This window comes from Dioscorea cayenensis, chromosome 12 (genome assembly GCF_009730915.1).
Source record: "Dioscorea cayenensis subsp. rotundata cultivar TDr96_F1 chromosome 12, TDr96_F1_v2_PseudoChromosome.rev07_lg8_w22 25.fasta, whole genome shotgun sequence".
Taxonomy (NCBI): domain Eukaryota; kingdom Viridiplantae; phylum Streptophyta; class Magnoliopsida; order Dioscoreales; family Dioscoreaceae; genus Dioscorea; species Dioscorea cayenensis.
In genome coordinates this window covers 19,166,144-19,238,232 of record NC_052482.1, presented here as the reverse complement: position 1 = coordinate 19,238,232, position 72,089 = coordinate 19,166,144, and the positions used below count along the sequence as shown (strand labels likewise).

The following is a 72,089-nucleotide window of genomic DNA, read 5'->3' as shown; positions in this document are numbered from 1 at the left end:
CGAAAAATCTCATCCTCCATTTTAAACAAAAAATTCAACTCAAATACAAGATTTTTTTTCCAAACAACTTCAAGATTCATCATCAATCAACAATAAACCACGCTTTTACCATTCAAAACCAAGTTTAAACTCATAAAAAAACAAGTTTAAGATTTAGCATGGTTGCTCAAGTTCATTTCAACCAAATATCATGCATTATTTCAACCAAATAAAAACTCTTACCAAGCAAAGAAACACTCCCTACGAACTTTCTCCCAAGATTCTCCAAGCTCCAAACTCCTTCAAGTCCTCCCATTTTCCTTTTCATTTTCATTTTTTTCATTTTTTTAATCTCTCCCTGCTATCAGAAGCGGTATGAATGAGAAGGAGATGAAGAAGACCATCAACTCTAGATTTTTTTCTCCAACTTATGATTCAGCTGAAATTCAATTTCAGTCCCTAGAAATATAATTTCTTACAAAAGAGTCCCTGAAAAACTCACAAATAGTCCCTGAATTATGAAATAGTATTCTCAAAAGGTCCTTTAAAATTATCCAATGGTCCCTGAAGTATAACACAATATTTCAAAAAAGGTCCCTACCGCCTTACCTTTCAGTCCTTGGTTTCCGAAATATTTTATATCAATCCTTTTTCTATTACTCTTTAACCCAAAAATCTTTTAAAAACTTTTACACTTAAGTCCTTGTTCTGTCCACTTGGGGTTTCTCAACAAGATTACTCTGTAGAAAAATTCTTACTGTAACTGTAGTAATACTCCCAATATATTTTCCAACAGTATATCTAAAGGTTCGTAGTATTACAATCCTTCTCTTAAGAAAAATTTCGTCCTCGAAATTTCCTTAGTACGTATAAACTCGATATCATCGAATTTCATTACTTGTTCCAAGACCGCTCTCTTGTTCCAAACTGCTCAACAAGAATAACAATCATCGTATTAGGATGTCCAAGTATCTCAGCGATGATCAAAGTGAAGTCGATTCCTCTTATACGGTGTTATACACTGTGATACAAAGACTCTTTCCTACAGTGTTTCTCCCGGCTTCCTCACTTCCAAAACTCATACAATAAAAATAATCTTGTATTTTCCACAATCCGTAAGAAAAGCAACTTCTTATTCACAAGTAGGAATACACCATACTGGAAATACACAGGTAGAATTCAAACATCTCAAGCACACAAACGATAATACAAACATGATTATTCTACTATTCACAAGTCCTCATACGCCTCATCGAACCTCATCCTTGTTCTACGGTTTCTCGCGGTTCAACCTTTCCCTTGCCCATCGCTCAACCGCCGCACCATAGTTAAGGATCGCACTGGGCATCATCATATCGCCGCAAACTCCCTCGAAACTCCATACCTCCTTCTCAATTCCGCATACGACTCGCCTCAGGGTGAAAACGCTCCATGTAAATATTTTTTTCACTCAAGCAACTATAGAGCTAAAATCTCCGGTATTCATGGTTACCACATAACGAGCTTCTGGGGACATAAACATCACCATCGCTTGTTCTTGGTTACCGTGTGCAATAATAGAACGAGAAGATGCTGAGGCAACAAGAGTAGAGCTAGAGGGTACTTGAGCAGCAATATTGGTTTCCATCTCTTCTTCCCTCTTTCGCTCCTCCTCTCTCCTTCTCTGCTCCTCCACTCTCTTCTCTGCTCTTCTTCCTCTCTCTCAAGCTCTTCCGGAAATATCTCTCTACTCTTTCTCTATTATACCTGGAGGAGGTCCTCGCCTCACTCGCCCTCAAACGCCTTGGTTCCATTACTCAAAAATCCTTAAGACACTCAAAAATTCCACTCGATGAAAAAAATGCAAGTCCGATCTTCTCCTCTATTTAAACACAACTAAACTACACTTAGAGGAGTCGGCCATAATTCATCCAAAGTCCGACAAATCAAACTCGAATCAATGTCACATCATAACACACCTTTTTAAGAATCAATGTAAAAGGTGATAAAGAAGATCGGTTACTCACTGGGCTAATCTCCATATTCTTAAGCAGTGTATGTCCAAAGTATCTTTCAAATCAAACTGCAGAATCATCGTGTGCCATCAACAAAGAGAATGCCAAATACCCTTCTTTGGCAACTTTAAGTTAACTTATTTTTGGATAAAAACCAATTCCAATAAATATCTCAACCCGTGATCGGGATCACGATAGCATCGCTCACTCTCGCCTCAAATATCAAAACCTACTATCGCCTCTCATTCCAAATATGCAACTTAGGTTTTAACCAGATTGGAGACTCTTAATACTTCTATTGGGCCCTTAACTTTCTGTCTAATCCCTACTAAACCTCTAAGTCTAGACATGATGTCACACCCACCCCTTCTACCGAGGTAAATGTGGCACCCATCAGTTAAAATTCCCTTTTAACTGGAAACTGACACCCTGCTTTAAACAAAATCAGACCTACAAATCACAATTTACAACTTCACACCAAGTACAGGGTTCAAATACGTAAATACAATAAATACAATATCTCAAATTATGGGTACAACCGCTACAAGATCACAACACCAATAACAATAAAGAAAGAAAGGGGGACCCACTGCAATCCTCGGACTCAACCCCCGACTAGCGCTATACTCAATCGAGCAATCAAGGGTCCCGCTCCTGCAGACTACAAAGACATTCAGGTTGGTCGGTAGTGGCTTAATAATTTTAAATACTTAAATCAGATATATATAAAATATATAAATACCAACCCGCTCAAATAATTTTCCAATTTTTTTCCAAAAATACCGAATTCTAGCAAAAATACATTTTTTTAAAGAACTCTCGAAACATAAATTCAACATAGATCAACATCAATTTGATTTTCTCGGAAAAACACAAATTTCAGTGAGAGACCCGCCTCATCACGATTCAAAAAAATAACATAAATCTCAAATTCAAAATACAAATGAATACCCAACACTCACCCTAACGATAACATGGTCTAGAAAAACTCTCTAAACCTTCGCCGTGGCAGCGGCTAGGTTCGGGAGCCGTCAAGGAACTCATGTCCTTAACGTTGACCCATCGGTTCACCCGGTCGGTGACCCCGGCTACCCGATGAATATCCGATCGTGGCTCTACGCTCCCACCGAACCGGCCCTCGTAGTAATCAACACCCGGGTCCACCACGCCACCTCTAAAGGTCGGCCCGTGGGGACCCACTATCGCGATGAGTCGGGCCTTAGCCCGTCACCATCAAAAACCATCAAGTAAATACAACAATAATACCATCTCGTATAAATCATAACACGGGGATCCTTTTCCGGGACAAGTATTCACATCACGGAAATAACCATTATTTTCCACAAAGCCAATGCCAAAAAGTATAACAATGCATAATGCCGAGTAAAGCCCGGATCCATCGATACCATTCCTATACCGGGAATGAAAACCAATTCTACTAACAATGCTCGATAAAACATCTTTAATATGCTCACATGATTTCGTAAATCACTCCAAATCAAAGCATATATACCCATCAAAAAAATAAATACATGAACCGAATAATTAAATCACATATACATGTATTTTTACTATTCACAAATACGTATAATTATACAAAACGAATGTATCAATACGGTTATCATGAACATCAATGGCAAACAAATATACGTATATTTCAACTATATATGGAATCAAACATGATAAAATGAAATACTTAAACATTTATTTCCAAAAATACTAGCCATTAAACAATTATTTCAAAAATAATAATAATTAATCAATTATTTAAAAATAATAGCCACTACCAACTCACTCGGTGTCCTTGGGTTCCTTGCTAGACACTGGAACTCCTCCCAAGCCTAATCAACACCTAAGTAGGATAACATAATAAAAAAATAAATAAATACGACAACTAAAAACATAATTTATCCCAATAGAAAATACAAGAAATCAATAACTGACTCTCTAATTGGCCCACTCACTCCAATCGGTTCAAACCTGACATTGTATAACCAAATTGGTCTCCAATTACAATTAAGCCAACTCAATTTGGGCTAGACCATTATGAACCAACCTGAACCAACCTCAATTCCATTGAACCAAACTCAAATTCACTGAACCAAACTCAATTCTTATTCAAAATCTATTGAACCAACTTGGTTCAGTCCAAAATCCTTAACCCAAATCAATTGAACCAAACCCAAACCATCTCAACTTGATTTGATCAAACCCAACTCAACCAAACCAATTCAACTCAACCCATTTCAATTTGGTTAAACCCAACCAATTCAATCTAACCATCATCATTAACACCTTAATCATCATCATCATCAACTTAATTAATCAAACCAAACCCTAATCTCGGTGCTACAGTAATTGCTACAGTAAAACCGAAAATCTCATCCTCCATTCAAGCTAGATTCATCATAAATACAATGATTTTTCAACACAAATTGAAGCAACAATCATCTATAATCATTAAACATGTTTTTTTCCTACTCAAATCCATAATTATTTTCATCAAATCCATCAAATACACATATATACATGCATACATACACTCATTCATCAAAAAAATACACCAAGAAAAGCTCTTACCAAATTAAAACTATATCTCCCGATGAGCTCCCTCCGACGATCTCCAAGTCCCTCTCCTTAAAACCTCCAATTTCTTCCCATTTCTTCATTTTTTCGGTTTTCTTGTAGCGAGATGAAGGGAGAAGAAGATGAACCATCAAAAATCTAGAGTTTTTCTCCAACTTAAGTTTTCAGCCGAAATTCACATTTAGTCCCTCAAAATATAATTTCTTACAAAACAGTCCCTGAAAAAAACTCACCAATGATCCCTGAATTATGAAATAGTATTCTCAAAAAGGTCCTTTCAAATTATTCAATGATCCCTGGATTATAAAACAACATTTCAAAAAGATCCCTTCATCTTACCTTTCAGTCCTTGGTTTTCGAAACATTTTATATCAATCCTTTTTTTAATTACTCTTTAACCCAAAAATCAGTTATAAACTTTCACATTTAAGTCCCTTATTCTTTTCACTTGGGGTTTCTCAACAAGATTAATCAGTAGAAAACCTATCTGCAATCGTAGTAATATCTCGAATATATTTTCTACTGATTATCCGCGAGGTTCAGGGGTATTACATGACTTCTAAAGTTAGTCTCAGATCACAACCCGTGACCTCTACCAACCAGTGGGATATCTCAACCTACGACTCGATACCAAAAGATGTCACACCCACCCCTTCTACCGAGGTAAATGTGGCGCCCATCGCTTAAAAAAATTCCTTTTTAGCTGGAAACCCTCGACACCTCTCGAAACCAAATCGGACTTACAAATTACTATTTACAACTTTACACCAACTGCAGGGATTCAAATACGTAAATACAACAAATATAATAACTCAAATTTGTGGAGTACAATCGCTACTGAGATCACGATACCAACAAATATAAAGAAAAGTATGGGACCCATCTGCGGTCTTGGACTTAACCCCGACTAGCTCTAAACTTGAGCAGGCGATCTAGGGTCTTGCTCCTGCGATTCTAAAGACATTCAGGTTGGTCGGTGAGTGGCTTAATAATTTCAAATATTTAAATACGAGTATATATAAAGTATATAAATACCAACTTCTCAAATAATTTTTTTCCAACTTTTCCAAAAATACCGAATTCTAGCAAAAATACATTTTTTTAAAGAACTTTTGAAACATAAATTCATCACAAATCAATATCAAATCAATTTTCTAGGAAAAATCCAAATTGTTGTGAGAGACTGCCTCCTAAGAGCGGCAACTGGGCTTCGCCCTCATCATGACCCAAAATAACAAGTAATATAAAAACCATTCTCAATTCCACGACTGGAAAAACTCTCCCCACTTAGCCGCAGTCGCGACTAGGGTTTGGGAGCCGCCAAGGTCTTCATAACCTCGACGTTGGCCCACCGGGTCCCGTGTGGTGACTCGGGATCCCGATGTATCATCGATCGGGGCTCTACGCTCCCACTGATCCGGACAAATCAACACTCGGGTCCACCACGCCACCTCTAAAGGGCGGCCCGTGGGGACCCACTACTGCGATGAGTCGGGCTTTAGCCCGCCCGTCACCATCCAAAACCAACATGTAGATGCGGCAGACAATACAAGCTGTATAAATCATAACATATGGTCCTTATCCAGGGACAAACATTCAGCGATACGATACATGCATAATACCGAGTAAAGTCCAAATACAAAATACCATTCCTATGCCGGGGAATGAAAACCGATCCCACAAATATTGTCGGTAAAAATATTTTTAATACACGCACATGATTTCACAAATCATTCCAAATCAAAAGCATATATAACCATCCAAAAAAATAAATTCATGAACCGAATAATTAAATCACATATACATGTATTTATACTATTTATAAATCACGTATAATTATACTGAAAATTGATGTATCAATACGATTGTCGGGGAACATCAACGACAAGTAAATATACATATATTTTTAACCTTATACGCTAAATTAAACATGATAAAAATGAAATACTTAAATAATTATTTCCAAAAATACTAGTTATTAAACAATTATTTCAAAAATAATAATAATTAATCAATTAAATAATAGCCACTACCAACTCACCTGGTGTCCTTGGGTTCCTTGCTAGACCTGGAACTCCTTCCCAAGACCCGAACAACACCTACAAGAATAATAATATAAAAAAATAAATAACACATTTAAAACCCAAAAATAAAAATACTATAAACAATAATAGACTCTCTATTGGGCCCACTCACTCCAATCGGTTAAAATCCAACCTTGCACAGTCCAACTGGCCTTCAATTGCATTTAAACCAGCTCAATTTAGACGAAACACAGCTAAACCAATCTGAACCAATCTCAATTCCATTGAACCAAGCTCAATTGCACTGAACCAAGCTTAATTCCACTGAACCAAACTCAATCAAACTGAACCAGCTTGAACCAACTCAATTCTTATTCAAAATCCATTGAACCAACTTGGTTCAGTCCAAAACCCTTAACCCAAAAATCAACTGAACCAAACCCAACCCATCTCAACTTGAGTTTGATCAAGCCCAACTCAACCAAATCAACTCAACTCAACCAACCAAAATCAATTCAACTTGGTTTGATCAAATCAAATCAATTGGACTAACTCAACCCATTTCAATCCAACAATCATCATTAACACCTTAATCATCATAATCATCAATTTAATTAACTAAACCAAATTTTTAATCTCGGTGCTACATGATACGCTACGATGAAAAGCCGAAAAATCTCATCCTCCATTTTAAACAAAATTCAACTCAAATACAAGATTTTTTTCCAAACAACTTCAAGTATTCATCATCAATCAACGATAAACCATGCTTTTACTCATTCAAAACCAAGCTAAACTCATAAAAAAACAAGCTAAGATTTAGCATGGTTGCTCAAGTTCATTTCAACCAAATATCATGCATTATTTCAACCAAATAAAAACTCTTACCAAGCAATGCAAACACTCCGTGAACTTTCTCCCAAGCGTTCTCCAAGCTCCAAACTCCTTCAGCCTCCCATTTTCCTTTTTCATTTTTCATTTTTTTCATTTTTAATCTCTCCCGGGGTTCTCGTAGCGGTATGAATGAGAAGGAGATGAAGAAGACCATCAACTCTAGATTTTTTTCTCCAACTTATGATTCAGCCGAAATTCAATTTCAGTCCCTAGAAATATAATTTCTTACAAAAGAGTCCCTGAAAAAAACTCACAAATAGTCCCTGAATTATGAAATAGTATTCTCAAAAGGTCCTTTAAAAATTATCCAATGGTCCCTGAAGTATAACACAATATTTCAAAAAAAGGTCCCTACCGCCTTACCTTTCAGTCCTTGGTTTCCAGAAATATTTTATATCAATCCTTTTTTTCTATTACTCTTTAACCCAAAAATCTTTTTAAAAAAACTTTTACACTTAAGTCCCTTGTTTACGTCCCACTTGGGGTTTCTCAACAAGATTACTCGTAGAAAAATTCTATCTGAACTCGTAGTAATACCCTGAATATATTTTCCAACAGATATCTAAAGGTTCAGGGTATTACATTAAAACAAGAAAAATTTGTAAGCCAATTGGTTAATGTTATTTTCCCAAGTGAGCGATCCTATGTTCAAACCCCATCCATGACAATTATTTGTTATTTAACAAAACTTGTAAATAAAATATTTAAATTTAATAATAAATAATTAATAAAAATTGTAAAAACCTGCCGAGTCAAACAGGCCCGGACCAGGCGGGCCTGTCGAGTCAACCTGGCCCAGCGGGTCTCCCCTGTATCACGGGCCGGGTCCGGCTTCAGGTGAATCCGACCCGGCGGGTCGGGCCAGGTTACCTGCCCGTGCCCACCTCTAATGCCATGCATTGGTTCGTAAAACACTGTGTTTATATGCAAGGGCGGAGGGAAAGGAGGCCTCCCACTGTCGACAACGGACACTCTCCTCTCTCTAGGGGTGGACATGGGCCGGGCGACCCATGGGCTGGCCCGAACACAGCCCAAAAAATACAGGGCCTGGGTTTAGAAAGTTGGCCCAAAAAACTGGGTTGGGCTCAAATGTTTTGGCCCGATTGAATTTCGGGCTGGGTTTGGGTCAGATGAATTTTGACCCGACCCGAATAAATAAATAATATATATATCATATATTATTTATAATATATAATTATATATATATATATATATAATAGTAATAGGCTTGAAAAGAGTAAACATTTATAATACTTGTGTTGTATTTTTTTTAAATGTTTGAAAAAATTTTAGGGGTTGTAGTAGTAGTTTTATTTAGTTATTTCAATTATTTCATAAAAAAATTAATTATTTTTTGGGTCGGGTTGGGCTGGGCCTGGGCCTAATGACAATCAAATGGGTCGGGTTTGGATCAAAACAATTTGGCCCGAACATGGCCCGGCCCAGCCCAGCCCGAATATATGGGTTGTATATTTGAGTCTAGCCCAGCCCATGTCCACCCCTACGGGCCCTCTCTCTCTCTCTCTCTCTCTCTCTCTCTCTCTCTCTCTCTTTAAAAATATCCATTTGTTTTTAATAATTAATACTTATCATCTCTCTCTTTTTATTTTTAAAAAATCCACTTGTTTGTAATAATTAATACTTATCATCTAAAACATAATAATTTTTTAAAAATATATCTACAAAATTTATTATTTGATCTATTAAAATTTTATAAATTACTTTATGTAGTATATATTTTTTTAAAAATCTATATTTTAGTTTTTTATTTTTTTACAAATTTTTTTGTGTCAAGATGAGCCACTAGACCGCTAAAAAAACCAGGGGTGAGCACAAACTTTGGTGGAATAAGTGGGGACGGGGTTCGTACACATATGGACGTCAGAATTACACGCACACAACTACTGCTCACACTTCCAGAAACATACCATCACTAGTGATTTAAACTCTCAATTCAGGGGTTCTAATGGGATCTAGTTACCAATAAACCATTTGGTTGTTAGTTTTGGTTTTTTACAAATTAATTTATATAATATATAAATTATATTATTAGATTTTTTATAAACTAAACTATAAATTAACATATAAATAAATTTAAAAAATTGAAAATTTTATTAATTGATTATCTTTTTGTAATTCATCCCCTACACTTTGGCATGGTCAAAAATAAAATCATGATCTACAACTTTCTCATATAAAACTAAATCTAAATCAGAACTTACAATCATGAAATTAATCAAAAACTTTCATGTCACCTGCATCTAAATCTTATAATTTACAAGATACTTATGTAAAAATTCTAAAATTTTGCGGGTACTTAGCCAACGTAGAACTCTACAAGATTCTTATTCCACTCTCCTCTAAATGCGGCCTCTAAGACCTCTAAAATCAAATATGGGTTTCTGTTATGCTAACATGAATTTCTGAATCTTATCCTCAAATTAAATCAAATCAACATCCTTACCAAACCCTAACCGTAACTAGTATCATGTCACAACAATCATAAGAAAGAGCATAAAAAAAAAATCAGAATCTTACCTCAACAATAACAATGAAACAAATCCCCGACAAGACCCTTCTCCTATCCTCATTGCCGACACCACCCGCAAATAGGTATCTTTTTCCCCCTGAACAGTGATCTAAAAGTGAATGAGGTGAAGAGATGGTTAGGATTTCGAAACTAAAAACAAAATCAGGGCTAGGATTAAAAATAAAAACAACGGCTATGATTTAATTAATGGGTGAGCTCACACGTGGCATAAATATAATAATATTATATTATTTCAACTTAATAATATAATTAAGCGTTTGATAATATAAATAAGGGTAACTTAGCTTTAAATACAAGTTAAAATTTTATATATGATAAGAAATAGAACATTACGTGGCATAACTAACATGGCAGAAGTTGTGTGACGTGTCATGCCATGTAAGTAGTTTGTTAACGACATGAGTATGAATGACTCAATTGAACGTGAATTTAAAGTAAGAATACCTAATTGAATTTTTTTTTAATGTAAAATGACTCAAATAAGAGTACCAGAATAATTTGGTGACTATTTAAATAATTTGCCCTTTGAAATGATTGGAGTTTTATTATTTTTCAATATTTGTTTTGATAAATCTGTCTTTCAGGGCCTGTTTCCCTGTAAAATAAAAAAAAATAGTATAATTTTATTATGAAGGAAGTGCAAGTGGTTATTACAGAAATTGTGGCATATTTTATTCTTACAGAACGAGTGTTTGGTTAACAAAATAAAAAAAAAATTTATGGAGACTAGGCGATCGACTAGAGAACCACCAGTGGACCGGTGGCCGATAGCCGGAGGTCTGCCGAACCACTGGTGAACCACAGGCTGATGGCCGGACCGCCGGTGGCCGGTCATTGGAGGCCGGCCTATAGGCGACTGGAGCGTTGGTGGACGGGTGGACGGGTGGCCGGTCGCTGGATTTCAGCCAGATCACCGATGGATAGCTGGTGTGTCACTGGCGGCTGGCCGAACCAGTGGTCGGTTGCCGGAGACCAGCCGGACTACCGGTGGTCAGTTGCCAGAGGCCGGGCGGACCAGTGGCAGGTTGCTGGAGGTTGGCCGGACAGTTAGTGGACCGATGGCTGGTGGCTTAATTAAAAAGAAGAGTGACTTTTTGTAATGAGAAAATATTCCACTCTTAGTGGAATATTTTTTTTATGTCATAATACCTATACTATGCCATAATTTAAAACTCTAAAATAAGTTTCCAAACAGCCAATATGACATAATTCTCAGAATATGCTAAATTATGCCATATTGTACGGATATTATGCCATAATTTCTGGCTATCCAAATAGACTCTCAATAAAATTAAATACAAATTAAATGATACATATAAGGGAAAACATCATCTATGGATGCCCCTAAAGTTATTCTTCTTTAAGAATGTTTGATGATAGCAGTTAGATCATCATCTAGCTAATGGCTATTAATTATGCAAGAACTATGCATATTAATGCTATTCACTGTGTATAACTAACTGTTATTAATTACTGTTTAATATTGTTCAATATTATGTATGAATTGAGTATAGCAGTTAGATGTAAATCTAACTGCTATTGTAAGACATCCCCAGATTTAAAATATAGGGATGTCCCCAGAGGCACACTCTACATATATATAATATGCTAAGATGTAAAACTCGAATTAAGTCCTCCCTCCATTTCTATTATTCTATCATGAACAACCAAAAATCACATATTAATATTAACAAAATTAATTGATTTTTTAAATTATATAAATATTTTGGTTGATTTTTCAAAATTACCCCTAATTTCTCTTGCTGTGTTCTTTCTCAAATTTAATTGTTCATTTAATTCTCTCTCTCTCTCAATAATTACTCTATTCCGGTTGAGTGGCAACATCTGCCCTATTTAATTTTCTCATAATCCTTATACAAAAGAAAAGAATTAATTTTGAAAAATAATAATAATAAATGTTTTATTAATGATAAAAAATGACAAATAGAATGTAAAATGAATTTGTGATAGTACTGGAGTGGTGAAAAGTGGAATCCCTTATCCTTAGTACTGTATAGTAGTGGGCAAACATACTGTAAATATATTGTAAAAATACTATATTAGTACTATTCACCCACTATTTATAAAGTCTACTGTGAGAGAAGTCATATTAACCTCTGCCCTTTATGGTTGCAAAATAGAGGGGATTTACTATTGTAGAGTCATGGTCATTGATATATCATTTTGGATGCTTTTGGTAAGCCGTAATTGTCCCACTTATTAACTTACCCTACATAATAAATTTCTAAGAGTTGTTAAACCAGCGTAACTGGGGCACCATCGTATTTAGCTATTCATTTGATACCTTTTGTGAGATGGCGTTTGTCGCCTTGGGAAAAAAATAAAAATAAAAATGATCATAGTGAATTATTATGTTTTTTTTTTATATATTTTTAGTATTTGTTTTGGGTTATTATTGTGTGTTTGAGTCAGTTTTGTATTTTTAGCCGTCCGTGTACCTTCGTTACTTTTTCTTAATAAAAACAATTTATTTATTTATAAAATAAATAAATACAAACAAACAAACTGGTTGCTATTTCCATGAGACTGGAAAGTCAAGGACAAGATAAGCCTATTCTTTTTCAAAGATCAACCATCTTATAAAAAAAACAATTAATCTCTTAATATTTTAGATATTATATATAATTACTAAGAATATTACAAATACATATATAATATCCAAAAAAATATTATTTTTAATAAATAAATTCACTAAAAAGTTATAAATTTGAGACACTCTTTCATCTACCACAATTTTACTAAACTTTTTTATAAATATAAATAATTTACAAATCCTCAAACTATGAAATTGGAAAAATTTTGAAGAAAAATAAAATATCATCCCAAAAACACCACCTAGTTTTTTGGCACTAATTTGGGTCCTTTAGGGTAATAAGGGTCCCTTGAGAGTAAAGCAGCATTAATTCAAGGCATGTTAATCAGAAGCTTATTTTATTTTATTTTTTTTGAAAAGGTGAATAAATCGCATTCATTACTTATTACCAATGCTTTAAAACCTAGACCGAATCAGTGGAGCCGGGAACCGGCCAACCCTTTAAAACCTGCCGAACAGGCCGGTTTTACAGGAACCGAGTTGACCCCGATTCTATATACGCCAAGCCTGTCGTCAAGAAGACGGGAGAAGTCAAAGTTAGAGAGAAGGTTGAGTTTGTGAATGGAGACGCGTTTGGAGAGGTTGGAGATGGAACAGAAGGAGGCCAGAGAGGGTAAGAGATCGGGTTCGTAGATGGAGAGCATGGTTAGAGTTATGCGAGGGATGGGGGAGAAGATGGAGATGGAGGTGAGAGGCCAGGATTGGCTGTTGGAGTCGCCAGAGAGAGTGCATCACTTGTAAGCCCAGCGTGTGCAGCCTAACCAAAAGGTACCTTCGACTATGCCGCTGCACCCCAGTGGCCATATGTCAAAGATATAGATAAAGAAACAAGTTGTCAAGCACTCAGCAATTCTAATATGAATTGATGTGAGGATAACATGTATTATAAATATATATATATATATATATGGAAAAACATCATCTAGGTAAGTCCCTAGATTTGAAATCTAGGGACGTTTTAAATCTAAGCCATTTGATCGTCATCCGATGGTTGATTGTTTATATAAATACTGTACACATTTTTTTTACTGTTCATGGTCACTGTACAACACTGTAGAACACGGTTTTTACTGTTTACAATGATAAAAACTGTCAGATTACCATCCGATGGTTATTATGGACATCCCTAGATTTGAAATCTAGGAACATCCCTAGATAATGGGTCCTCTCTCTGTATATATTATATATATATATATCATGTTATATATATTTTTTTTATAATATCACATGTGAATTGTTGGGATGATAATTTTGCATATCATGCTCATGTTAAGTAGCATGTTGGCATATCATGTTTGAGTTAGTCTTGGAATATGTGTTTGGATAATTGATACTTGTATTAATATATATATATATATATATAACGTCATTCGGTTCGACCAAACCGAATCATCTGGTTCAACCAATTGAGATATGACTCAGTTGTTTGGCCGGTTTACTTTCCGGTCAGGTTCTAAACACATTGCTTATTATAGTAAACAATAGAACAACACCAACAAAAGCGTAAAAGACCAACAACCCACACACACACTAGATATAGGCCTAAAAAAAAAATAAAACCCTCTCAAATCACAAAAAATACTAATTTCACTAAATCCACAACAATCAATGAATGGACCCCAAGAAAATTTACTCCCACTCCCAAATCAACATTAATTCCATTCAAACAGAGACTTCAAGTCATCCCTCTTTGTCTTCACCTCACCTTTCTTAGTTTCTTCTCCAACTAATCACCTTTCTCATAACAATCTTCCTTCCAACTTAATCATTTACTTTATGCTGATGATCTTGTGATTGTTACCCTTGCTTCTAGATCTGCTGCCCGTTATATTCTGATGTGCTTAGATTGGTTTGGCAATTTCTCTAGGCAACGCTTAAACCCTGCCAAATCTGCAGTCTACTTCCCCTCCTGGTTTAATAAAAGAGTTCAGAATAGTATTTGTTCTATTCTCAAAATCAACCCTGCTCTTTTTCCTTGTAAGTATCTAGGTGTGATTATCTCTCCCAAGCGTCTTGCTGCCTCTGTTTTCCAGTCTATGATTGAGGAAGTGCGGCGCATGTCTATACGTTGGTGTCAATTTAGACTCTCTAAAGCTGCTAAATTAATCCTGATCAATTCCTCCCTTCTGTCTATGCCTTGTTTTTATTTATCTATTTATCCTATTCCTGAGACTGTTCTTTCTGAGATTTCTAAATTGGCTAGGACTTTCTTCTGGCATTCGGGTGGTGATGGAAAGGGCATCCACGCTGTGGGTTGGAATGCTATTACTGATTTTAAATCTGAGGGGGGGTCTGTCGATTCGCAATCTTTCTATCGTTAGACATTCTCTTATGCCTAAACATATTTTTAGGTATCTCAATCATGGCGAGGCTTTTTGGGTTGATCTTTTATATCTCAAATATGGTAAAATCAATTTCTGGACTGATTGTATTCCATCTAATTGCTCGGCTTTCTTTCGTGGTCTTTGTAACTCTGCCAAAGTCCTTAAACCTCATTGCTGGATCAAAAATGTAAACCCTAGTCGTACCTCTGTTCTTTTTTATCCTTGGTGTTGGGATGTTCCATTAGCTTTCAAACCGGGTTTTTTCAATTGCAACCTTAACTTGAATGATCTTAACCTGTCTGATTTCATCAGTGGTTCCTCCTGGGACTTTTGTAAATTAAGAACTCTTTTTGGTGATTATACCCATGATATTATGGATAACCTTGGTTCTATCAATTTGTCTTCTTCTAATCTTTGGGTGTGGTATCCCGTGGCCCCAAAGCTTAATACTGCTTCTAATGTTTATCATACCTTAAATAAGAACCTGTTTGCTACTGATCCTTGGATTGGGTGGAAGAAGCTTTGGTCCATTCGGACAGCCCCTAGAGTCAAACATTTCCTCTGGCTATTCTTTAAAGGTCGTCTGTCGACTTTTGAATTTTTATACTCTATTAATCTTGGCCCTAGATCTCCCTGTCCTCTCTGTGGGATTCAACTGGAAAGCATTGACCACCTTTTTCTTAATTGCTCTTTTGCTCAAAGTGTTTGGGCACATACTGAGATGCTTATTGGTCATTGTATTAATTTTGTTGGTGGTTTCTCTGATGGGTTTTGGCTTACTCAGGCTGGGTGTAATGGTTTTGTTAAATCTGTGATTGCTGCTGTTGCTTGGCATATTTGGAAAGCTCGTTGTCATCTGATATTTCGGAATAACCGTTCTAATGTTGGGAGAACTGCTCACACTGCTCTTTGTTTTGCTAAAAACTATTTTCACTCTCATGTTAAATTTTTTGGTCAGGGGCTGCTGTTGAGTAATTTCTCGGCTGCTGATGGCCTATTTTTCTTCTTAGCCACTTCTCCTGGACCCAATCCTCAGGTTTATAATGCTGGTTTTTTCTGTGTTTCTAGCCAATGTAATGTCATTTTTTCAGGATCTTGTCCAACTTCCTCGTCCAATTGTTTGGCTGCGGAGCTCACTGCTTTGTTACATGCTCTCCAATTTGTTGCATCTAGCATGTACACAATCCAATACATTTTTGTCTCCAATCTGGATGTTCTCCATGCGTTACATACTATTGATACTACTTGCTCTTGGCGGCATCGACATCAGATAAATTCGGTCAATGATCTTCTCTTGACGGCTGGCTCTCCTCAACTCATCACTGTGCCTCGCATTTGGTTGGGTCCGGCTCTTCGGCTAGCATCTCATGCAGATAACCTTCATCTTATTACACTTTTCTTGGTTGGGTGTGATCTCCCCAAATGGATTATGAAGTCATTCACTTCACATGGCTTCTCCTTTTAGTTGCTTGTCCCTTGTGTGTTTCTCTTTTATTTTTGCTTTTTCTTGTAATGTTTTTGTTTCTTGTTTGTAATTATCTGAACCTTTGTAATTTCTGTTTTTCCTAATAAAATTAGCTCTGTGAGCTCTTCCTTAAAAAAAAAAAATAAAACCCACCATTTCCTCCCTCCATGCACATCATCCATTCCCTCCCTCATCGATTATGAACACACTCACCCTTTCATTCCTCATCCTTCTCCCTCTCTTATTCCTTAACCCCAACCTATCATCATTAGCTCAATCATTTAAACAAAACAACAACATCATCCTCCTCAGTTGTGGTTTACCAACACCAAACAGCTCTGATGGCACTCGTACTTGGACTAGTGATAAAGGCACCATTTACTCTCCATCCCTCAACTCCGACGGTGCCTTCAAAGCAACCTCTCAGCTATCTGATGTTCCTCAGGTCCCCTATCTCACCGCAAGAATTTTCACTTCCAACTTCACCTATCGTTTCCCTTTAAAACCCGGCCGCATATTCCTCCGTCTCTACTTCTACCCTTCCGACTACTCCCACTTCTCCGCTTCCAACGCTATCTTCTCCGTCACTGCTGGCACCATCACTCTCCTCCGCAACTTCTCCGTCTCTCAAACTGTAGATGCACTGACTTACTCTTATCTAATTCTTGAATTCTCCCTCAACATCACTTCTTCCCCACTCAACCTCACATTCTCCCCCTCACCTTCTTCCAACAGATCCTACTACGCATTAATCAACGGCATCGAAATCGTCTCTTCCGATGGTCTCTTCACTTTCACCTCTTCCAACAGGGTCAACGGCGGCTTTCCTATCCTTGTCTTGGGTGCCTCCATAATACCTTATTCCTTCAATACTAACTGGGCATTACAAACCATTTACCGAGTAAACGTCGGTGGCAACACCATCTCTCCTGATCAAGACTCCGGCAATTTGTACCGTTTATGGGACAAAGACGATAACTACATCGAAGGCGCCCTGACTACGGTGTCACCTTCTCTGCCGACTACAACGTCTCCATCAAATACTCTAAGTCTCTTCCAAAGTACATCGCTCCGGAGATGGTTTTACTCTCTCGCTCGGGTCTATGGGACCAAATCCAGCTATTAATCTCGGAGCAATCTTTCTTGGATCCTCCCGATCGACAACGGATTTTATTATCTTGTTCGATTCCATTTCTGCGAGATACAAAATGAATTCACTTTAACGAATCAAAGATCTTTTTATATTTACATCAGTAATCAGACGGCACAAGCAGAGACGGATGTCATTGCTATGAGCAGAGGAATTGGTAATCCCATATATCAAGATTTTGTAACGGTGATGCCAGGTATTGGACGGAGTAATCTCTGGATTAAGCTCCATCCTGATACCTCCACAAAGCCTGAGTACTATGATGCGATGCTCAATGGACTTGAGGTGTTCAAAATGGAAGATGCTAATGGCGGTCTTGCAGGACCAAATCCTGATTCTGCTCCAAAATCCGAAAGCGGCGATGGTAGCAGAGTTTTCCCTGCTAATCACCGTTCTCATGGTAGTCATAATACTCTGGTTGTGATCATCGGTGGTGTTATTGGTGGTGGTGCTATAATAGTTAGTATTTTATTCTTAATATTTCGAAGCTGTCTTCGAAAAAAAGACGGTCGCTGGAGCTGGGCATGATAAAGAGAAGTCTTCTGAGTCTCAGTTCAACACCTCTCATTCCAAGACCTCAGGTGAAACAGCTATCACAGGCAGCACTCCTAAGTCACTCCCCTCAAACCATTGCCGCCATTTTACTTTCACAGAGATCCTCGGCACCACTGATGGATTCTCCGATGCCTTACTCATCGGTGTCGGCGGCTTCGGCAAGGTGTTTAAAGGAGAATTACCAGGAGTACGAGGATATACAACAAATGTGGCAATCAAAAGACGAAGCCCAATGGCTGTACAAGGTGTTCATGAGTTTCAGACTGAGATGGAGATGTGTTGGGCCCAGCCCATTTGTTAGGTTGGCCCATGGTTAATAATAATAAAAAAAAAAAAGAAGCTAGGTCAATAGTGGAGAAGATGGAGGGCAAGAAGGTAACTTCACAAGGTGAAATTATTTCTCATTCTTTGGGAATGAGGATGGGTGATGCTGAAGTAGTGTGTGGGTTCCTTTTGATTGAGGAGGGGCAGAGAGAGAGAGAGAGAGAAGAGAAGAAGAGGGAAAAAGAAGAAGAGAGGGCTAGGGCAAGGAGATCGGAAGGCCAATCCTCGCCGGATTTCACTCAAACTTCGGGAGAAGACTCCTTGCAAGAAGCACTACCTATTGATTAGGTTTGATCCTTCTATTTTCCCTTACTTGTTGTTTGTTAGCAATCTTGATGATGATGATGATGATGTTTGTCAATGAGAATTCTTCTCTCATGAATGCCTTTGCCCTTATGCATGTAAACCTCTAGTTAGCTAGAGAAGATCCATTGTAATTCATTATTGACCTAGTGGATTCATGTTTAAGAGGCTCTAAGGAGTCCCGTGGTTTTTCCCTCGATTTCTAGGGTTTCCACGCTAAAAATCGTTGTCTTGAATCTTTGTATGTTTGTTCATCTCGTTCTAACAAGATTTGAGGGTTTGATGGTGTTTTTGAGCTTGTTTTGAAGCCTTGAAGATTTGTAGAACATTTGGGAAGATTTTGAAGCCTCAAAGGATCTAGTTCAAGGTGTTTCCAGTTCACGCGGGCTGCACGTGGGCCGCGCAAACTTGTTAGTGAAGTGTGACGATCGCCAGTGAAGTGCGCGGGCTGCACGCGGGCCGCGCAAGCTTATTTGTGAACCACAGCGGATCGCCAGTGAACCGCGCGGGCCGCACGCGGGCCGCGTAGAATTGCAAGTGAAGTTTGCGGGCCGCACACCGTCCGCGCGTGAACAGTAACAGTGCTACAATGACAGTAAACAGTACCATTGCTACAGTAATTTCCGCAGTTTTTCACTGTTTCAAAATATCGTCCAAACCCCAACAAGATGTTCTCAAAGATAAGACACCACCACCTTGTGTCTCTCATTGGCTACTGTGATGACAAACAATGAAATGATCCTGGTTTATGATTACATGTCTCATGGTACTTTACGTGAACACCTCTGCAAGAGCTCTAAACCTCCATTGCCATGGAAACTGCGTTTGGAAATATGCATCGGTGCGGCACGAGGTCTTTCATTATCTACACACTGGCGCCAAGAACACCATCATCCATAGAGATGTAAAGACAACAAACATTCTCCTCGACGATAAATGGATTGCAAAAGTATCAGACTACTGTCTATCAAAAGCCGGCTTAGCTCTAGACAACACTCATGTTAGCACTGTGGTGGAGGGAACAATGGGATACTTAGACCCGGAGTATTACAGACTTCGACAATTAGGGTCACCCTGACGGACCCCTCTGGAAGAAGTAATCAGTTGAGAGCACCAATCTCGAGGCTATCTAAAAATATTCAAAATTCTAGGATCAGCCGAGAACACATATCTCGAGGCGATCTCAATCCCAAAATCAACCATGAATACAAATCACGAGGCAAATATATATATAATAAATATAATAAATTAAAATAAAAATAATAATTAACATAAAAAATCAAGATAAAAGATAAAAAAAATTATATAATAAAATAAACCAAATTAGATAAAAATTATTATTAAATAAAATAAATAAAATTCAATAAAATATATATATATATATAAATGATGAATATATATATATATATGATAATTATAATAATAATAAATTAAATAAGAAAAATTAAATTGTTTGTCTTGTGGTATCGTGCTCCAACACAACCGCTTCACGACGACATAACGGCCTCACAATTAGTGCAACTGCCTCACGATCAATCGTGCCAGGCGGTTTGAAGATTATAAAAGATGAGGAGAAAGACTAGAGATAGGGGAACCAGCGGCGGAGAAATTGGGAAGAAGAATCTGAGGAAAGACGAAGGAGAAGCTAGAAAGAAAGAAAAAGAAGGCGAAGGAAGAAGAAGAAGAATAAGTGGTCATATTTTCTCTCCCTATGTGCATATGTGTCTATATATATAAAAAGAAGGTTGTTGTCGTTGCCTTCCTCCGGTATTTCCTACAGCAGTCGCCTACCTCCGGTGATGCCTACTGCTGTTGTTTCTTGCCGCCATTACTGCCTACCACCGTTTCTTGTCACCGTTGCAACTGCCTTTCTGCGAGATCGAAGAGAGAGGCTGAGAGAAGCCGAAAAGAATCCCAACCATTGCCAACTCGGTTATGTCGGTCGGAAGAGCTTGTTGGGTCTAGCCCATTTGTTGGGTTGGATGAATAATTGGGCTCCAAGCCCATGATAAAAAAAAAAGAAGCTAGGTTAATAGTGGAGAAGATGGATGGCAAGAAGGTAATTTCACAGGGTGAAATTCTCTCATTCTTTGTGAATGAGAATGTGTCATCTTTAAGTGGGGTGACTGTGCATCCTGGGATGGGGTGAAAAAAGTGAGAGAAAAAAGAGAGAAAGGAAGCTACCACCAAGAACCAAGAAGAGAAGAAAAAGGGAAGAGAGGGAGCTAGGGCAAAGAGATCGGACGGCCAAACATCTCCGGATCTCACTCAAACTCCGGGAGGAGACTCCTTGCAAGAAGCTCTACTTATTGATTGGGTTTGATCCTTCCTTCGCCTCTACTTGTTGTTTGTTATCCATCCTTGTTAATGATGATGGTGGTAATGTTATACAAATACCTCTTATGAATGTTGTTGTCTTTATGCATGTAAACCTCTAGTTAGCTAGAGAGGATCCATTGTAACTCATTATTGACCTAGTGGATGCATGTTTAAGAGGCTCTAAGTAGTCCCGTAGTTTTTCCCTCGAATTGTAGGGTTTCCATGCTAAAAATCATTGTCTTGAATCATTGTATGCTTGTTCATCTTTTTCTAACAAGAATTGAGGGGTTTGATAGTGTTTTGAGCTTGTTTTGAAGCTTCGAAGACTTGTAAAATAGTTGGGAAGACTTTTTTGAAGCCTCAAGGATCTTGTTCAAGGTTGTTTGCAGTTTACGCAGGCGTACACGGGCCACGCAAGGTCGCCAGTGATGTGTGGGGGTATTTTGCGGCCGCATGAGTAGGGGTGTAAATGATACACCTCTACTCGCAAGCTACTCGGGCTCGACTCGGTGAAAACTCGAACTCGGCTTGGTCACAGTCGAGCTGAGCTCAAGCTCGAGTAGTCGAGCGAGCCGAGTTCGAGTATTGTGATACTTGGCTCGAGTGCTCGCGAGCCTAATCGAGCATGTATGTATATATATAATATTAGATTTATTTGATAAAAATCAAGGGGAAAAACTTTCGAGCTCGAGCTCGAGCATAATATTTATGGTTATTTTCAGCTTTTCGAGCTTAATCGAGCGAGCTCAAGTAGCTCGATTTGTGTACCGAGTCGAGCTCGAGCTATAAAATTAATACTCGATCGAGCTCGAGCCGAGTATCGAGTACCGAATTTTTATCCGAGCTCGAGCTCGAGCTCGCTACTGCTCGGCTCGAACTCGATCGATTACACCCCTACGCATGAGCCCCACACATGAATAGTGATTTGCTACAATACCGGTAACCAGTACTTGTGAACAGTAACTTTACTACAATAAACCAGTAGACAAAAAGGCACGTGGGCAAGCTCGCCCCGCATATCGGCCGCACAGGATCGACAGTGAGGTTCACAGGCAGGTGTGCACCCGCATACAAGTCGCACATGAACAGTAAAATCGCTACATTGTAGTAAACAGTAAAATCAATACAGTAACTTCCGCAGTTTTCCACTGTTCCAAAAACCTGAAAACCCTAACAGAGCTAACGGTGAGAACTGATAGAGCCACCGCCGACGAAGGGGAAGAGGCGTTGATAACTTTGTATTGTCCCACAGGCTAAAATCTTGACATAAGAAGCTATGGATTCTATAAAACAAGGCAAGGGTTTCATGAAAGAGAGGAAGTGCAACCAAAACATGCGCAACCATTTCCCAAGCATCCTTGTATTCACCTCCGTCACCGCCGACGCTATGCGCACAAGCCTCAATCCCTACGGTATTGAGAAGATGATCTGTTTCCCGTCTGAGGACGCCATCATCACCAACTATGGTACTAAATGGAGATGTTCATGCTTTAAGCCTGGAGATACATATTCGTCGAATCCCTCAAGACGAAGAAACAGGGTCGAAGCTGAGATGACGAGCTTTCTCAAATAGGCCAAAGATGGCAGCACCTTCACTCAATGTGAGGGGTGCAACAATGATGTCCCTGTGGTGTTGATCGACATGCATAGTTACACTCTTGATTGCAAAATCAGGATGAAACTCGAGGTGTAACTTGTGGAGAAGGTCATTGAGATCAAAGAAAGTCACTCGCCGCTTGTCATCACCACTACCATCATCAACAATGGAGGTTGAAAAGTTCCATATCGACTTAGCAATCTCATGGCCTACGATCTATCCCACCAATTCCCATCCCTTCTTGATTCCAGGGAGGAGCTGACGAGAGAGAGTTTGGAGAAAAACACTAAACTCGTTCAGGCTGGGGTTGATTCACTCTTTAGCTTGCCTTCTTCTGAATATCCCGATGGTCCTATAAGTCACCCTTCCGGAGCCTACCACGAAGCTGCCCAAAGAGAAGCATCTTCCAAAGTCCAAGCTCCTAACGAAGTAGAAATAGTTTGCCAGGATGAAAGAAATAAAGAATCACAAGAAAGATAGGAAAATCTTTGATGAACAACCAGGCACTCTATCTGTTGATATTTATCCAACAAAAGATGTAATTGCTACTGGATAGGTTACCGTGAAAGCAGTTTTGTTTGGTTAATCAACATGCCAGATCTTGTGTTACATTGTTTGGTTATTCAAAGAAGGTTAACAGTATAAAATTTATTTGCGATTGGTTCTGCGGATAAGATTGTTCGAGTTTGCCAAGGTGTTGAAGATGGGAACTATGATTGCCTGTATATAGACGTGGTCATTTTGAACCAAACCGTAAAAAACCGAACTGGAACCGGCAAAACCGTAACCGTCCTAAAACCAGAACCTGAACCTTCATACATGGTTCGGTTCCGGTTCTAGAATTTGAAAAACGTGGAACCGGCGATTCAAACCGCTGGTTCAAGGTTGAATCAAAATATCAAATTACATATATATTATTATATTATATAAAATAATTTCATGATAAATAATTTGATTAGGTTTGACCGGTAAAAACACATTAGCACTGGTTGAACACTTGAAGTCTTGAACCAATTGACCGGAAATAACACATTAGCACTTTTTTTTTTATTTTGAACCAATTGATTAGGTCTGATTGGTCTCTATTTTCTTTTGAATTATTAATACTTTATTTTTTAAAAAAAATATTATATTAAATTAAATCTTGTATTTTTTTGTTCATTTTAATTTAAAATATTTAATTATTTAGTTTAACAAAAAAAATTTGAATATTACGAACCGTCAAACCGGAACCTTTGAACCGAACCACCAAAACTGGAACCGTAAACAAACTGCTTTCGGTTCCTGAACCGTGGCCATGTCTACCAGTATCTCATGAAGAATCATATTGCAAAGGTTCAAGCAGTTACCAGTGTTTTCAGACCCGGACCGGACCGGGCGGTCGGACCGGGTTGACCCGGACCCGGCCTTAAAACCGGTCCGGTTCAATATATAAAACCAGATTTTGATAAAACCGGGGTTGAACCGGCAACCCGGGAAATCGAACCGGTGAACCAGTGACCCGGTCGGGTCATCAACCCGGGTTTGCACCAATTTTTTTTTAATTCTTATTTTATTTTTATAATATATTAATGTTTGGGAGTTATAATGTAAAATTATAAAAATAAGGAAGGGAGAGACCAAGGGAATATTTTTATTTTAATTTTTTAATGAATTTTTTTAGTTATGTATTTCCTTGTGAATATTTTTATGCTTCTCAATTAATTTTATATTAGTTTATTATTATGTTACTGGGTGTATTTTACATTTTTAATGTGGTGTACTTCAATATTTATTTATATAAAATACTCTCTTAAATTTTTAAAAATCATGTTTTTATTTTTTATTTATTTTTTATTCTTCAATATTTAATTTTTTCAATTATATATAACTAAAAATTATATTATTTTTAATAAAATTTATTGACCCTGGTTCAACCCTGGTTCAACCTTGGTTCAACCCGGTTAAACCCCTCGACCCCTGACCCCTACCCTTCTCCGGTTTGATGGCCAGTCCGGGTTTGAAAACCTTGGCAGTTACAATTCATGCAACTAACAACTATTATTGTGATTGTTGCTATACATAACACATGGTGCTTCTATGATCCGGTTTCTAGATCTTGCCACACTTAGTTTGTTGAAGCTTCATAAGATGAGGGATGCACTTCTGCTGCATTCCATCCTGATGGTCTTTCTAAAGTGAGTAATGCATTATGTGACTAAGATCTAGTATTAAAACATTTTTCAATTGCTAGTCTTGCATTGCTAATTTCATCTTTGGTCCGTCTATGGACACCATCAAGAAATTAACAAGGAAAAGCTTACTCAGAAATTAATTCTATTCATTGTGTATAACTGTTGTTAATTACTATTTAATATTGTTCAATATTATGTATGAATTGAGTATAGTCGTTAGATGTAAATCTAACGGCTATTGTAAGACATCTCCAGATTTAAAATGTAGGGATGTCCCAGAGGACACACTCTATATATATATATAATATGTTAAGATGTAAAACTCACATAGTGTTTGGATTCAAAAGTCGAAGGAAAAGTAAGGGGAGAGAAGGGGAAGGAAAGTGAGGGAAAGGAAAGAACGGGTTCAACCCTCGTTTGGATAGACAAATTTTATGGAGGAAAAGGAAAGGAGAGTTCTCTAATAAACTTTTTTGGTTACGGAAGGGAAATGAAGGAAAAAATATATAATAATATGATTTACCAATTGTATCCTTATTATTAAATAAAACATTACTTATTTCAATTTAAACACATGCATTAATGTCTAATCACATAATTTATAAAAGAAAATAAATTATTCAGAGATTTGAAGCACAAATAAACTATTGTCTATTATATAACCATATAATATTTGCATAAAGAAGACAAAAACAAAGTCGAAGATAAAAGTGAGACCAAAATATATATTTCCCAAACATCAATTTTTAAAATACAAACAAATTATTAGTCATCAGAATCTATAATAGAAAGAACAACCTACCTTTGGAATAGCACGTTATCCTATGTAGCACCATGCATGAACAATTAAGCATGCGGATGCAAAGTAGCTTCTAACTATTGTTAGAATAGTTCCCCTCTCAATTATGGAATACCAAATTACTTAATTAGGATTTAAAGACCAATTCCTCCGATAATTCTATATGGATCATCACAAGATCACTTTATCATATTGTTAATAAACCTATTTTAATATTTTAATACATAGCATAATAATCATGTAGAATTAGATAATTATTAGTTTTACTTTCTCACTCAAAGAAAATTTTAATTTTATTTGTACTTTGAATAAAATTTGGATAGCAATAGAATTATATTGAGAGTAGAATTCTGTTAAGATAAATTATTCTAAGGATGAATTGAGAAATAAAAAAACACAACATATACAAACAGATTAAAAAATAAGCAAACAAAAAAAAAATACATAAAAACAAAGATTTGTGATGGATGTCATGTGAATACTTGATTAAAATAAATTAGATTGAAAAAGTGAAAGAAAAAACTTATGAAGTGGTGTTATGAAATTAATTTAAAAAAAATAATAAAGTCTTTTAAAAAATTTTAAAATCTTTACGAGGTTCTCCCTCCACCGGCACCCCAAAGCGGGGGGCTAGAAAAAAAAAAGGAGTTTTGGAGGGTTTCGGAGTGTCAGAGTTAACTCTTTTTTTTTTTCCTTTCGTTAAATTAAAAATATCAATTCAAACGAGGGAAGGGCCGACTCTGACCCTCCAAAACCCTCACTTTACTTTACTTTCCCTCGCCGACCCTCAATCCAAACATAGCATCAAAGTCCTCCCTCCATTTCTGTTATTCTATCATGAGCAACTAAAATTTACATATTAATATTAACAAAATTAATTGATTTTTAAAATTATATAAATATTTTGGTTAATTTTTCAAAATTACCCCTAATTTCTCTTGCTATGTTCTTTCTCAAATTTAATAGTTTATTTAATTCTCTCCCTCTCAAGTATTTTTCTCTTCTGGTTGAGTGGCTATATCCGGCCTATTTAATTTTCTCATAATCCTTACAAAAGAAAAGAATTGAATGCCGAATGAAAGGGAATTTTAAAAAAATAATAATAATAAATATTTTATTAATGATAAAAAAATGACAAATAGTATGTAAAATGAATTTGTTATAGTGGTGGAGTGGTGGAAGATCGAATTCCTTGTGCCTAGTACTGTATAGTAGTGGGCAAATATACTGTGAATATATTATAGAAATACTATATTAGTACTATTTACTGACTATTTATAAGGTCTCCTGTGGGAGAAGTCATATTTTCCGCCCTCTATGGTTGTAAGATATGGGGATTTATTATTGTGGAGTCATGGTCATTGATGTATCATTTTGGACGTACATAGCAGGTCGTAATTGTCTCGCGTGTTAACTCACCCTACATAGTAAATCTCTAAGAGTCGTTAAATCAGCGTAACTAGTGCAACACTGTATTTATTTGTTTTTTTAATACCTTTTGTGAGGTAGTGTTTGTCGCCTTCGTAAAAAAATAAAAAATAAAAGTGATCACAGTGAATTATTATGTTTTTTATATTTTTAGTATTTGTTTTGGGTTAGTATTTTTTGTTTGGGTCAGTTTTGTATTTTCAATCGTCTGCGTACCTTCGTTACTTTTTCTTAATAAAAACAATTTATTCATTTTTTAAAGTAAATAAATGCAAACAAACAAACTGGTTGCCGTTTCCATGAAGTTGTTGCAAGTGATGACTGGAAAGTCAAGGACAAGACAAGTCTATTCAAACTCAAAGATCAACCATCTTATAAAAAACATAATTAAAACCAGAAATTTATTTAATTCCTCAATGGTCTTCTGGTATTAAAATTTTCTTATAATCTCTTGATAGTTTAGATATTATATATAATTACCAAGAATATTACAAATACATATATAATATCCAAAAAAAAATTATTTTTAATAAATAAATCCACTAAAAAGTTATAAATTCCAGACACTCTTTTCCATCTAACATAATTTTACTAAATTTTTTTATAAATATAAATAATTTACAAATTCTCAAACTATGAAATTGGAAAATTTTTGGATTGTGCTTGAAGAAAAATAAAATAGCATCCCAAAAACCTAGGTTTTTGGCACTAATTCGGGTCCTTTGAGATAACCTGGGTCTCTTGAGTGTAAAGCAGCATTAATTTAAGGCATATTAAACATAAATTTATTTTATTTTATTTTTTTGAAAATGTGGATAAATCACATTCATTAAACAAAAACAAACAAAACCAATAACCCACCTAAATTCATCTCCCCTGATTCTGGAATACCTGATTCCAGTCTATCATATTCTTCACCCAATAGATGTAGGAATCCACTCAAATCACAAAAATACTAATTTCACTAAAAAAATAAAAAAATAAATAAAAATAAAAATACTAAGTCCACTAAGTCCACAACAATCAATGAATGGACCACAAGAAAATTTTCTCCCACACCCAAATCAACATTAATTCCATTCAAACACAGACTTCAAGTCATCCCTCTTTGTCTTTCACCTCACCTTTCTTCTCCAACTACTAAATTAAATAAAACCCACCATTCCCTCCCTCCCTCCCTCCCTGCACATCATCCATTCCCTCCCTCATCGATTATGAACACACTCACCCTTTCATTCCTCATCCTTCTCCCTCTCTTATTCCTTAACCCCAACATATCATCATCAGCTGATCAATCATCTGAACAAAACAACAACATCATCCTCCTCAGTTGTGGTTTACCAACTCCAAACAGATCGGATGGCACTCGTACTTGGACCAGTGACAATGGCACCATTTATTCTCCATCCCTCAACTCCGACGGCACCTTCAACGCCAACTCTCAGCAATCCGGCGTTCCTCAGGTCCCCTATCTCACCGCAAGAATTTTCACTTCCAACTTCACCTATCGTTTCCCTCTAAAACCCGGCCGCATATTTCTCCGTCTCTACTTCTACCCTTCCGACTACTCCCACTTCTCCGCTTCCAACGCTCTCTTCTCCGTCACTGCTGGCACCACCACTCTCCTCAACAACTTCTCCGTATCTCAAACTGCAGATGCACTGACTTACTCTTATCTAATTCTTGAATTTTCCCTCAACATCACTTCTTCCCCACTCAACCTCACCTTCTCCCCCTCACCTTCTTCCAACAGATCTTACTACGCATTAATCAACGGCATCGAAATCGTCTCTTCCGATGGTCTCTTCACTTTCAACTCTTCCGGCATCGTCAACGGAGCCTCTCCTCTCCTCGTCTCCGGTGGCTCCGTAATGCCTTATTTCTTCGATCCTAGCTGGGCCTTACAAACTGTTTACCGACTAAACGTCGGTGGCAACGACATCTCCCCCGAGCAAGACTCCGGCACTTTATATCGTTCATGGAAGAAAGACGATATGTACATAGAAGGCGCCGGCTACGGTGTCACCTTCACTGCCGACTACAACGTCTCCATCAACTACTCTAAATCTCTTCCAGAGTACATCGCTCCGAAGACGGTTTACTCTGATGCTCGGTCTATGGGACCAAATCCAGCTATTAATCTCCAGAGCAATCTTTCTTGGATCCTCCCGGTGGACAACGGGTTTTATTATCTTGTTCGATTCCATTTCTGCGAGATACAAAATGAATTCACAGTGACTAATCAAAGATCTTTTTATATTTACATCAATAATCAGACGGCACAAGCAGAGACGGATGTCATTGCTATGAGCGGAGGACTTGGTAATCCCATATATCAAGATTTTGTAACCGTGATGCCCGGTAAGGGACGGAGTAATCTTTGGATTGAGCTCCATCCTGATACCACCACAAAGCCTGAGTACTATGATGCGATACTCAACGGACTTGAGGTGTTCAAATTGGAAGATGGTAATGACAATCTTGCAGGACCAAATCCTGATCCTGCTTCAAAATCCGATGGTGATGGTAGCAGAGTTTTCCCTGCTAAACTCTCTTCTCATAATGATAGTCATAAAGTTCCGGTGATTGCCGGAGGTGTTGTTGGTGGTGCTGCTGTAATAGTTAGTATCTTACTCTTCATATTCCGACGCCGTCTTAAGAAAAAGACAGTGGCCGGAGCAGGGCATGATAAAGAGCCGCCTTCTTGGTCTCCGCTTGCTGTTTTTGACACCTCTCATTCCAAGACCTCAGGTGAAACAGCTACCACAGGCAGCACTCCTAAGTCATTCCCCTCAAACCTTTGCCGCCATTTTACTTTCACGGAGATCCTCGTCGCCACTGATGGCTTCTCTGAAGACTTACTTATCGGTGTTGGTGGCTTCGGCAAGGTGTTCAAAGGAGAATTACCAGGAGTAGGAGGACGGACAACAATGGTGGCAATCAAGAGGGGAAACCCAATGGCTGAACAAGGTGTTCATGAGTTCCAAACTGAGATTGAGATGCTCTCAAAGCTAAGACACCGTCATCTTGTGTCTCTCATCGGCTACTGTGATGACAACAATGAAATGATTCTGGTTTATGATTTCATGTCTCATGGCACTCTACGTGAACACCTTTACAAGAGCTCTAGACCTCCATTGCCTTGGAAAGTGCGCTTGGAGATATGCATCGGTGCGGCACGAGGTCTACATTATCTGCACACCGGCGCCAAGAACACCATTATCCATAGAGATGTAAAGACGACAAACATTCTCCTCGACGATAAATGGATCGCAAAAGTATCAGACTTCGGTCTCTCGAAAGCCGACTTAAGTCTAGATAACACTCATGTAAGCACGGTTGTGAAGGGAACAATGGGATACTTAGACCCGGAGTATTACCGCCGACAACAGTTAACGGAGAAGTCGGACGTTTATTCTTTCGGTGTTGTGTTGTTGGAAGTTCTTTGTGCTCGACCGCCGATCATGACATCTTTGCCGAGAGAGCAAGTGAGCTTAGCTGAATGGGTTATGCAATGCAAGGAGAAAGGGATGCTTGAGAGCATCATTGATCCGTATCTTGATGGGAGGATTGCAAGGCAGTGTTTGAAGACGTATGCAGAGACTGCTGGGAAGTGTTTGAGTGATAAAGGGAGTGAGAGGCCTTCAATGGGGGATGTTCTTTGGAATCTTGAGTTTGCATTGCAGTTGCAGGAGAGTGCAGAGGATAGTAGTGGGTTAATTGGGAAGGGCTCTAGCAAAGGAAATGGTGGTGATGGTGGTAGTGGTGGTGGTGGTTTGGATTCAAGGAGTGGAGAGGAGATGAGCATCACTACAAGTTCAAGCAATGTTATCAGTGGAACAACTAGTAGTAGTGAGCAGAGTTTTGGTAGTCAGGGGTCTAGTGGGTTAACTCCTACTGGTGTTTTTTCCATGCTTGCCAATCCTAAGGGCAGGTAAGAACAAGTGGTTTTAGCCTTTTTAAGGTTTGTGTTTTGTTTCTGTGGTAAAATGGGGAAGTGATTTCCTAGAGTAATTTTTATTTTTCTGTCATATACATTATATATATATATTATTTGGTCTTTATTGTTAATAGATGTAATTTATCCATACATAGTTATGTATGTTTTGTTTTTGTGGGGATCATCTATCAATTGTAACAATAAATAATTAGTGGTATCATCCTATTTTTCCCTCTTCTTTTTTTTTTTCTTTTTTTTTTTTCTTTTTTTTAAGAATTACATATAAAATTCGGATAGAAAATCAATGACCGTTTCATCTATTAACATCGAGTCCTCTACATAAGGTGTTTATCTTGCTGAGCGTTGAAAAAACAGGTTCAAATTTTAGCTCATGTAAAATTACAAATCGAAAGCTCCGGTGATGTAGAGCTCACTTTCTTACACACTTATTTTTAACATGTAATTTATCTATATTTATATTAAAAAAAATCAACTACCCTCTAGCATACTTACTCTTAATTATGTTTGCTTCATAAAATTATTTTTAAATGATTGGAGTTTTTTCTTTTACAATATTTGTTTTGATGAAATTGCCTTCAAATGATATTAAACACAAACTAAATAATGTATATATATATATATATATATGATAAACCAAGATGTGAAACTCAAACTAATATGTTCATATTTATTTATTTATTTATTGACGATATAAATAAAATATTTCAATACTTTTTTATTATTGAAGTTGTATTTATATTGGAAGGAAAGTGAACTTTTGATTTTTGTCATAATTAAATTTTATTTTTAAATAAATATGGATAAACCACAGATTTATTGAAGAAAAAAATGAACAAAGAAGAAAAAACAAAAAACACAAACAAAATCTTCTCACCAGAGGTGAAGTACAAAAAAAAAAGGACAAAAAAGTAGAATTCAAAAAATAAATAAATAAATGAACATCTAAGCTGGCAAAAACACCGTTTAATAACATAGGCCTGTCCAAAATGTCAGGTGAGATATTACAATATAAATTATTACGAGGACTGTTATATGATAAATAATATTCATGATTTTTTTAAAAAATTTATGTGACCAGAATTGAATAATCCAAAACAAAGTGGTGATGATGAATTATTATAAAGTAATCTTTAGTCACAATCACTTTAAATCAATTTGAATTTTCCACATGTTTTCTTTAAGAAATATCTTGGAAAATGTCCAAACCCCTTCTCTATCACCTACTCTAGCAGGTCATCCTGAAGAATCACTAATCTGAAAGGACTGATTAGTAATTTCATACTCCCAATTATTGTAACAAAGAAAATATTAAACCCATAATAATAGTAGTAATAATAATCATCATCTATATATTCATATCATCCCATAATAAATTTGATCTAATTAATATAAGAAAATATTGTATTTAGTGAATCAATTTGGTCCAATCACATAAAAAAACTGTGAGAAACATTTATGAGAGATATATGGATAAGTCATAAATAAAATGGGAATGCTCAATTTACTCCTAAGTTGGGAGAGAAATTGAGTAATCAATTACCCCTCGTAGTAGTTTTCGGAGAACTTTTCAATAATAACATAATAAGAAATAATGTATAGAAAGAAGGAAGATGTGTGGAAGCTGATTCTCTTGGACCAAGTCAAGTTTTATAACGGAAAATTTGATCCCTTTGAATCAATGTCACCTTTTTTTTTTCTTTTTCTTTTTGTTTTAAATACAAAAAATCAATGTCATCATTTAATAGGTCCACAAGTGAGAAAGTTATTATTTTCTGTATATTTTCATTCATTCATGGCTGCTTTTATGGTTCTTCTGAACCTTCCTTTGATTATGATGTGTGTGACTGGAATTAAGGGTAGACTCTGAAGTCTATCTCTAATAATTCATGTCTCCACAAGTCTTCAAGTGACATCAATATATTAACCTTTTTATATAAAAATATCTTTAGATATAACACGTATGATATTTGACCACTTACATCATGTGTAGATTAGTTATTCCATGTGGAATATATCATTTATTTAGACACAAATAATATATATATATATATATATAATGTTGAAAGCTTTCAAAGTTCAAAACATAAATATTGAACGAATAATTAAAGAGTCATAAGACCAAAGTTCTACAATCTTATAGAACAACTCATCCAAAGAAAAGTCTTTTACATGAATTATAAAAGATAAATGTTAAAGAATTCATTTTCATCAAAGAAAATAATCAATTTTGATGATTCACACCTCAATACATTCTTGTTTCAAAGGAAAAAAAAGGATAAAAATTACAAGTTATTTTGCAACAATCAGTGATTACAAGATCAAAACCAAGAAACTAGTGCAAACTATAATGCAAAATGACCATCATTTTTTTATCAACACTGACATTGGACAGATAAGATGAAGATTTACAGACTGATAATAAATCACAGGCAGGGTTTGTAGGATTCCGATAACATGATTATCTTTTTCTGAAGTTCCGGTTTGTTTGCTCCGACGAGCTTATCCAGCTGCTGCCCATCTTTAAGAAAGAAGAAGGTTGGAGTTGCTCGGATATCCCATGAAGAGCTGAAATCCTGCAATGCATAAACAATCTTTGTCAGTAGGTGTCATCAAAAATAGTTGTTTCTAATCCACAACCATGAGCATTTGCACAGAAAAGATTCACGAGAAATTATTTTGCCGTAACACTTGAATTGCAGTAACATCAAGTCACGCATCTGAAATTTATTGATAAAATTCACAAGTGTATGTTTCTTTCTTCATGAATATAGGATGATGTAGACAATAACAAACAAAAAATTACAGAGCTTTTTATGCATTCAGAACTAGAAGAGTTTATGTCGTTGGATATTAAACCTACTCTTTATCAAAAGAAAAAGTAATCATAAATACAAAACTGATTGGGTTTCCTTCTATTTGAAAATAGAAGGAATAACAACAGCTGTGGTGTCACCTAAATGATTGTCCATTAACTTAACAATATTGCTTTATGAATATTGTTATATCAGAGTAGCACATTGACTTAAATTTCCAATTTTACCCCATTAGATTGTCCATGCTCAATTAAACCAGCAAAAGACATGACTTGTACATGTAAGAGCTGTTTAGAAGAACTTGATTGAGCATATGACATCAATTATAGAGCACACCACAGGTAATATTGTTATCAAGAACCTTGCTTTGATGTAGTTTCACTGTAAAGCCGACATTTTGTCATTTAAAAAATCTGATGGAGCAAATATAGCAGAGTAAACCAAAAACAAGAAGCTAAATAAATAAGAATAGTAATAAGGTTGTAATTACCATTAACTCATCAACATCAACTGTCAAAAATACGAGTGAAGGATATTTTTCAGATAACTCTGCAAAAAGAGGTGTAATCATTCTACATGGTCCACACCAAGTTGCACTGAAATTCGCGACAACCTGTATGGATAACAAAAGCAGATAGACATTGCTTAAATCCAGATAGATAGGATCAAACAAAATTAAGAAAGTTATAACAAAACAGAATATTTTCTATTCAATTGAAATTTGAAAAGCTCAATCTTGCTGACTTTCTGCCCACCTTATATACAACTTTATTTTAAAAACACCAACTCAGTTCAAGGAAAAAAATAACACATAAGGAAACAAATTAATTTGATGTCCATAGGCCCAAATGCCATAAAGGAGCTTGTGCAATGGTAAAGCTTCATATTTAAAAACAAATTTCCAAATTATACTTTTAGCCATCTACAATTGACCAATAAAAATGAACAAAAATGACCAACAAGAACATGATAAAGTTTCTATGTAATACTCTGTCTACAAACCTCATTGCCACCAATTTATTCCAACAAGAAATAAGCTTGTCGAGTCAACTAATAGAACAAACTAAATCACAACAAAAGGACAAAAGACACATATTTAACATACAAATTCAACAATTGTGTTTTACTTCATGAGATGACCATGCTACTACTTTGAAGTAACACCCAATGAAATCATGTTAGAAAAGAAATACAACTAATAAAAGACTCTGCACAATGGTAATTTGGATTGTTGGATCAATGTATGTGCAAGCTGATTTACATGATATCATTTAGGGTAATCAATACAGGTACTTTGAATGTGAAACAATATACATGATAGAGGAAGTGAAATAGTAGTAAAATTGTGCATAAATGCCTTAAAAATAATACTTTAAAAAGATCTCCTTACTATCTTTCCATCCTTATTTGCTTCAGATATCCTCTCATCCCAGCTTTCTTTGCTAGTTATGACATGTACATTTCCCCCACCAAATTCTAGCTTTTCTTCATTGTCTGAATCATATTTATGCTGCACATGAAATTACTTAAGATGATTTTAGTTTTATAAGGAAAGGTGAAATAAACTTTGATGTCCAACTATTACTTATCAAATGAGAATGCAAGGTCTTCATTCAGAAATACAAACCCTTAATAGGCAGTTTCCCATATCCAATCCAGTAGAAAAATCGCTGGCTCTCCTAAATAAACTAGATAAAAGAAAGAAATAATCAGAAAACTTAGTATTAATCCATAGAAGACCAAACAAAATTACAAGTTATTCTGCACTCCAATAGTAGTTAAAGAGAACGGCCAATTATACTTGTGGCAATGAATAATTCTTAAACTGAAGAACGAGTCAGATAGATTTTCTATAACAACAGTAAACCACCAAACACTACCTATGGTTTCATGTGAACAGAAATTGGCATTCAAATGCCCAGACAAGTGGATTGAACATCATGAAGATAAAAAATTATTAATTGCACATAAATACAAGTCTCATTAACCACAAATAAAACTAATATGAAACCAACTCAAATATTATAATCTCAGATGGGAATGGAAGGCTTGGTCATGTCTTGACTTAACGAACCAAGGACACAAGAATCAACAATTGAATAATAAACCAATTTAAAAAAAAAAACGAAAGAACAACTTCCGAGACATTACTCTAGTAGCATGTGTGATGAATACCAAAGAGTGCTACAGTGATAAAGAAATGCTCACTATGTTTGCATCAAAGCTTAAGAGAAGAGCAACAAAAGGGCTAAAATAACAAAGAACTTCCCTAAGACATAGAATCCAAAAATCATTCAGTATAATGGTTTGCCCTGTAAAAAGATTAGGACTTTCTCCCTTGAGATTCCATGGAAGCTCACAAGATCAACATAAAAAAGAAGCAATTTCACAAATTCATCAAAGTCCAAGACACCATTTTAAAAATCTTTCAAATAAAACACAAAATTCGATCAAAAATCAATCAGAAACACGAACTCAAGCCAAAATTCAAATAATTCATTCAGAAATTCCACAACCAAACATTCCTACATTACAAATAAAGTATTTTCCCTAACCGGTGGCCAAACAATCAAATCGAGAAAGCAAGATCTCATATTTCATCCATTCCAATGAGAACATAAGAAATCAAAGCCGAAAAAAAGATCAAATTGTTACCTGAATCAAGCTGGGAAATTCCGCGGGGATCCAAGAAACGAAACCCTAGAAACGAATGAGAGGGAGAAAGCGCGAAGACACGATGTGACCCCAAAAAACAGCGAAGGCCGGCGTTTGTTTTGTACGCCGGGTTGTCCTTACCGTGTGAATTGACTATTTTACCCTTTTGCTTTATTTAGTTAAAGAAAAAAGGTGACATAAAACTATAATAATAAAATTATATTCCATTCCATGTTGATCTGCTTGGCTTGGCTTAAGACCTTTTAATTATTATTATTTTTTTTATTATTTACATCTATATATATATATATTTTAATTATAAATTATTACATCTAACAACCCTTGCTCCCTTGGAACCAGAGAGTGGTATTCATATACTTTCTCCGTCCTAGATCAAGGATTTGTGCCCCTCCTAGTGAAATTGTTAAAGATTTGTGATTTATCAATATTTATAAATAAATTAAATATAATAATTCGGTTAATTTAATTAGTACATCTTTCATATTTTTCGCTGAAATTTGAAGATATTTGGGAATATAAATGATATTTTTATTAGTTTTTAATAAAGAATAAAAAAATTATCTAAAATATATTCAGAATAATATAAATATAAGGAACTAGGACCAAAGTTAAAGATATATAGAACACACGAGTAAAAATGAGGGAAAATTATTTTTAAGTCTCTGAAATTCTTTAAACTTACTCCAAGGTCCTTCTGACAAAATTAAAGTCCCCTGTCCTTCCTTTATAGTTTTTGTACTCGTTCGTCCCTTCCGTCACCCCAAGTTGTGATGTTTTTGTTTAATCCCAAAACTACCCTTGAAAAAGTTTGGAGGGAATAATGGCGCCAAGTCAAATCATAGCATGGCTATTGTACTGCAAACTTGCTTTGGAAGTTGCATTCTTCTTCTACTTGTATCTTGATGAAGAAGCTGGTGTTCGGGTCTATATTGTTTCCATTCTTGAGCCTCTTCATGTAAAGAACCAATTCTATCTTCGTTCGTCGTCTCCGTCTCCCTAGTCCGGAGAAGCTATCCAGTGCAACGTTACACCAGCTGCAAGGATCTCATCTTGAGCTATGTCAACGATATCGTCTAGCTAGAGATTTTGTTCATATTATTATCTTATTTTTATCAACCACCATGTTCAGAAGGTGGCAGTTTATGACTAAAGGTTTTTTTTGTTTTGTTGCTGTAGTGACTTAATGGACATGTTTTACACTGTTGTGAAATATAAGGGAGAGGGTTGTGTGTTAGATTTAACCATCTTGAGTGGGTGGGAATTATTATTGGAAGAAATATGTACGTATTGGCACCTTCAAGCTTCATCAGTCAAAGTTAAGTATATAATTCCAGATGAGCAGAAGACAGTGGCTTCCATTAGTTCCGAAGATAACTTCCAAACAATGTGCAACATTCACCGGTTATTCAAAATAAACGTGGTTGATATGTTGGTAGAGACTGTGGATAGTAACACAGAAGACAACTCTGGGTCATCGAGACCATCGTAAATATCATATATCTTCTATTCTTTCATTTTTTGTAAATCTCTGCTTACGCGATAGATGTTGTCCTTCTATTCGATTTTAATGGTGTACACATGTGATACAGTGATTGTTATGCTGGTTTTTTTGCGCATTAAAACATTTTTGTATTTATTCACTTTAGATTGTAGTTAGTTTTCAGTTTTGTAGTTTAGATTTTTGGTTTATGTTAAGATTTTGGTAGTAAACATTCAATTTTACAGTGTTTCTGTTTATTTATTAAACTAACAATTTACTTTTTCCATCATACTAGGGAAACATTATCAATGCTACCGCTAGTTTTACATGGAGGACCTTTAACAATAAGTAATCCAATAAGAGATTCAGAAGCTGAGTTTACTATGATTGGTCATCGTTTTGAAAATGCGAAAGACTTTAAGGATGCATTGTGTGACTTAGCCGTCAAACGCAATTTCAACTTTTGGTTCATAAAGAACGATAAAGATAGAGTGACTGTGACATGTGCTGATGAAGATTGTCAATGGCGTGTTCATGCCTCAAGAGACGGAAACCTTCCTATATTTAGGATTAAAACAACACAACATGAACACACATGCGGTGGGGGCATCAACACACCATTTCACCCGAGAGCATCAAAGAAATGGGTTAGTAGGAAGGTAGTAATGAAATTACGTGATCGACCTCTATACCGAGCAGTGGATATACAACGAGATATATTACGTGACCACGGTGTTCGTCTGCCGTATAAACAAGCCTGGATGGGTAAAGAGTTAGCAAAGGGAATTCTTCATGGCAGTGATATAGCAAGCTATGATCTGTTGGTATGGTATGCAGCCAAAGTTTCTGAAACTAACCCAAGTAGCGTCGTTATTATTGATACTGATGGAGAACGATTCAATCATGGGTTTTTCTGTTTTTGTGCTTCTCTTGATGGTTTCAAGCAGGGTTGTAGGCCTATACTTTTTCTAGATGGAACTCACTTGTTGGGCAAATATGGCAGTATCCTTCTTGGTGCAATGGCCAAAGATGGAAATGAAGGATTTTTTCATTTGGCGTTTGCTATCGTGGATAATGAAACTGATGATAACTGGACATGGTTTACATCAACTTTGGGTGATGCAATATACGGTGATGACGACTACACTAACATAATCACATTCATCTCGGATAGGTCGAAAGGACTTGTAATGCTATTGCGAAGGTTTTTCCTTCATCCCCGCATGCTTATTGCTTGTGACATCTACATGCAAATTTTCTTAAATCAAATGGGCAGCTAGGAAAGTCATTAAAAGATGAGTGCTGGAGTTTGATTATGAAGATTGCATATGCATGTACGTCTTTCGAATATGATGAAGCTGTACGCTCCCTATTGGCTACATCAGGACAAGCACACCATTGGATGTTCCAGAAATTGGACATGTCACATTGGTGTAATTACTTGTTTAGAGGCCAGCGGTGGGGTAAAATATACTCCAACATCGCAGAATCTTTTAATGCATGGATAAGAGAAGCACGATATCTTCCTGTGTGTAAGATGGTAGATGCAATAAGGTGGTACCCATAATAGAATGCAAAGTTGTTACATGCTTTCCCGTATTCATGTTTTTTTCAACCATTTGCTTTTAATATTGTTCTTTACTATTCTAATTTCGCTTAATCTATTTACTATTAGAGGTTTGTGTTCTGTATTTTATATTTCCTTTCGTTTATCACGTTACTGTTTAGTATTAGTAGTTGGTGTTTACAAATTATGCAATGTGTTCTACAGTTTGTACTTGCATTATTACCCCTAAATCCTGTTATATTTTACATTTACTATCGTAATGGTATGCTCCACGGTGCAATTGATACAACCTATGTTCATGTTGTTAGGTTTAAGATAATGAACATGATGTACAACAGACGTAATTGTTACTTGAAATGGGAATCTTATCTTTGCCCTGTGATACACAAGAAGATTGAAGTGATAGTCGAAGAAAGTAGGTGCTTACTGATAGGTTGTTCAGATGGAGAACAGTTCAAGGTTGTTGACCACCAGAGTAATTCTGTTAATTTGTGTGCTCGAACATGCTCTGGTCGCCGCTGGCAGTTTTACGGAATACCATGTAAGCATGCTTGCTCAGCGATTATGCAAACTGACACAAATGTCCATCGCTTCATTGAACCATACTACACTGTCAAATCCTACAAGTTGACATACAAAGAATCAATATTCCCTGTACCAGATCATGACAAACCGTTGGATGACTCTCGCCAACTTCGTATTCGACCACCTATCTCAAAGAAAAGGCCTGGTCGTCCGAGGCGCAAGCGGGTTGAGTCACAAGCATGGCATGTGCGTGAAATACATTATAGCCGTTGCCACTCAATCGGACATAACAGGGCAACATGTAATGAAGTAATCGCAGACTAAACACTAGGTGGTGTGCATGTTTTTGTTAAACAATGAATAGGGTAACATGTTTTGAAAATCGTCCATCCAACCATATATGTTAATTTGTAATACTGGCCGTGGATGGCGAATTTTGAAGTGTAAATAGCGTTTTCGGTCAGCAGTTAATGAAAATGAACTGATATCTGTGTAAGTAAACAACAAACCACACATATAAACGTAGTCATACATTAATGAGCGGCATATTCAATTTATAAACAACAAACACAATAGTTGGATACGAGTAAGCTTTATTGGTCAGCAAGCATTGAAAGTGATGTATAAAGCGAGTAAGTCATTTGGAACTCGTGGGGGGATTTCTTCAAAGAATCGAGTAACATAAGGATGAACACATCGATGACAGAATCCGACACCATAAGTTTACCATCGATTAAAGCATGAAGATGACATCGGGTCGTGTGGCCCCATACATTACTCCATACAGTAGTCCTAGTATCATATCAAGGAAACATATGAACAACATATAATAAATATAAACACTTAACAATAAAAATAAACAATTACAATGATATCTAAATTGCTATTTGTAATACTAGCATGCACAAATTGAAACTTGCAGAGAAAATTTGAAAAACGATCAATACACCATGATAGTGAAGGTTTAATTTTGAATTCAATAAGCATAGTGTCAAATTGAACCAGCACAACGCGAAATTTTGTTGAGGTACTTACTCGTCTATTCTACTGTTGAGAAACACACTCAATGCCATTTGTTGTAATTTTTTAAGACGGCCAAAACCTGCGGGTCGTTTTTTTTTCTGGAATGAAATCTTTTGGAGGTTCTTTTACCTTCTCATGGCATATATGAACCCCATTGTCTTCTAAACTGGTGGGGATATCTTGTATTTCCTCTACGGGGCATGCTTCCTTCTCCCCCTCTTTTACAAATAATTTTTCATCGTTTTTCAATTGGGTTAAGGACTCTATGGCATTATCAATGTCATCAGTTGTTTGCTCATTAAGCACACTCATTTGTGATGGAGTTGCCGCTGTCCTTTTCTTTCCTTTTCGAGTGCTGACATTTTTTGTTGAGGGAGCAAGTGTTGGGCAAGAGGATTTCATTGCCCTTATAGCTCGCGTGACTGGCTTCTCATACTGGGACGCTTCAGATACGTCCGCCAATGGGGGTTTCGGTACTCTTGGCTTGGAAGCCACTTTCTTAAACTTTTTGGCCGGGGGTTCAGACGGATCATCATGGGGTGGTTGCTCCTCATTCCAGTTGATAACATCTTCCTTCCTTTCAAGAACACTTACCTTTGCACGAAGTGCTATCAACTCTTCCATCAAAGTTTCACAGTTCTCATCTTTTGTGGCCTTCCTCACTGGACTTGAGGATAGCGATTGCTGGCCAGACTCCAACTGTGTGCTATCTGACTGCCTACTATGCTGACCTTTCGTTTGGGAGGGCTCCCCCTTCATTTTCCCATCTAATTTCCTTCGCCTTGTCCTCACATACTTAGGTGCTTTCATAGCATCGGATGTCTCTCGAAAACCATCAATGTGTTATTCCGTTGAACCTTTCCATATCCGAGCAGGGTTCAATTTCGATTCTCCGTCCGCCATGAGTGGAACAAACTAGCGTAAGATAACAAACATCAACGAAAAACATGTACATTAGAAATTAATACATAAAAAATCTTTGCATAAAATAAACATCTTATATAACATACTTGAACATTTATATAAATAAGTAAACAAGTTTGCCAAATTGTGAATGCAGTTGGTGTGAAACAACATTACAATTGTAAATATTAATTTCATACAGATACTTATGAGTACTATATTGTAATATTAAAACCGAAATTAGAATATTCACGAGTACATGCTAAACTATGCATACCTTCTTGCCCTCTAGTGAATTAATCAAGGTACTAACAGCAGCTTGTTTCTTGTAACTACCAACACCATAACAGAAAATGCGTGGTGTCCTTTCAAAGTGAATCTTCTTCCCGTTACCTGTGACTTCATAAAACCAAATGATTAATGCCATAGTACAACCCCTTATTCACGAGTACATGCTAAACTATGCATACCTTCTTGCCCTCTAGTGAATCAATCAAGGTACTAACAACAGCTTGTTTCTTGTAACTACCAACACCATAACAGAGAATGCGTGGTGTCCTTTCAAAGTGAATCTTCTTCCCGTTACCTGTGACTTCATAAAACCAAATGATTAATGCCATAGTACAACCCCTTACGTATCCTATCCTTGATTGCTTCCCGGCACATCTCTCTTTCACACGAGCGGCTACGAGAGGTACATCATCCATCATCCATTTATGTGTAGCTTGTGCCCATGCGTACTGTCCTATTGTTGATAGATTGTCCACATAGTAAGGTAACCATGCCGGTGACGAATATGAAGTTGTGGGGAAAAGGAGAAATCCTAGAATGTACACTAATAAAAGCTTCACAAAACTTTCTTCTTTCTTGCTTTCTCTTTTTACCACCATGTTCATTAATGACCTCACCAGGCAGTCCCTGATTCGGTCTACTCCTTTAATGAAGTATTCATCTTCAAATACAGAATGTTCCTTTTTCCTTTTGAAGTCAATGGCAGTGCCATCACATTGTAATCCTAATATTAATGAAACATCTTCGGCCTTAAATTGCAGAAAACTATCCCCCAAATGGAATGTGTTGCTCCTTTCATCAAACATCTGCATTAATGCATCCAAAACACTCGCGCTCTTGGACTATGGGCTCAATGTCCATGAGGGTGGGCTGAATGGTGTCCTTCAAGTATATCCCAATGCCTTCGTGTCATCATCTTCTTCAACCGGTTGATGGTATCAACAATCGGTGCTAAATAACAACGTCCGTTCACAAGATTTCCTGAATTATCGCCCATAATCTTCCTAATCACACAAACAAAACAAACTGGTCAGGCGACATATACTTCATCGAATAACAAAGTCATAACCCACTATATCTTTCCCAAACAATATAAATTGCCCATAATATCAACAACAACTCACAGTGCAAGCAATTGTCATCTAGAAATGAACGTAACAAATGTAAATGTAAACAATAACCACCGATAGTAATCCTATTCATAATAAAAAAATACATGAATCCTAAATGTTAATGATTCATTCACATCTTCTTTTGGTTCTAAAATGTTAATCATCCATTCATAATACAACTAAAGAGATACAATCTTATCTGCAGATGTGATTGCTAGCAAAAAATTGAACATCAAATACATTTGTAAATACCGGCCCTAAAATAAATTCCACATGTTGATATCAACGTTATTAGAGAGATTCTGCGACATAAGACAGCTTGTTTTCATGCATTCGATGCGATTTATTCATTACAACCCGAAATTAGGGCACAAACCTATTGTACAAACTAACTACACACTCAAATTTCATGTCTTTGTCAAGAGATTTCAAGGAATTTCGTGGCTTATGCACAATGATAATCCAATTTAACAAACAATAAACTATAAATGCAAGATAAGACTAACCAAAGGGTGTTGGCCTCCAATGCCGTCGGCCTTCAAACCTTTTTTTCCCCTTCGTTGTCCAAACGAAGGCAAGGATGCTCTCAAGCTTTCTCCTTCTCTCCCAGTAGCGACGACACGAACGCCGGGCCTACTGCGATATGGTCGTTCAATGGAGGAAGACGAAAAGGCTTTCTTTTCTCGGGAGAAGAAGAAATGAGTATGGGGATGTGATGTGATGGTTATTTAATAACTATTTTACATTTTCAAACTTTTTCCAAAATCTTATAACCAACTGAGGGCAATCCCGTCATTTTACTCTGTTTTTAACACCGTTAGTGGACTGTTGGACTTGAAAGTATTTCTATAGAAAAGGGAGGACTTATAAGGGATATATAAAAGTCAAAGGACTTTTTACTCCATTGACAAAATGGGAGGGATGCACCATGCAATTCCTCTAAAAATTACTCAAAACTACTAATCATAGTTATGTGACAATACTTTAACAAAAAATGAGATAGGAAAGTATGATAATATTTAAATAAAATTATAAAAAAAACCTTACTCGTTCATGACCACTCTGTCAATCCTAATTTAGAAATTTTGACTGTTCATAATTGAAGGAAAACTCTCACTAACGGTAAGAAATTGCAAAAAACATAGAGAATGCATTTGATATTCTTTGCAAATGAATAAATACTATTTGAGGCATAATTACATTAATTTTGTTTTAGAAACAAATTCTTTAATTTTTCTCAACTGTAACTATTATTTTGTTGTTTGTTGTATTTTTATTGTGAACTCAATATTGTCACTTTGTAATGATGGATGGATTTTGCTTTTAATGAAAAATTTAATAATTGAGTAGGATTATCCCAGTTTTATATAATAATAATAATTTTTTAATAATAGATTTTCTTCAAAGTAAATCTATTGTTTATTATATAAAATTTTCTCATGGTTGGTAGCTAATCAGCATTTAATTTAAATTAGCATAAGGTTGTGTTCTTTGATGTCATTAAGAGGAGCTAAAACACTAATAAACGTGGAAGCCGCCATAAGTGTGATAGAAAATGAAGGTAGAGTACACAGGGAAAGCAAAACAAGTATCATGTTGTTTTCATTATTTATAATAATTTGCAGATGTCAACCATTGGATAGCCCAATGGTATGACATCAAAATATAAGGGAGAGGTCATGGGTTCAAATCTCTCCCCCAACAGTACTGTTTCCTATACTGTTCATACACTGTTCACCCGGGATAAAAAAAGGGCGCTTTGTCGTCTATTATTCAAAATAATTTGCAGATATTGCAAAACATAACCAAGCAACGATAGAGTGGATAACATTTTTTTTTTTGTTCAACATAATTTTCATAATGTTTTAAGGGTCTTAACTATTAAGAAAAAGTATTAAAAAAATTTAAGAATTATTTTGGTATGAAATTGATCAAATAAAGAAAGTTTCAACCGTTTGTGTACTTAATAAAAATGCGTGCTTTAAAAAAAATTTTTTAAGAAGAATTAGTTTTAAAGACCATATTTTATTTGAATGGGCCATGTTTAGCCTAATTTATAATACATAAAATTTTAATTTCATTGTGTAATTAATAATGAATATTTCTCAATATTAATATTTTTTTTACAATTTATTTAATAATTTATTTATTTAAATTTTATAAATATAAGTTATTGAAATAAATTAGAGTGTACCACTATTAAATCTTTTCCTCACCGAGTGAGAAGTTGAGGGATTAATTCCATCTCACAACATTGGTTGAGGTGAAAAAAAAAAAGATAAATTAAGATGTTTTTAAGCCGGAAAATGCATGTTAAGAATATATAGGAAGAAATTACATGCACCCAAATAGAAATAACAAACACTAAGGAAACAGAACAAATCCACTAAAGATGAATAGACATGAAAAATAATAATTTAATCCAAAAGAACAACATAAAAAGAGACGTTGAGCGGATGGATTAGCTGATGAGTTGGGTGTCATATCCCTGGAACCTACATTTTTGGGCCCCCCAAAACCTACACTTGCGTTTTAACAGTACTCATTGAATCCTTCTATTTAAAGTGAATGGCAAGTGTGAAACAGAATTAAAAATTGAAACATTTCAACAAGTCTGTGGACCCCACCTATCTTAAAACCCACCTCCATTAAATAAGGAAAAAAAAACAGTTGCTTTTATTTTTCTAATTCTTTTAGCACGTGAAACCCCTCTATCTTCTTTCCTAAAAGCCCACGAGCCTTCTTCCATCTGTTTCTTTACTAACCGGAACTTCCTATTCCTTAGCCTCACCGTTAACCTCACCATTAGCCATGCCATCGCCTTGGGTGTGGAGCTTCAAAAAGGTGATTTGGCGGTCAAAAACTTCATCTATTTTTCCTTTCGTGCCTCCCTCGCTTGGTGAGTCGATGAAAAATCATAGACTTTTTTTCCCTCGCATGCCATGGAGCTAGGGAGCTGCCCTCAAGGGCTTGTTGCTCGCCTAATTTTTCGCCATCCAACCTCGTAAGCCTTTTGTTTGAAATTTTTTTTTTCTTGTTCTTGCCAATTAGGTTGCCTAGCTTGTGGGTAAAAAGAGATGATGCTAGCATATTATATTTTTGGGAAAAGTACAAAAAAAACCCATGTGGTTTCCGAGTTTTGCAAAATAAGGAATGAGAATTTTTCGATTCTATGATATGTGGTTTCCCAGATTTGCAAAAAGGGAAAAACCGTTAGCTGTTAACTTTTTCCGAGTTTTAGCGGGGCAAAATTGTTCATTTATGTAAAAAAATCACTATGTGGCTTAAAAAAACAAGATTTTTTTCAACATGATTTTTGTTTGATTTTTTTGGAATTTAAGTTTTTTTTCTTGTTTAGTGAAATTTTGGAAGAGAAAATAAATTTAAAAAAATATATTTTTTTATGTCATATAAGTTGATTTTTTTAAATAAAATGACGATTTTTGCCCTTGTGAGTTAACACCGTTAATTGCTTGATAATGCTTTTTCCTTTTTTGCAAATCTAGGAAACCACATATCATAGAATCGAAAAAAAAAATTCCTCATTCCTTATTTTGCAAAACTCGAAAACCACATGGGTTTTTTTTGTACTTTTCCCTATATTTTTTAGTTCTTCTTTGCTTTGCTAGTAAAGGATATTAATTTGTATTGAATAGCATGTGTCTTATTTGTTTACTTGGCTAATTGCTTAGTTTTGGTTATGCCCACAAGGTGTTTGTTGAAATATCATTTCCCTTGAAACATGATTTTTGGCTATGGTACGGGCTAAGTTATCTTGTGATTAGATGTTTAGTATTAGATAGAGTAGAAAGTGAGTCTTTAAATTTTGGCATAGGTTTTGATCCATGTTTTGGGTTGTGTTAAATTATTGTTTTGAGCTATTAGATTTTGATTATGCTTTTAGGGTTGTTCAAGAAGGATTGATCTTGTCTTCGAGTGGGAGTTAGATTTTTGGGATCTCCAGGTAAGTAAACCACCTATAAATATTAATATATGATGTATTTGTGACACTTGTTGAATTGTTTTTGTTAAATTATTTCTTCTATTATTTGGTCACTTCGCTATTTTATTAGTAAATTATTTTTTTTCTAACATTGATTTCAGACTTATTTTTGTTTAATTCTCAGTATTATTCTATTTTTTTTAATTTGTTTAAAAATGTGAAAAATTCCTGGATTGTTTGATGATTCAGTATTGGGTAAATTTCTATATATTATGTTTCAGTAGGTTATTTCTTTTGAATTCCAAGTTATTTGTATGTATATATGTGTGTGTGTGTGTATATATATATATTAACTTTGGCTATTTATTTATTGTTTTGTTAAGTGTGTTATTGTTGATATAATTGGTTTAATTTTTGTAAGAAAAACGGGATCACCGGTATTTTTGTGTGGACAATAATTTTGGACCCAACATATTTTATTATAGAAATTCGTAGTCCCGAATTAACTGTGCAATAACCCTGTCACTGGGGGTTAAACACTGACCGTGTCGACATGTACTTCTGACATAGAAACTATAGTTTCGCACCGTTCCGTCGGTGAAGAATAACGGCTTCTGATATTCTGGCTCGGGTCACCGAGGGTAAACCTATGAGTTCTGAAATTCGACTCGGGTCACCGAGTTTAAATAAATGAGCTATGATATTTTGTTTTGGCATTAGTTGTTTGGGGGACATATATGCTTGTTATTTTGGTAAACTAAATATGTTATGATTTAATTCTGATTTCTGGATTTCACTTTGATATTTATTTCGCTTTGTTACATTTTGTACACTTTTAGAATCTATTAAACATTTTTGTGATCATGATATTTTTAGTGGTTGCTTACTGGGCTCCCAAGCTCATTAAGTTGTTTTCTTTCCCTTTCAGATCAGGAGTAGGGTTGAGTGGTGGAAAACTTAGCAAGGATCGTTGGGTATTTCGCCGTATAATTAGTTTGTAATAAGTACCATTTTTTTTGGTGTGGGCCTAAGTTTTGATTGAATTAGTTGTTTTGTTTTTGCAAACATTCAGTCTGATTCTTTATTCTGTTTGGATTAGGTTTTGAGGTCTTGTATGTCTACTTGGTTTCGGCCTTGTAGGTGTGCGGCCGTTTGTCAGTGCACTGGGCCTGGTGAGCCGGGTTCGGGGCGTGACAAAGTCAAATGTGACACATTATAATCTGTGCTAGCAAAAGCCATAGCTCTTTCATCGGATAAATTTTTTAGTGAGTCACTAAACTTTGGCTCATTTTCACTTTGATCACTGAATTTCAATTTGTATCAATTCAGTCACTCAACTTTAATTTGATTTCAACTAGTAATAAATCAAGGATTTCAACCCCCAATTGATTACATAGCTGTCTAAAAATCTAAGTCTGTCATTCTATTGACACATTATTAAGTCTATTAGAGATGTCCATGTCATCGAAAAAGAGTCACATCATTCATTTGGAGGTTGAAATATCTTGATTTACTACAAAGTGAAATGAAATTAAAGTTGAGTGATCAAATTGATACAAATTGAAGTTCGGTGATCAAAATAAAAATGAGCCAAAGTTTAGTGATTTACTAAAAAATTTACCCCTCTTTCATCTGTACTTTGAGGCCGCAAAAGCTCTAAGGGGTCCAAAGGTCAAGCAAGAAATGAGGTAATTAGTTAAGACATGGTCAAAATGGTTGAAAATTTATATATTTTTTATAAATTATTTTTATATCTAAAATTAAAATTATGATGCATTTTTTAAAATAAATTTAGTTTTGTTATATAAATTTTTGTAGTTGTGAGATGATTAGTGAAATTCGAGGGGGTAAAGTGTAATTTTTGAAGATATTCTCCAATTTTGAGTAAACCCGCGAGCGAGTGCTTATCCACTCAATCTCTCTTCTTCGCGCTCCATCGTCCTCCCAATGTGCGACTGCGCGTCGCTATCCTCTCCTCCGCCGGACGTGGGAGCTCGCAAGTCTGTCCTCCGCCATTTCTCCTTGATTCCAGGTTCCCGGCGATACAAGCTCAGATTCCATTCAAACCCATGTAAATCGATCAAACTTCTCAAAGATCTGGCTTCCGGAAACCAGAGATTTAGGATAACCAGAGGAATCCCGGTACGTGTTTGTGCAAGTTCCGGTGAGTCCTCTCACCGGAGGTTTGAGGGCGATGATGGTCCAGTACATGCGGCAGCTCCGCTGGATGATAGGTTGGACTTTCTTGGGTTGAAGAGGGAGGTGGAGAAGGAGGAAAGCCCCTCAGATGGTGGTGAGGATGTTAGAGAGACTGTTGAGCAGACGAGACCGAGGAGGAGGGTGATGAAAAGATCGAGCTTGATGGCGAAGCAAGTGATTAGCGTGAGGTCTGCGCGCAACTTGGGTTTTGTCTCGCAGCTCTGGGTCGACACCCGATCGGTATGTTGTCGTTAAATGGTTTTTTTTTTTCACTGATGATGGCCAGGCATAGCTGAAAACTTTTTTTTTTTCCTTTTCTTTTTGCGTTATATGCAGCCTGATGAACAGCAATTCCCATTGAAATATGAAAATTTCTTTTTTGTCGCTCCGTCAATTCAGTTCTTATAACATCTCATTCTTTGCATGATTGTTTATGCTAATGTTTGCCTTCTGAAGCCATTTGCTTGAAAATGACTGTTTGTAATTTCTATTTTATGTTCTTCTTATGCTATGTGGTCTGGGAATAATGTGTACCTTGAATGAAGTTTGTGATACAAATTGAAAATCAGGAGTTACTTATCTCTTGATCCAGGCAAACTACAATTGCATAAGCTTTACGTTAGCTGTGGACTGTTTGGAAAGGTTTTAGAGCACATTGACGTTTCATTTATTCCTCTGAACTGTTTGGCGTGCTATTAATCAGAATAAATTTTGTATGTGCATTACCATGAGTTTTGTTTACTTACAGTTGATTTTTTTTTTTAAATATGTTTTGCATCAGTGGGTGGTGGTTTTGCTTGAAGCAAGACCCAATTTGCTTTCTGGAGAAAATGATAAATTTTATTTGGAGGATGTATACCAGGTATATCACTTTTCCTTGTGTTTCTGGTCTGAATAATTTATTTATTTATTTGTTATAATCTTGCATTTCCAAGTGTCCATGTAGCTCAGGTGAATTTTTTCATATGATGTGGGAATGGTAGTGAACATGGTCTGAGGTGAATGACTAGCATGGGTTTTTATGAATAGGTTATTATACAGGTCTTGAGTGGAATTACTTCTCCAAAGGTGAAAAGGTCATGGAACATAAGTTCTTTTCAATCTCTATTCCCAATATTGTCTCTCCTCAAGAACATGTTTGTAAGGGCCGAGATGCCTCCATGAATTAAATTGAACAAAATTGACAATGAATGGTTGGCTTGATCTACTCCTCTGGCCTCTACTGTTCTTGCCAATTGTGGTCAAGGCAGCTTACTGAATGTTAACTAATGCATGAGCAACCCTCAAAATTCTCCTCACATTGGGAAGTGTCCTCAAGATCAATATTGATGCATGAATTAAAATACTAAATTATGACATATCACACTGCATATGACACAAAGACTATTATTTGGCTGTACTAAATAACATATATATTGGTTTTGCTTTTTGTAATTTTATCTAATAACATTTCAGATTTTCCCCTTTTTGTTTTGTTATTCCCTTTCAAAAATATGGTTCTTAATCAGTCTCTGTTTACTTATAGGTAGGCGATGTCGTTCTTGTCCAAGATGAGAGCTGGATTGAAAATAATGAGCTCAGGATGGCCAAACTAGATACTTTGGTATGGGATTTATCTTTTTCCTTTCTTCTATTTTTTTGCAACTACGACATTAAAGCATTTCTTTTATTGCATCCTACTGGAGAATTAAATAAATATTAATTGTATTATTGTCATGGATGTATGAAAAATAGGAACTTACTTCATATTTACCTGAGAAATTAAGAATTTTATGTAATCGTATGCTTGATAGGGTAGTTTGCTTCTTTGACCTTTGGAATTTATAGGTTTATACATCCCATTTTCTTTCATCTCTTGCTTTTTACCCGCAGTATGTTGTTAGTAATGCCATTGCTTGGCATGGAAAATGCAACAGCTTTGATGTGCTACCCAAAATTTTGTGTTCACTTTGTTGGTGTTTGTGTCTCCTGAAATTGTAATAACGGCAACCATTCCTCTTTTTTCAACTTCTTATTAGGACTAGTAGAAGGTTAACTAGCAAGAATGTATATTCACATGCCACGTATGGTATCAAACATATTCAAATCTGATTGGTATAACTATAACCATAGCAATAACCATCTAGCCATATTCCTGCAATGAGTTTCATGAATTCCCCTTCGCCAATCGTTCCCACAGGGCTGTGTAAAATTTTAGGATTTATTTTATTTTAGTTTTGTATGAATTCTCAAAACAACTTGATTCGCGGCTTATGTTCTGCTACCCACCATCAAATTTTACCTTTCTTTTATGCTTTCTTCCTTGTGCTTTTGTTACACCTGTGATTCTTCAAGAATTCTTTATACCTCATGCTTTTACTTTGTGGGATATTTTACTGCTGCAATTTTTTTTTAAAGTTTTTCACTGTTCATTTTCGCTTAACAGTTTCCTTTTAATGGTTGTCTGTAATACTGCTTCCTCAAATGCTTACCATGTCTCATTTGCTAGGTAGGATACAGAGTTATTACTTCAAACCGGCTAACTTTGGGGAAAGTGAGTCTTCTGACCCTAGATACTGATGCAATTCGTGGTGAATCAATACACAGCTTTTATTACCTACAAAAGTACAAACTCATCTTTGATGAAACTAAATGTTATCTAAACATTTTTTGTATTCTTTAGGTTCGAGGATACACCTTTGACATAAATTCTGGAGTTGTGGATTCAGTTGAGCTTGACTCACTTGGCATTTCGATCATTCCATCTAGTTTGGTAGACAAATGGACCATCTGATTTTGCAAACATAATTGAATGAGATTAATTCAAGAAGCTAAAACATTTGGTGATTTTTAATAGGTGAGCACTTACTGTTTGTTTGTTGAAGATGTGCTTGAAGTGGTTGCAGACACCATTGTTGTAAATGAAGATGCTGTCTCTCGAGTCCAAATGTTAACAAAGGTAAAGAACTTTAGCATCAGTTTATCAGCATAGATAATATTGGAATAGTCTTAACGATAAAAATAGGATTTCACTCATGTTTCACCTGTGCTTGCCCTTTCCTACTCGTTATCTGTACTTAATTTCTGGGCTGATCCACTGAGATAGAATGCGATTTACAGTAAGACAACATGTAAATTGAAAACAACACTGACAGCTTTTATTTGCCTGCCTAGTCCTTGTCTTACAATAGTTTCCTTGATTTTGTGTCTGAAATCTCATTAAGAAATCTGATCTGTCAAAGCCAGGGCTTTTTGGATACTCCAAATGCAATTACTTCTGGCAATGACTTGGATGAATATTCTGATACTGGAAAACGAAGGCATCGTGTGGTCCAAAGCCGACAACTCAAGTGGACTGATTCCAAACACCCAAAGGCCTCGAATAAAATGAGAGAATTTGAAGATGAATGGGACCTTCCCATGGATTATTGACAAGGTTCATCATACTTGCAGTTCATTGACTTTGGCTTTTTCTGAATCCCGCACAATCTCTTTCATGTGGCTGGATGTTAGTCTTGCTGATGTGTATGTGCATGTGTATGTGTATGTGTATGTTCAAACAACAAGAGCTCTAAGTATAGTGGCCGACATGAAATCTCACACAATGTAGACTTCATGTCATATGTATTTCCAGGTTAGCTTGATTAGATTTCCTCCCCATCCTTTTCATGGCAATTGTTGTTGTATTTTCCTGTTAATCAACTTGCTTCTGTGCAGCTGCTATTGAACTGAAGCTGTTGGTTGCCGACAAGTTCCTGCATTAGAAGCAGCTTGAATTTGAGGTCTAGAACTCTAGAAGTCTAAAAAATTGTGTATTTGTTATTTGCCTTGTGTGTATTCTCACTTGTAAAAATTTCATATTATGTTTTAATTTTTAGCACATTTGATGTCTCTCATACATGAATTGAATCCACTGTTTTGGCCCAATGTTGGATTTCTGGCTTGGTTTATTATAGCACTTTGTTGGATGATGCCTTAAGATTTAGAATAGGACTAAAAAAAAATGGAAAGGAAAAACACAGATGTTATAAATAGGAAATGAATTAAATTTAAAAAAAAAACATATCATTGGCCCATGCAGGTCTCGAACCTGCGACCTTCGCGTTATTAGCACGACGCTCTAACCAACTGAGCTAATAGGCCAGCTTTTGTTTAAGTTATTTTACTTATTTTTAAATAATATTTTATATTTGCAAGAAATAGTGAAATACCAAAACTATTTTGTTATAAAATAAATATTTTTCAAAATAAACATATTTATATCTTTCATATAAAACATTTTTAAAAAATACATCTAGTTTTTTTAATAAATGCTTATTTCATAAGTTAAGCAATTTTCAAAAAAAATTAAAAATATTTTTTAAAGAATTTATTTATCAATATTCTAGATAAATAATAAGAGTGTATGTGGCTTATCTATTTTAAAAAATAAATAAATAATGAGAGAAATTGCGTGGCTAACATCCTAATGAGAAAAAAACAATATAATTTCATAATATTTTTTATTTATTTTAATAGAAGAAAGAACCTATAATCCTCTCAAAGCTTTACAACTTCCATAGCATAACTTCCCTTAAACTGAGATGAGCTTGCATGACCACAGGTCCACAACCACAATGGACCCACACGAGGCTGCATGACTAGCTCACTCGGCCAGAAACTCCCAAAAACTAAAAGAGGGGGAAAAATATAATAAAAATAAAATAACAAATTCACAAAATTAAGAATGATTTGGAGATTTACTAAGGTTCAAAAAAGACTTTTATTGTCGATCATTGAATAGCCTAATGGTATAACATAAAAGTGCAAATGGTAAAGTCAAGCGTTTAAATTTTTCCTTATTAAGTGCTGTTTTTAAGCTATTTATGCATTATTCACTTTGATCTAAGTAGGGTTTATCAATACTATTCACTAGGTCATGGTGTATGTCCCCTATGAGACCAACCGTAGTTTCATCCTTCTAGGTTTTTATAGAAAGGGAATTTTTCAAGTAATCCATAAGTTACTGTAATTAGTGCATTTAAATGGCAATGGGTAGAGTATGCCAAAACCCTTACCCATACTCGTACCCTCCACGGGAAAAAAAAAAAGTCATACATACCTTTACCCGCAGGGTATGAGTATACTTGCGGGTACACGCTTACCCGTTGTTCAAATTACCGAATTAAATTTAATAGTAAATTTAAATAATGATAATAATAATATATTACAATACAATGTTTAAACACATAGCCATAAATTCAAAATTACAAGTTGATACATTTTATTTATCTTAAATCATATAATCACATAAAAATTATATGTAACAAATTGATTTATATAAAATAACAAGTTGATTAATTTTCATTATCATCTATTTAGGATTCAACGGTAACTCTACCTTTATTGCTTAATTTTAACTATCTTAGTTTTTGTTTTAAATTTTTTTTATATATCTACTATTTATATTTTATATAGTTTCAAATTTTATAAATGTCTAGTGAGATTTTCAATTGAAGTGCAATTACAAATTAAGTAATTCTCATAAGTTTGTAAATTAATTGATTAATTTATATATCCAATTGATTTCTAAATAGCATCTTATTGTTTAGGATGCGCTATCACATTATTTTTTATATTTGTTTTATAATGTTTAATTTTTTAATTTAATTATAATTCTTAATATATATCTAAAATTTAATTTTAATAATATTATGCTCTATTAGATATAAATATAAAAATTAAATAAAATTCAAATAATATATTAAGAGAAAATTTAAAGTATTATTTTCAAAATTAATCACTATGAAAATAGATTTTGGGTAAATTACTAAATTGGGGGTAAATGTTTAGTTTAATAAAAAATTATATATATATATATATATGAGGGTAAGGATACGGGTATGGATATGGATTTTACATGTACCCGCTTCAACGGGTAAGGGTATAGGTATGGGTACGGGTATAGTATGAGCATATCTTTACCTGACCCATACCCGCTCAAAAAAATAATGAGTAATACCCATATCCATACCCGTATTCAGTCAAAAAAAGGGTCAGATATACCAGTCGGATAGGGTATAAATTATCATCTCTAATTTCTATACCTGTTCTCTTCAATGAAAGACGTTTATCCAATCAGGAAAAAAAAAAAGACTTTTCTTGAGGCAGAGATCCTGGAACATTTCTAAATCCTCATACAAGTTTTTTTCCCTTTTTAATATCACATGATTCAAAAGCATCCAAAAATTAAGGCCCAATCACATTCCAACGTGTGTATTTAAATTCAAGTGAGCTTTTTTCTTACACTACTCAGTCTACGCAGTCCAATCATGGATTACTCGGTTGCTTCCCAAAACACACCTCAAAGAAAATGACTCTTTCTGGTTTCTTATTATTAGCCACTCCTTTTTTTATGTGGGAAAAAAAAATGAATTTGAAAATTATTCTCTTAAATTTGGATTGACATACGTTATTTGTTCAATAAACAAAAAGAATTGCTAAAAGATTTCTAATATTCCAATATATATATGATCAAATCTTCGACCTTTTAGAAAGTGAAAAGGAATAGTATACTGGAAAATATTCATCAATGCAGGTTAATTGAAAAAGCACGAAAATGAGTGACTTAAATAAGTGAGATATTCAAGAAATTTTTTTTTATAGGACTTTTAATTATTCACTTAAAAAATTAATTGATGGAAGATAAAAAAAAAAAAAAAAAAACATTCTCCATAATATTATTAATTACATTTATTTTCTTTCAAAAATATTTTATAATGAAAAAAAAAGTTTTGACTGGCTTATGCTTTACAAAGCAAATCAAACTTAGGTTTTGAAAACTTCATCCCAACAAACATATTCTCTTTTCTTCAATCTTTACTTTCAATTGCAGAGATACTTCTTAATTTTTATTCTTTATCCAATCTGTAATCTTAAAATTATACACTTTTGATTATGGAAAAAAAAAAGTAAAAATTATAACAAACTGAAAAAATATTTTGTAATAACATAAAAACATCCATTTTTTTTTACAACAAGCACCATCACTTTACATGATCACTAAGCAATGAGCATCTGAGCTCAAGTGAAACTTATCGAAGATGTACACATATTTTTATATTATACCATGCACCCTCATTTTTTCTGGTGACTCAATCCCTTTGTCATCCATGAAACAAAGACCATTGCAAAGATTTTAGGGTTTTTTTTAATAGATAAGTTATGTGTTAAGGGGTGGCACAACTAAGAATTGATAATTTAAATCGTGCATATTCATATGGAAAACACAAAAATTGGGCTGCAAATTCACTCTCGCTGTTAAGAGATTTTTTTTTGGTACCACAAATTCCTACTTATTATGAATTTTAGGTAATGAAAATCTCGTGAAACACACTTGTGGGAGACAGTCCTACGCCACACAACATTTGCAAAGTGTAAAAAAGGAATTGTTAAGAAGTTTTGACCTTTTCATATATATATATATATATATAATGGACAAAAGGGGAAAAAATGAAGCAATCTTGAGGGCTTTCCAGGATGCAGCTGCTCTCTCAACTGTGTTCTAGACTCATTCAACATGAAAAAGAAGAGCAAAAAACAAAGGAAAAGGGATGATATCAAGCTCACAGTCAAGGGTCTACATGGTTGACCACCCCTCCAAACACGCTCTCTGAACATTCATATAAAGTTCAATCCTTTTCTTTTCTTTCATTTTACTCCACAAAATCAAATCTTGCTGTACAATTAGGTTTTATATTAAATTGTTTTTCTACCTTCTTCTTCTTCTTGCGTTTTAAATTCATGGCAAACAACAATACCGCTACCAAAGTTCGGTTTGTGAGATGCCCAAAGTGCCTTAAACTTCTTGCTGAGTTTTCTCATATTCCTGTTTATAGATGTGGTTCTTGTGGCATGGTTCTCAAAGGTCAGTTCTTTAATTTCCCCCTTTATTAATTCTTTGTTTATTTGGTTTTTATCATTTAGAGTTCAAAGAATGATTTTTCTATTAATTTCATATCTGCAGCAAAGAACATCAGTCCTTTAGGGCAAAATCAAAGTCAAAATCAAAACTTGGTAGAGGAATCAATTGATAACTCTGTGGAATTGAATGATAGTGAAAATAGGGAGTCATTGGAGATTGAAAGAATTGGTGTTAATGGAGGAATTAAAGGTGAAGAATTGATTGAAGATCCAAGAGTTACCATTGGTTCATCAGAAGAGGATTGCAATGTTGGCAGTGGTTCTTTCTCTAGTGATAATCCAAGTAATGGTGTTCCTAACAAGTATAGGCTTATGTCCAAGAGAACCTTCAGAAACGGTTCAAAGAGAGATACAGGATCGATTTCAAATCTTAGTATTTCTAGAATGAATAATCCTTCATTTGATTCCGAAGATTTTCATTCTGTGCAAAACTTGACAGAAGTGAATGTTGATAGACAACCATCAGTGAAATGCCAGAAGATTGGCACTTCAACTGAATTCAATAGTCTTGAGTTTGATCATGTAGAGTTAATGAAGAAGGTGGATGAAATCAGAGATAAAGTTGATATTTTGATTGATAAAGCAGTGAATAAAGAGCGAAAATGGAACGACAAAAGTGATAGAAAGTCCAAGTCTTTGCAACAAGTAGTACAACATGTTCATTGCATCAATTGCCCGCCTAGAGAAATTAAGCATTTCTGTTCGCATCACCGCAATGCGTGTTGCCACCATTCCAAAGAACAGAATTCACGGCAGCATAAAACAGAGAGAAAAGAAGAAGACGATGAGCATAAGAAACTGAACTTGAAGCTGAAAAAGCCGGCTAATTCGAAAGTATATTGCCTGCCAGTTGAAAAAGGAGCACCATTTGTTGTCTGTTCCGAATGCATGAATGTGCTACATTTGCCACCTGATTTCCTTGTATCGAAGAAACGATGGCATAAATTGCAGTGTGGTGCTTGTTCTAAAATTCTTGTGTTCACATTTCGTGCGAGAGCTCGTGAAGGCTCTTCATCTGCTGCTGAAGCACAACATCCACCAACAGAGGCCTCGGCATCAAATTCAAATATATCATATACAGAAGAGCATCAGGAATTTTTTTTAGACAAAAGTTATTCTTTGGAGACCCAGCAGTTTTTATGTATGCCAAGGAATTCTTTGGAGATAAATATAGAGAGAAGATATTCATCACTTCATCAACTCATGGGATACGATTCGGCCAGTGAATTATTACGTGTGCGCAGCTATTCAAGCGACGATTAGTTGTTAGAGCATTTCGGCAGATAAGATTTGTTCGAATATTCATTGTTTAGACCTGTGTATGAATTTATATATATGTTCATTTGTATATATTAATCTCATATCATTAGAATTGTTCATGAATAGAACTTGAGTTACTGAGATTGTATTATTTTTGATCTTTCAATTGTTTGTGCAGTTAACACTGCAAAGTTTGGATCCCACAAAAGAGTTGCTTTGAGTGATTTGGAACAACATATCTTCCTAGGATGATCACTGAATTTTTTATACATAACAATAAACAATGTTTACAATTTAGATTAAAACCATGATGCCTAATTTTTAAATAGTGATTTCTTGATTCCAAGTTGCTTGGAAACTCAATATGAATAATTTAATGGAACATCCATGAATCTAGAGGGGAATTTGTATCACAAAATTAATACAGTGAGCATAGTACCTCAATTATTATTTATATAAAACAAAAGGTTGTCCTTAATGTGACATTCTTTAATTCTTTGGTTTTTCTGTCATCATTTGGGCATTTCATTTTGATTCCTATGGTTTTGATCATGAAACAAATGAGAAATGAAAGAAAAGTGTTTATGGAACTCGTAAAAAAAGATTGTTTAATAAAGAACAGAGATTTTAATAAAAAGATTGACAATTTAAAAAAAAATAAAAAACATAGACTAATAAAAAGTTTGCCAGGTCTAAATTTACTTATTGTTTTTTTTATTTGTCAATGATATTTGAGTAAAAATGATGGAGTTGGATTGAATTACTTAAAATAAGCATTGATATGGATTTATTTTGAAAAGAGATTAAATCCTCATGAATAAATAATGATGTGTTTAACTCTAATTCATGAATTATTCAAGACTCAAACTATTAGGGGGATTTTTGAGGTTTACAGCAATATGAACCGGTGATTTTGAAGTAAAAATATAAAATGAAAACATAAAAGGATTCTTTGAACCTTTAATTATTTTCATGCATGAAATTAGATTAAAAAAACATTTAAAAGGTTTTTTTTCTCACCCGGTGGAGGTAACAGTTTAAATGTTTTTTTCTTTTGAATAAAAAAAACAATTATAACTTTATTAAATAAAAATAAACAGCTGTAACCAAAGAACAATACAAACTAAAACAACAAATATTCTACCAAAATGAGAAAAGTCCTGAATCTATTTGTCCTTAATGTGGAAATGATATGTATGTGTAGTTGCATCTAAGAAATAATTGTTAAGCAGTATCATCCGTCTTAGATGATACATTACAACTGATCACCTTACCAGGGGTCAATATTGGGTACGGTTTCTCCAAAATAAGATGTGAGAGAGTTAAAAAAATTTATACTGTATTTAAAAGCTAAAATGGAGTCCTTTAATTTCATATTTTCAGCACCTGAACCAGCAGATATATACATGGAGGAGAAGTAGTAGTTGACCTTATTTTATCCGGAAGTCAATATTGACTTTTGTCTGTCCGGTTAAGGAATCAAGTCAATTGAACGAAAAACTGTTTCGTGAGGGATAAAAGCAATCCATCCAATTCACATGTCTTATCTGTACTTCTTTACTTGAAATTAAATGTAAAAGGCTAAAACATGAATGCACGTAAACGTGATTTACCCATGCATGATGCATCTTTACTTTACCATCAAAGTTGAAATTGAATGTTAATGGTTGAATTCACATGCGCTGTGATCTTTAATGCTACTTACCAAATTATCATTTTTTATAATAGAATAATACATTGAATGACGTATCTAGGATTTTTGTTTACTAGAGCAAGGTTTACTGTATATATTTTATTTTTCAATTTTAGTAAAAATAAATAGTAAAAAAATAATAATAACTATATCTATGGACATAGTGAACATTTTAAATTTTAGTTTGGACAGTTACCCATATTAGCTACCATATAAATCCGCCCCTGAATACACTATTCCGCATTGGTTTTACTGACAGTGTATCAAAATTTTATTCTTCTGGTTCTATTATCTTAGTTACTTTTCAATAATAGAACTGTAAAATATTTTATTTTTATAAAAAAAATTAATAATTTGACTCTATTTTAATGTGTGGTTCAAGTTTAAATAACGTATATCTGTAATTGATTGTCAACATTGTATAATTGCTAAAATGATTGGATAGTGGGTGTTTAGTTGGTCCATCCAGATTAATTTACAAATCTTAACATTTAATTAAATAAATAATTATATTTAATAAATTATTATGACATATGATTAGAATCATTAAATAAATACAAATTCAATGTTAAAAATTATTCTAATTTTCACCGGTCAGTCAGTTTTAGTCCAACGACTCCAACCTAATATATTTATAATATATAATCTTAATTCAATATTTTAAATCCAAACTAAATTTTTGGCAATTGTTGGTATAATTAGAATCTTTTACTCTGTTGATATTATTTTTGGATACATACACGTACACATACATAAATATATTGTAAGCCATGGTTGGAAAACATCAATGTTAGCTTTACAAATTAAGGTTTTTAGATATAATCTTTTTAAATTAACTTATTGAATATTATTTTTTTTCCTTTTGATATCATAAACTACAATTTTCAAAGCCACTGGCTCTAGAACAATTAATTAAAACAAAATTTAGTAAACTTGCGTTACAAAACATAATTATTTTAAAGCTAAATTTTATTTTCAAAGATATTTCCTTAGATAAAGTTGATGATTATGCTTATTACATGACTTATAATCATGTTTTTTTAACAAATGTAAACAAGCCACGTTATGTGAGGAGTCAAGCTCTACAACACTTGTTCATTCTCATTTATATGAGTTGAGATTTAAACTCACCTCATTTAATAAAATACTCCCTCCATTCTTTTTTATCTGTCGTAAATAATCAAATCTCGCATACCAAAAAAGTTAGTTATTTCACATAATTTAATAAAAAATTAGTTATCTTTTCAAAATTTGCATTTCTCTCTCATATTAAATTTCAAGAAAAAAATTGAACAGAGTGTTAGGTTAATTTTGAAAAAAAAATAATAAATGCTTCTTGATGTTTAAAAATGATAGATAAAAAAGAACATGGGTTTATAACAGATAAAAAAGAACGGGGAGAGTAATTAAATAATCTATGTAAAGGACACGTTGCCAAAAGTGCAAACCGTCGTTGGCACTTATAATTATATTGAAAAATTTATTATTCGAGAAAAAAACAATGTAATAATTAAAAAATTTAAAAAAATTATAGAGTAGAGTTTATTATTATTGACATATTTGTTGTAATTTATTACATTACTTAACATTTGAACACATTTATGATTTAAGAATCTCCTAACAACAATTAAAGAAAAATTATCCATATTTATATAAGGGAAAATTATTTATTAGTCCTTGCAACTTTTCAAATATCCCCTGTAGTCCCTTTGACATTTCAATTTCTTCTACAGCCCCTCTTTTTTCAATTTACTTATTTTCCAGTCACTGCATTAGTTTATTTTATTTAAAAGTCCAATTTTGCCCCGCTTACAAAATATACTTCCCATTTATTAATTATATTTTTTATTTAACATTGTATATTTGTGTGTAACTATACAAGTTTTCATTTAAAATGTAACGTTTTAGTTTAATATTTGTTGTTGATGTTTAATACTTAGTTTGTTGTTTACTATTTTGTGTTTTCGTTTAAAATCGCTGAGGGGCATTTTTGACAAAAAAATATTGAAAAATAAGCTATCATATGATGTCAAAAAAGAGGACTTTTTGGGATGTAAAATAGTCCAGGGGTTTTTTGATCAAGTGACAAAGTTAGAGGGATAATATGAAAAATTTCTCTTTATATAATTAATGTACAGATTGTGATCACTCTATCATCATGTAAATCTTAGTGGTGTAATCATACTTTATTTTTTATTTTTTATTTTTCCATGTATTTATTGTACTAGATTTTAAATGTGAGTAGATCTCCATGAAAATGACAGGGCTATTAAGATATTTGACTCTCAGAGTCAAAAACCAAAGATTTAGTCTATTTAATAAATAATTATGGAGTAAATAAATTATGTGCTCGGACCGTTTTTATATAAAGTACAAATCATTAACCTTTTATGAGTCGGCAAGAAAAGAGGACCAAGTTGGGTCAGCATCAAGAAATTAAGCATTTCTCAAGTCCGCAACCACTGTATTTAAGAATTTGATTTGGTTTTTGATGGTTATTCTTCAAATTTTGAAAACTAAATAAGCAAAAGACTTGCAGGGCACCACCACTTTCATTCCTTGATAAATAGAATGTCAAAAAAATAATTTAAAAAAATAATGAAGAGAAAGCAGCTGGTGAGAAGCTTAGGAATTTCATAATTTTATCTAACTACACAATTAATTAACTTACAAATTTCTGTTTCCATAACATTCATACTATAGATGGATGCATTGATATAATTTAATTTTTTTAACAATAATTTCTAGCTATGGTGTGATTTTAAAATGAAAAGTATAACAAAACAAATTCTCATTATCTCAATCATCTACTAAAATATAATAAAATAATTACTCTTATAATAAGAAAATAACAGTTAATTTAACTCTTAGGTGACATTTGGATGATTGTAATTATAAATATAATGAATTTTCAGTTACAATTTAACTATAAATATTTAAATTCTAAAACATAATAAAGAAAAATATGATGTTTAATTAAGCATAATTGGAGATGTTATGTTTGATAAATAAATAAATTCTCCAATGATTTTGATAAAGTTATGGTTTATTTATTTTAATAAATAAATAAATAAATAAGTGAAAAACCGAATATTTGACTTGCTAGCAGTAATTGAGGGCTAATAGCTTATTCACATTTATATATATATATATATATATAATAAAGTGATGATCAATTCTTAACATTCTTTCGCCTCATGAATTTCCAACAACAATACTGTCAGCGCCCATTATGAACATTAGGAATCACACAGTAAATTAACAAACAATAAATAAAACACTTGAGATCCAAAGCAATGCATCAAATGAAAAGAAAATAACTAAAGCACTCTAGGTTTGCAAACAATAGTTGAATGCTTAAGTATGTGTAAGCTAAATTGGCCACCCTTCTCAGAAGTATCAATCTTCTTCTCACCGGGAGGTGGAAAAAGCTCAAAGTTCTGAACCAAACGGCCAATGGTAATGGAAAGGATAGGCAATGCAAGGATGATGCCAGGGCAACTTCTCCGGCCAACTCCGAAAGGAAGGTACCTAAAGTCATTGCCATTAGTTTCAACTTTAGTCTCTTCTTCAAAGAACCTCTCTGGCCTAAACTCTTCGGGGTTTTTCCAGAGTTCAGGGTTGTTTGCAAGCCACCATGCATTGACAAGGATTTTGCTCTCGGCCGGAATGTCGTAGCCGCCGAGTTTTGCGTCGTGGAGATTCATGTGGGGGACTAGAAGAGGGATGGCCATTCGAAGCCGGAGAGTTTCTTTGATGACGGCTTGGAGGTATGGGAGGTTTTGAATGTCTGGCTCGGTGACCGGCACGCCGGGACCGAGGACGGTGTCAAGCTCGTTGCGCAGCTTGTGCTGGATGTCCGGGTGGTTGACAAGCTCAGCTATGCCCCATTCTATGGACCACAATGTGGTTTCTATTGCTGCAAGGAAATTTTTGAATGTTGATCAGTTAATGAAGGTGAGAGTTGACTTTTCTTAAAAAAGTAAAGTCAATGTTGACTTAGTTGTTGGGTTGAAGGTTGGAGTTGAGCCATGAGGGTGGGCAGAATTTATGACTATTTTTGTGCGATCCATTGAATCCGCATGACTTATCTATACTTTAGTTTTTAGTTAGAATTAAATTCTAACGGTTGAATCATAAATAAATGGCCGTGATTTATTTATATCCTTCTTTACTCAAGGCATTCAATTGAGATTAAATTTTGCCAGTTGGTTGACTGCACTCTCCCGCGTTAAGTTGCGTTACGTTTTAGAGCAAAACTTATTTTTACTAAAAAAAATAGGACGGGCTGTATTTGGGACTAATTAGCCAATATGCAAACACTAGACATTTGGAACAAATGATGATCTATCAGTTATTCTAGATATATTATGAATTACCTCATCATTATTATTACTGGAAATGAACAAAAAAATTTCTCCAAAGTTCAGGTATTCACAAAAAAACCCCATGAGTTTGAGTATTCCCAAAAGATCCTTCTTTTTCCGACAGGGTTATTTTTTTCGACCTTTTCCGACATAAAAGGTATAGATATTAACCGAGTGACTCTCGGGTTTTTAAGTGAAAATACCAAATTTTAAAGCTGAACCCCATAATTTTAAACGGAAAAGTCAAATTTTAAACGAATGTGTTATATGTTAAGTGAAAAACTTATGTAGTTAAGCATAAACACCAAATTTTAAACAGAAACTAATAATTTTAAGCGGGAAGATACGTCATGTAAAAATAGAATAAATTAACGAGTAAGTTTGCATTAATTGAAAAAAATAAAGTTCGTCAAAATAAAGAGGATCGTCTCCAGAAATTCAAATGTCAGAAGGTCTGTTTGGGATGTTTTGAAACTTTCAGGAACTTAAAAATAATTTTCTCTTATTATTATTATTATTATTATTATTATTATATAAATTAAACTGCTTTATCTATATCAAAGAAAAAAAAAAGTCAGAAAAATAAAGAAAATTTTCTTATAAAAGGAAATAAAAACATACCAGCAACGTTGATGTTCTCAATGATATAAAGTACGTTGTCCTCATTGATCTCCCCCTTCTGCTCCGCTTCCAAGATGTGATCAATGGCGCACTTCATCCCACTCTTATCCATTCCTCCACTACTCACCAGCTTCCTACACACACACACTCACTCCCCAAAATCCCATCAAATCAAAATCCAACCAGAAAAACAAGAGAAAAAGAGAGAAATTTGACTCACTTCCTCTCTTCCAAGAAGTAGTCTTTGAAGAGTTGAAGCCTTCTTTCCTTCACATCCTTGCAAATCTTGAGATAACCTCTCAAAAATGGCCTCAAAATTGGGATGAAATCGCCATAGTTGTACTCGAAGCTCTGAGCCAATCTACTCCTCTCCCCATTCAACGCCTTCAGCTTCAAGAACAGAGCATCATCCTCGCTCTCAAACCTCCGATTGAACATGATTCTATACATGTTGTTGTACATCATCAGCTGCAATCGCCGGCGGAGGATGATCCCATCGGTGGCAGCGATCGGATTGGCCTTGACATCGTCGATGACGGCTTGGGCTTCAGCTTCCCATCCGGATCGGTTCTGCTGCACGACCTTGTTGGTGAAGAAGGGGACGGTCATGATACGGCGCATCTTGCGCCAGTGATCGCCGTAGACGGTGAAGACCATGTCCTGGCCTTTACCGGTGAAGATATCGAAGACGACGTTGCGGGTGCGGGAGCCGAACTCGACGCCCTGGGTATGGAGGACGTCTCGGGCGTGATCGGGGGAGGAGACGACGACAAGGTTGCGTTGGCCCATGCGGAGGAGGAGGATGTCGCCGAAGCGGCGGGCCAAGGCGGTGAGATTCCGGTGGTTGAGATCATCGCCGACCTGGAGCCAGTTGCCGAAGATGGGGACGGGGAGAGGCCCGGGAGGGAGCTTGAAGCGCTTGTTGCGGAGCTTGGAGACCACGATGGCCACGATAATGGCGGTGAAAAGCCCTAGAAGGGTTTTCTCCACGAGGACGAGGTCCATCATCGCCGTTGGTTTGGCCTCGGGATCAGGATTGGGATCTCGGCTAAGCTTTGCCTGAGAGTGAGAATAAGAGTTCGTCGCCGGCTTCGATGAGATGGACATGGAGACGATGTTTATTTATAGATGGATATTCGTTAGATTTAACGGTGAAAGTTGGTATCGTTAGTGCTTGCCGTTTGTTTGTAGCTGGCGAACTCCGGAAATTATTTTATAATTTTTTTAAAATTATTTATTGTTTAATTATATAAAATTTGTTTTTTTAATAAGGTGGATAAATCATAAATTTATTAAAAAAGAGAGAAACATGGGATATAAAATACAAAGAGTAAAGGCGACAAATAAAACTAACAAAGCAGAAAATTGTAATCCTCATATCCTCACCAGAGATGAGAATAGTGAACAGAGAAAGCATAAAAACGTAGAAAAAGAAAGATAGGAAGAAACTGGAGCCGGCGAAGTCAACCATCTGGCTTGCTCAGTGACAAAAGAGGTAGATTACTCCTGAGTCCAATTGGGTGCCATATCGCCAGTGAAGTCAGTGGATTTGGAACTCAGGAAATTTAAGGAACGCTTGATCTTCTGAGTAACCTCTGTAGCTTCCTGGTGGGATTCCGAATCTGCAAAAATCCAAGAAAGAACCATATTAGCTGTTTTGTAAATTGTTGAAGAGATAGGTGAACAGATTTGGTTAAAAATACGATTGTTGCGTTCTAGCCAAATATTTCAGAAGATGGCTCTGGAATAGAGGTCCCAAGATTTCTGAGATAAGGGTTCAAAGAGGGTATCCAATTGGTCAAGATATTTAAAACTGAGGAAGGTAGAGTTTCAGAATCAAATAAACACTTGAAAAAGGACCAAATGCGAACTGAATAGATACAATCTAAAAAAAGGTGGTCCATTGATTCCGAGTTATTTTGACATAGTATACATGTGTCAGTGGCATAAGGGTTGCAACCTTTTTTGAACAGATTCTCAAGTGTTAGAATTTTGTTATCCCAAGCAAGCAAACAAAATAAAGTGATTTTGCTAAGAGATTTAGACCTTGTTTGGATTGGCTTTTGGAAAACCCAAAAGTGTTTTTTTATAAGTTAAGCACTTATGGGTTCCAAAAATGTTGTTTGTATTGGCTTTTCTGAAAAAGCAGAAGCTGTAAAAAAAGCTGAAAAACAGTTTTTTTTCAAAAGCTAGTCATAACCAACTTATGAAAAAGCTATTTTTTAGCTTATTTTTACAGCTTCTGCTTCTACATAAAAGCTAATCCAAACAGAAAATACAAAAAGTGCTTAACTTACTCTAGAGAAGCACTTTTTTCAGAAGCACTTCTACTAAACTAAAAAAAAACACTTTTTGATAAGCCAACCCAAATAAGGCCTTAGTTTTCCAAAAATTGGAATAGAGTTGATTGCGGACACCTCCATCGATTAAGAAATTGTAGAAGAATTTGACGGAGAATTTTCCATTTTTATCTAAAGACCAGGAGTAGGAATCTTCAAGTTCATTTGCATAATCCGGTAAAGATTTTATTAAAATGGTGAAATCTTCAGTAGTGGCTGCTCTAAATGGATTACCATGGGAATTAAGTATGGGAATAAATTGTTTTAAAGTAATCCAAAGATAAGGACAGTCCAGAAAGAGAGATGTCCAGCGGTTATTGGGGGATTGGCCCTCCAGCCATCTATCAAACCAAAATAAAGTATTTTCTCCATTACCAAGTGATTTAATTAAGCAGGAACGAAATGAAGGTAGAATGGTATTAATTCCTGCTCAAAAGAATTTTTAATTTCTTGGTGGTTGTAAAAATAGGATGCCGGGGGAATCACTATTAATATAGTTGGCTTTGATAATCTTGGACCAACAAGAGTCCGATGTGGTGATGAATTTCCACCACCATTTTCGAAGTAAAGCTTTGTTGAACTCCTGTAGATCAAGAATACCCTAGCCACCCATGCTTCGGGGGTGACAAATCCTTTTCCAAGCAATTAATCTTATCCCCTCAGGGCCAAGATCAAGGACTTTTCAAAGAAAATCTCTCCTGATTTTGTCAATTTCATGAATGACCCAGGCTGGAAGTTTGAAAACTGACATCCAGTAAACTGGGATAGATGATAACACGGAGTTAATAAGGGTTAAACGACCCCCCAATGAGAGGTAGATTGCTTTCCAGGGAGTGAGTCTGACACGGATAGATTCAATCAACTTAGTCCAATCAATTCTTCTGGGTCGTCTACCAGAGAGGGGAACGCCTAGGTATGTAATGAGGAGACAATCTCTATTGCAATTAAGGATTCTTGCGGAGGAGGAAAGCGGTTGGTTAACCAAAATTGGTGGAATATAGACAGTTTTTCGAGAAGTTGATTAAAAGACCAGAGCAACCTTCAAAGAGATAAAGAATTAATTTAATGATTTTAAGATTTTACTGTCCACTAGCTGAGAATATGATAAGATCAACTGCATATTGTAAATGGCAAATGTTGTTTGATTGGTCAAGTTGTACTCAATAAGTTTTTTTAATAAAGGGACAAGTTGAAGTTATCCTTTACTGTGGGTAAATGGTACAAAGTTGAATCTATTGTGTCATAATACTTTGCAAATATATTGTAGATACACTATCAAAATATTATATCAATACAATTTATCCATTATTCACCAGGTCCTCTATGAGAGGAGCCATATTCTTCACCCCTCCAGGATTGTAAGGCATGAGATTTACTATTATGGAGTTGTAGTCATTGATATATCATCTTGGGGGCACGTGATAGAGCTAATTACCTCGTATGTTTAGCCCGTCCCAAATGATAAATCTCTAAGTCGTTAAGCCACCATAACTAGTGCACTACCGTATGTCTATCCCTTTGACACGTTCTTATAGGACGACATTTGTGGCCATATGTCCAAAAAAAAAAAATAAATAAATAAATAAATGGACAAGTCACACAAGCATTGAGCTGCCTAATACAACAGACACGCACAGGCATTAAGCTATTGTGTACCCTCGCCTTACACTAATGAGGAATTGAACTTGGGACTTTTCTTTGCAATGAAAATTAATCAATTAAAAAAAATATTTAATAAAAATGATATTATTTTTTATAGGTCATTTAGTTTCATAAATAGATTGAAATTTATATTATTCATCATTTCGATTAACATATTATTAGTGAATCTTTGATAAAATAAATTTAATAATAATTAACATAAAGAATTCAAATTAAGAAAGAGATTCTTGTTAATCGGGCTATTATTGCAATTTATTATTCCCTCCGTTCCTTTTTATCTGTCATAAACCATGTCATTTTTTAACATCAAAAAGCATTTATTATTTTTTTTCCAAAATTATTCTAACACTATTCAATTCTCTCTTTGAAATTTAATATGAGAGAAAAATGTGAAGATATAAATTAGAGGTAATTTTGGAAAGATAACTAATTTTTTATTAAATTATGTGTAATAACCGGTGAGATTCGGTTATTCACGGGAGTAAATTATGAAAATTTTTATAACTGTTTTTATCCATATTTATTTAGATGCATGCCAATATATGAAACTATTAACACACAACAATCTCATCTTAATATCAAATGTGTGAGTTCATAGAGTCATAAGGAGTCCCATAAATAGTGGAGTGATAAGGGTGATAATACTCACACAAATATCAAAGGAAATATAACACCATGAGTAACAAATTCCTACATAATTGGTACTTCAATAGATATGGGAACTCCTGATATTCTTATCACTAGTTGCTAGATTAGAGGAGATCATAACAACCTTTTTTTTATTCTTATCAATTGTGTAACAATCGTAATAACTTATATATATAGCTAGCTTTCTATGCATATGAAATATAGAAAAAAGAAAGATTTTGTTTTTTCTCCTACGATTCTATTTTTTCTCTCAAACTAGCAAGTTAAGTAGTGGAGATGGAAACCTAATTTATGTACTCCAACGAAGGGGTATTAGACTTGGCACTAATCCTATGTATAAAAGCAATTGAGTGATTAATATAATGGCAAGTAGGTATATTAATGTATCAACAAACTAACCCACAATTAAAGTGAGACTAATTAAACTTCTTGTCTACCAAACCCTGACTATTTCTATATTGACCACAAATCATGAACTTTTGATGAGTGGGTTGGCACAATTTTTTTTATTTAAAAAAAAAGACATGAAGGGCACCACCACTTCTTCCATAGAAAGTTGATTGATGTAAAGTAATTAATTAAAAAAAATGATGATAAAGGAGCTAGAGTTGGTGAGGAACTTAAGGATTTCATAATGTTATTAGCTTAGATATAATTAACTTCCTAGTTTTAATAAATAATAAAAAAGATTAAAGAAAATTAGAACTAACTAGAATTTTTCCTATAAGTCTCTAACATGGTGGTCACTTCCTTGCTTGAATATTTTTTTAAGAAAAATAATTAATCCCCTCCACTCCACTTATGGGGCGTTTGGTTGGATGTAGTTGAAAATGCAGTGGATTTGTATTTACAAATCCTTGTATTTGAAAATTCAGGAGAGTCAAATCCAGTGTTTGGTTTGATGTATTTATAATGGTGAATCACAGAATTTTGTGTTTGGTTGGAGGGATTTGTAAATTTGAAATTTGGAAAACTGGTTTGATGTAATAATTAATATAAATTATAAAATATATAGTTTATTTTATGTAAATATGAATTCAAATTTCAAATATTATGAGTAATTAATATAATTAATATATACTTAATTTATTATAATAAAATATAATATATTAATTATTTATTAAAATAATTAATATATTATAATATATCAATTATATACTATATTTTTAATATTAATTACACTATAATTATATTTTATTTAATATTTTATAAAATATAATTATAGTGTAGTTAATATTATGAGTAATTAATATCATTAATATATACTTAATTTATCATAATAAAATATCATATATTAATTATTTATTAAAATAATTAATATAATGTGTATTAAATTAATATATATAACCACCAAAAAATCATTTATCAAATTAATTAATTATATAATTTTATTTGTTTATATTCTCACTAAATTCTAGTTTTTTTAAAAAAATAATTTTTAATTGAAAAATCTGAAATATCTGGGATTTTGAACTACATCCACTTTGGATGTAGTTCCAAATCCACCAAAATCCAACTAAAGAGGATTTGCAACTCCAGTTGCTTTTTTAAATCCACCTAACCAAACAACTTACTTCAAGGAATTTTGTAATTCCAACTACAAGGAGTTTTAAATACTACCAAACAAACACCCCCTTAGTGGTTTTCAAGTTATGAATTAGAAAAAAAAAATTAAAGAGTTTTTGGTTAACATTGGATGATTATTTTATATAGTGCTAATCAAACATATGGATAAAGTTAAATTAATATATATATATATATATATACTTCGTTATCAATTCGGTGGTCTTCAATGTCCATTTGGATGTGCAAAAGAAGTACATGGAATGCATCGGATTAAAATTAACAAATTAATAAGGCTTTATTACCAAGCCATTTGGGAGAACAAGTTTGTCCTTCTACTTATTCTCCCCTTAGCTTTTTCAAAGTAAAAGCTGATTATTTAATAAAACTTATTTATTATATATTTGACATGTATGTCCTCA

At 34.8% G+C, this 72,089-nt stretch overlaps 5 protein-coding genes, 1 non-coding gene and 1 pseudogene across 7 annotated transcripts; 4 read left to right on the top strand and 3 right to left on the bottom strand.

Annotated features, from left to right (window-relative positions):
* The first annotated feature begins 16,630 nt into the window (after window positions 1–16,630).
* On the top strand, window positions 16,631–18,408 carry LOC120273267 (annotated as a pseudogene).
* Window positions 18,409–28,258: 9,850 nt separating this feature from the next.
* LOC120273515 (receptor-like protein kinase FERONIA) lies at window positions 28,259–31,251 on the top strand. Its single transcript, XM_039280148.1, has one exon. The coding sequence runs from the start codon at window positions 28,295–28,297 to the stop codon at window positions 31,016–31,018; it is 2,724 nt and encodes a 907-aa protein (XP_039136082.1). The 5' UTR covers window positions 28,259–28,294; the 3' UTR covers window positions 31,019–31,251.
* A 1,974-nt stretch (window positions 31,252–33,225) lies between these two features.
* On the bottom strand, window positions 33,226–36,620 carry LOC120272996 (thioredoxin H4-1). The gene is made up of 5 exons (XM_039279639.1): window positions 36,510–36,620; window positions 35,482–35,542; window positions 35,245–35,364; window positions 34,345–34,467; window positions 33,226–33,614 (listed from the first exon to the last, which is right to left on the bottom strand). The coding sequence occupies exons 2-5, from the start codon at window positions 35,500–35,502 to the stop codon at window positions 33,465–33,467; spliced, it is 414 nt and encodes a 137-aa protein (XP_039135573.1). The 5' UTR covers window positions 35,503–35,542; window positions 36,510–36,620; the 3' UTR covers window positions 33,226–33,464.
* A 12,656-nt stretch (window positions 36,621–49,276) lies between these two features.
* LOC120274008 lies at window positions 49,277–53,452 on the top strand. 2 transcript variants are annotated; one of them, XR_005540673.1, is made up of 8 exons: window positions 49,277–49,813; window positions 50,355–50,435; window positions 51,099–51,176; window positions 52,062–52,106; window positions 52,236–52,325; window positions 52,410–52,511; window positions 52,799–53,186; window positions 53,270–53,452. XR_005540673.1 is itself a non-coding variant. In XM_039280752.1 (7 exons), the coding sequence occupies exons 1-7, from the start codon at window positions 49,322–49,324 to the stop codon at window positions 52,982–52,984; spliced, it is 1,074 nt and encodes a 357-aa protein (XP_039136686.1). In that variant the 5' UTR covers window positions 49,277–49,321; the 3' UTR covers window positions 52,985–53,452. The 2 variants fall into 2 exon arrangements, 1 of the variants encoding a protein (XP_039136686.1); XM_039280752.1 differs by having other exon boundaries at window positions 52,799–53,452.
* Window positions 53,453–53,621: 169 nt separating this feature from the next.
* Window positions 53,622–53,695, bottom strand: TRNAI-AAU. The gene has a single exon. It is a non-coding gene; the product is annotated as a tRNA-Ile (tRNA).
* Window positions 53,696–57,059: 3,364 nt separating this feature from the next.
* LOC120273007 (protein ENHANCED DISEASE RESISTANCE 4-like) lies at window positions 57,060–58,925 on the top strand. The gene is made up of 2 exons (XM_039279644.1): window positions 57,060–57,458; window positions 57,558–58,925. The coding sequence occupies exons 1-2, from the start codon at window positions 57,335–57,337 to the stop codon at window positions 58,775–58,777; spliced, it is 1,344 nt and encodes a 447-aa protein (XP_039135578.1). The 5' UTR covers window positions 57,060–57,334; the 3' UTR covers window positions 58,778–58,925.
* A 4,711-nt stretch (window positions 58,926–63,636) lies between these two features.
* LOC120274130 (trans-cinnamate 4-monooxygenase-like) lies at window positions 63,637–66,709 on the bottom strand. Its single transcript, XM_039280889.1, has 3 exons — window positions 65,676–66,709; window positions 65,456–65,589; window positions 63,637–64,386 (listed from the first exon to the last, which is right to left on the bottom strand). The coding sequence occupies exons 1-3, from the start codon at window positions 66,560–66,562 to the stop codon at window positions 63,788–63,790; spliced, it is 1,620 nt and encodes a 539-aa protein (XP_039136823.1). The 5' UTR covers window positions 66,563–66,709; the 3' UTR covers window positions 63,637–63,787.
* Between the last annotated feature and the right edge of the window lie 5,380 nt (window positions 66,710–72,089).

Excerpts from the sequence above, each read along its gene's own strand:
- LOC120273515 (XM_039280148.1), top strand. The coding sequence starts at position 28,295 with ATGAACACACTCACCCTTTCATTCCTCATCCTTCTCCCTCTCTTATTC.
- LOC120274130 (XM_039280889.1), bottom strand. The coding sequence starts at position 66,562 with ATGTCCATCTCATCGAAGCCGGCGACGAACTCTTATTCTCACTCTCAG. Across the intron at positions 65,590-65,675 it reads TACTTCTTGGAAGAGAGGAA|GAAGCTGGTGAGTAGTGGAG; the intron begins GTGAGTCAAATT and ends GTGTGTGTGTAG. Across the intron at positions 64,387-65,455 it reads TGAGAACATCAACGTTGCTG|CAATAGAAACCACATTGTGG; the intron begins GTATGTTTTTAT and ends ATTTCCTTGCAG.
- LOC120272996 (XM_039279639.1), bottom strand. The coding sequence starts at position 35,502 with ATGGGAAACTGCCTATTAAGG. Across the intron at positions 34,468-35,244 it reads CAAATAAGGATGGAAAGATA|GTTGTCGCGAATTTCAGTGC; the intron begins GTAAGGAGATCT and ends TTATCCATACAG. Across the intron at positions 33,615-34,344 it reads TTGATGTTGATGAGTTAATG|GATTTCAGCTCTTCATGGGA; the intron begins GTAATTACAACC and ends TATGCATTGCAG.
- LOC120274008 (XM_039280752.1), top strand. The coding sequence starts at position 49,322 with ATGTGCGACTGCGCGTCGCTATCCTCTCCTCCGCCGGACGTGGGAGCT. Across the intron at positions 49,814-50,354 it reads TCTGGGTCGACACCCGATCG|TGGGTGGTGGTTTTGCTTGA; the intron begins GTATGTTGTCGT and ends GTTTTGCATCAG. Across the intron at positions 51,177-52,061 it reads TGGCCAAACTAGATACTTTG|GTAGGATACAGAGTTATTAC; the intron begins GTATGGGATTTA and ends CTCATTTGCTAG.
- LOC120273007 (XM_039279644.1), top strand. The coding sequence starts at position 57,335 with ATGGCAAACAACAATACCGCTACCAAAGTTCGGTTTGTGAGATGCCCA. Across the intron at positions 57,459-57,557 it reads TTGTGGCATGGTTCTCAAAG|CAAAGAACATCAGTCCTTTA; the intron begins GTCAGTTCTTTA and ends TCATATCTGCAG.